At 42.7% G+C, this 60,948-nt stretch overlaps 2 protein-coding genes across 2 annotated transcripts; one reads left to right on the forward strand and one right to left on the reverse strand.

Moving 5' to 3' along the window:
- Window positions 1-3,413: 3,413 nt before the first annotated feature.
- Window positions 3,414-46,709, forward strand: skap1 (src kinase associated phosphoprotein 1; the record flags this gene model as incomplete). Its single annotated transcript, XM_080747340.1, has 12 exons — window positions 3,414-3,534; window positions 6,589-6,694; window positions 7,669-7,694; window positions 8,057-8,173; window positions 25,302-25,382; window positions 26,446-26,529; window positions 26,616-26,740; window positions 27,793-27,856; window positions 29,465-29,689; window positions 32,914-32,967; window positions 33,589-33,698; window positions 46,617-46,709. Exons 1-12 carry the CDS (start codon window positions 3,495-3,497, stop codon window positions 46,707-46,709), a joined length of 1,125 nt encoding a protein of 374 aa, XP_080603466.1. The 5' UTR covers window positions 3,414-3,494.
- A 972-nt stretch (window positions 46,710-47,681) lies between these two features.
- snx11 (sorting nexin 11) lies at window positions 47,682-58,723 on the reverse strand. Its single transcript, XM_080746898.1, has 7 exons — window positions 58,615-58,723; window positions 57,575-57,641; window positions 57,078-57,164; window positions 52,736-52,836; window positions 52,221-52,316; window positions 51,180-51,407; window positions 47,682-50,777 (listed from the first exon to the last, which is right to left on the reverse strand). Exons 2-7 carry the CDS (start codon window positions 57,596-57,598, stop codon window positions 49,292-49,294), a joined length of 2,022 nt encoding a protein of 673 aa, XP_080603024.1. The 5' UTR covers window positions 57,599-57,641; window positions 58,615-58,723; the 3' UTR covers window positions 47,682-49,291.
- Between the last annotated feature and the right edge of the window lie 2,225 nt (window positions 58,724-60,948).

A 60,948-nucleotide genomic window follows, 5' to 3' on the forward strand; every position in this document is an offset into this window, starting at 1 on the left:
TCCATCTATGGGCATAAGGGGGTACCATAACAGGGCATCATCTGGGAATGCCCATACTGTATGGGCATTTTAATATTAACGTTTTCGGCCTGGGATTGATGACATCAGAAATCTCCATATATGGGCATAAAAGGGATTTTGTTTCTGGGAAAGACCATATATGGACTTTTTATTTTATTTTAATCCTTTATTAATAATAATATGTATCCATATACATACAATATATTTTATGCCCATACATGGAGATCCCTATCTGAACCAGCCACACAGATACATGGAGATCCCTATCTGAACCAGCCACACAGATATGGGCCATGCCTTTGCCATCTGGCCAGTGAATAATATATGAATGACATCAGGGATACCCATATATGGACTGTCACTGTGATATCACCTGTGATGTCACAGTGACAGTATGAATATCCAGGGTTTGATCTTTGATGAGGTGATGTCACGTGACATCACTTCCTATACGGAAAGACACGTGACATCACTTCCTGTACTGAAAGACGGATGGACGGACAAGCTACGACATTTCTCATGGTATACTGCGACCTTCGGTCGCAACTATTACTTTTGGTACTCAACTACATTTTGATATCAATACTTTTGTACTTTTGTTGAATTCTGGACTTTTACTTGTAACAGACTACTTCTACATACATTGCAGAATTGATACTTTTACTTAAGTAAAACATTTGAGTACTTTTTCCACCACTGCTAATAAGGTTGTGTAGTCTACCATTCAGGCCAATCAGGGAGGTTGCTGCTGCATGCATGCTGGAAACTAAAGGCTCGATCTGCTACATTAAAGGGAACCAGAGCCATGGCTCTGAATGGGACACAGCCTTAATTAGTATCATTGTTACTAACACACCTGATGTAACACAATTATCCTGCTATTTAATGTCAATATGGCTGCAGTGAACAAGGTAGTTATAGGCTATTGTTTACGTGTGTGTGTGTGTGTGTGTGTGTGTGTGTGTGTGTGTGTGTGTGTGTGTGTGTGTGTGTGTGTGTGTGTGTTCGCTGGTCTTTGTTGCCAAAACAAATAACCTCCCCAAGGCTATATACAAGTGTGGTGTAGGTAGGATAGCCTAGCATTAGGCCTAATTCAGTTAAGGTGTGAGTAGCCTACCTCCTTGACACATGACGCAGAGGTGAAGATTTGTAGATTTCCCAAGAGGTTTGACTTTTGAGCTTATAGGCCTACAGGTCGGCTATTTCCGAAGTGGGCTTTAGTGGACTCATGATACCTTTATGGAAGTGGTTCTCAACCTTTTCAGGCCGCAAACTCACGGCAACCACACTTGCAAATTCATTCTGTCCTTGTCCCTTTTATGCCCATATATGGAGATCCCTGAAGTCATCAATATTATAAGCCCATATCTGGGAATGACCATATATGGACAATCTCATGATAACCAGTGTGGTTGTCGCGACGCAAGTCACACAATATGTCACACTATATGGACATATTGTGTCAGTCTCTGTTGTTCTGTTGCGACCTTGCCTTTTATTCAGCAACTGCTGCCAGTCCTCCTGTCAGGAGTCATACTCAGGAGGCCTCACGAAGGTTTCTTAACCACAAGGCTGAGAAATTGAACTCCAGCTTTTGCTTCCTGTCATATTGTGTGTGTGTGTGTGTGTGTGTGTGTGTGTGTGTGTGTGTGTGTGTGTGTGTGTGTGTGTGTGTGTGTGTGTGTGTGTGTGTGTGTGTGTGTGTGTGTGTGTGTGTGTGTGTGTGTGTGTGTGTGTGTGTGTGCGCGCTCAATGTGTTTGTGTAAATAGTAATACATAGTACACAGTACCAGTAAGACTCCCTAATCGGGAGATAAGCGACCGTCAGGTTGCATGTACACACAATAATGTTGTCTGCAAAAAGCAACCTTGTGGTGGCGTTAGAAGAGGGGCATGTGAGAAATCAGGGGCGGATGTTGTGTTTTGCCAGCCTTCAAGGCTGCTCAACAGCACCACTTGAAGGTAGGTCACCCAGCGGTATTGAAGCTGTTGATGCCATAATACTTTTGTTATTTATATTTTTGAATGCTAAAAAGTAACTGTTTTGGACATATGAGGTTTCCACCCGACAGACAATATAAACACCAACTGGGGAGACCAATGGAAGTCCACATTTAAACCATCAAAGTACAAGTTCATGGCACTCTCAAGAAAGATGATCTCATCGAAACTGGACTTGTACTTGGATGGTCACTACTTCAGATGTTTGAAATCCTGCGAATCACAATAGAACAGCTGTCATGGTAAAAAAAAACACCTGACCGAAATTTCCATCAGGGCAGTCACTGAGGAGAGAGTATGTTGTTAATGTTAACTATACTAGTAAGACGCCTCAGGGTGACACGCGACCTCACCCTAGGTCGCGCCATGTCTTGGCCATCTGGACCAGTTCCCCTTATATGGAGACCCCTGATACCCATATATGGAGATCCATGTACTGTATATGGAGATATGCTGTGAGAGCCCAAACATGCTTACTCAGTTATTAGTTAGGTGAAAGTCCTATATCTGACATCATACCCTTTTATGCCCATACATGGAGATCCCTGTCTTTAGAACCAGCCACACAGATATGGGCTGTCTTGGCCATCTGTCTTGGCCGCGACTGCGTTTTTTCCGGTGAACCTAAGCACAACGGTGGGGGCCGATGGGCAAGGAGGTTCGCAAGCTTATGAGAAACAACTTAAGTAAGACCTTAAAACTGGCGAAAACAGTTGCGTGCATTAGCGCAAGATGACAATAAAGGAAATCATTAAAGGGAAAACATCAAATTTACTTCTGAAAAGCCTACTAGGCCTTAAAACCTGGTGAAAACAGTTGTGTGCATTAGCGCAAGATTAGATGAGGATAAAATAAATCATTAAATGGAAAACGAAATGAAAATTAAATTAACTTCTGAAAAGGCTTCTAGACCTACACTAGCCTACTGGTAAAATTAGTGGAACCGCGATCTTGCCACACATGAATAATTGTGGTTGTAAACAATAACACAGACAATATAAATCCTTAGTCTAATAATGGGAAGAATCATCATCATGGCCCCAAATAACTAAATATCTTCTTTAAATATCTTCCAATTGCCTGCTGTTGTAAGGATATAGGGGTGATACAGTATAACACTCTGATGACAACTCTGTCAATCACAATTGCCTGTCTGGCATTTGAGACCAAAGCACAGAGGAAGTTGTCATCACTGTCTGCACCTGCTCCACCCCAATTTGTGCAAATCTACAGGCACACACGCCGGCACTTTAGTTTCAGAACAGTAGGTCACAGATGCACACAGGGGCTGTGTAAGTCTATCTGCAAGAATGTGTTCCAGGTTGTTGCTATCTTCACCATAGGGCTGTGAGTTTTGAGGTTTAGTAGTAGGCTACTACAGTAGTATGCTACCACAGCATAGCTGAAGAGACTGACGTTCTTGAAGCAAGTCTGGCAGTCAAATTATTCTTAATTTTGTAATTTTGTTAAGGATGGGGGCAATCCCAGAGGACGTCAGGAGGCTTTTGGATGGTAACGTCAACTGCTTCTATTCATTCTCTGTAATGCTATAATGCTAAAATATTGTAGGAAGTTTGAAGTGTGCTTTAGTTATTGCCGTAACTACTACAGAACTAGACGCAAATACGTGTGTGTGTGTGTGTGTGTGTGTGTGTGTGTGTGTGTGTGTGTGTGTGTGTGTGTGTGTGTGTGTGTGTGTGTGTGTGTGTGTGTGTGTGTGTGTGTGTGTTACACACACACACAGCATGTAAGCTTCACACATTTACACGTATGTTCACATCTTTAAATTCTCTATAACCCTTTATCTTGAAATGTTGACACATTCTTTCTTTAGCTCTGCAAATCTTGTCATAAGCTAATGTGTCTGTTTGCCTTTAAATACAATGGAAAATCAGATTTTCATAGATAGTCATCTCATTCACCGAGTCACCCTCACAATGGCTGCCTAACATTTGCTATATTTGCATGTATTGCCAGGTTGGCAAAATGTGGCCTTTGTAAGAACACTGGCACCTCTTATGTGTAATACCTACAGTACGTGTAATAAAGACATTTAATCAGATAAGTGATTTGTCGGACAAGTCCAACATGTTTCATGTTTTGCCTGGTTGTCACATAGAAAAAGGCATTGTACCCGACTGAAACATACTGTTTGTATGTATGGTTTATAATACAATTCTAATGTAATGTTATTTGGTCCTGGTCTTTTACAGTATGTCTGGGGGGACTCTGTAACTGGCCTGGGGTCCAGTTTTGTTTTGTCCTGACTGGATCTGAGCAAACATCAGCCATCTCATAATGAAAATATTAACCCATGATTCCGTGTGTAAAGGTTGGGCATCACTTCCTGTTTCTCTTAGCTGTTTCATTCTGACTGGTAGCTGTTGCCCTTTTGCCAAGTAAAGCTCCTTGGGAAACTAGTTTAAATGGGAAAACTTGCTATTCCTACGTCCCATCATTTCAACTTTTTTTTTACTCACCCTCGTCACGGTTACTGAGGTTAGGGTTTGGTTTAGGCATAGAGGTTACCGTTCACCCATGTTGGCAGGTTAACTACTGTCACACTTTGACTCTGAGTGAGGGTTGCGTAGGCCAAAAAAGGCACTTGTATCAGTTTCCAAAATACTCAAAAAAATACCCAAATAGGAAAATGTTCAAAGGCAGTCAGTCAGAGAGTTTTTTGTTACAAAACAAGTGCTTTTATTCACCTCTCAGTCCAAGGAACTGGTGTTCACCAAAATACAGCAAAGACCCAAAAAACTATATAGTCCTCACAGCCCTACTTTGACTGACTAGCTCAGGTGGCAGGTCCCATTAAATAGGCTAAACCCCTCCCCTGGACCGTACCAATCTTAAATGGAATCCACCATCTACCTATGAACCAGTATACATTTCCATGTCCAAAGACCATATATTTCCATGTCAATTCCATGACAATATAAAATTATTCATACACATTCACTTAAAGTTTTACCTACACCATTAAATTAGAGTTAACCAGCTAACAAACCCACAGGTGGTATGGTTCAGCTTGATTGAGCAATCAGGTGTGTTTAAGCTTGCTCCCTGCCCTGGAGTCCAAGCACTCAATGAACCAAACAATACATCAATACAACAATACATCATTATTGGTAACAATTAAACAATACAGTGCAACACAAACTTCTCAAATTCAAATAGTGTCCATTAAACATGTGGGGAAACACTGTAAACATACTTAAGTCTCTTAAAAGTATGTCAGTGGCGAGGTACATTGCCACAACTACTCACCCGCGTCGGCAGGTTAGCTTTTCACCAGGTTAACATTCACCCGTGTCGAAAGACTGAAATGTCGCAATATCGACACGCTTCCGTTTAAATTATTTAAATTGGGTGAACTGCGAAATCCAGTTGGTGGTCACTATCATTATGATGTGAACAAACCACTAATACTATTTGAAGCAAGTGTGATTGGCCAGAAAAAAAGTTATGTCAGCTGAATTGAGTTTTACCTGGGGGCCCCTATAAACAAAAACAGATTCTGTCGGGCACGCTCATGCCGTATATGGGTGAGCATACACACTCTGCACACCACAATGGTTGACTTATTGTTTTGGTTTACCACTTAAAACCTATAAACTGAGTCACCCAGGCGTCTATTTTTATTCCTCTACACCAAAACGGTTAACTCAAAATAGCCTATCTACACTCTAACAGCGTGTCACATTGTGATGCTATCTGCTATTTTCACCGAATGATTTGCCTATTATGACATGCCCAAGAAACCCAGGCTTCAAATCTTTGTTATTTCGCAAAGATTGCAACCATGATAATATATCTGTACATCAGAAACATATTAGGCCTACTTTAATACACTTTAGATCATTTCACTACACCTTGAAAGCACCTCACAAGCTCTGCAGGTCTCCAAAACCCACGATGATCAAGACCCTACCCCACTACACTGCAAATGCCTGAGTGTTAATTTAAACTCTGAGAGGGTTTCGCGTGACTGGTCTTCCAGAGTCTTGAGTACTGCCATCAGCCATCAGGGGTGTCGCACCAAATGTTGGGCCCTGGGTACAAGGATTCACTGCGGGCCCCCCATGAATGTTCTTCATAGGGGGAGGGGGTTTAACTCATTTAGACTGGGAACACATTATTACGCGTTATTTTGTGCTTTAACTATCGAAAAATAAAAAGATCTTGAATATTTCAAATCCTTCTAAGGTTTTTTGAATAACCTATGTTTCTATGTCAGTGGTGCTCACACCTTTTCATGTGAAGGACCCCCAAAATGATATGTATTTGGCCACGGCCCCAGAAGCAAAATTTGGGTTACAAATGTTCGCTTAAAAAATACATATATTCAAAGATTTGCACACATTTTCACGACTTAGTGAATAGCAGATCTACAAGCTCACAAGCTTGTAGATCTGCTATTTTTCAATAGCTAAAGTATAAAAGAATTAAGGCCCCTCCACCTTGGGCCCTAGTAACTCAGTCCCACTCCCCCCCCCCCCCTTGTGACGCCCCTGACTGCCGTGCCATTCATTGCTGACTGTCCTCTTCTCGTCTCCCCCTCAGACTGTGAGCTGTTTGTATCAGACATCCTGCAGGATGAGAACCTCAGTGAAGATGCCAGAGAGGCACGGGACGTCTTGTTGAGTAACTTCAGAGTGGTCCACAATCGGTAGGATTTTTACCTCTGGAAGCAGCAGGACTCCACTAATTAAATTACTGTAATGTGTGGAGAGGTCGGATTTGTATTGTTGTGGTGTCGCCGTAATTTTTCCTGATGCCCTTTATCCAACACTGCATTATTTATTATTATTAATTATTATTAAAGCACCCAAATTGTTATCCTTTAATGAGCTGCGTTAATTTAAAAATGTGTTATTTTGAAAGAGGTCACTCAGTCATCGATGATAATTACTATTATTAGTCAATGTAAATGATGTGTTTTCTGCAGAAATGTGGAACATTTGCACTACATGGACTGGGTGCATGATTTAACGCACCCAGTTTCATGCATGATATTGAAAATACAGCAGTCTAGAAAGTGTTGGGCAATATATTAATATTATATCAATATCATGATACGAGACAATTGTGAAGGATTTTGCATATCGTGATTTGGCAAAACTGATTTTAACCACTTCAGCCTCATTTTATACTTTACTTCCAAAAATAGTCAAAACATTGTGATTAAACCGCAGATCAACAATAGACCAAAATGTTTTACTATTTGAGGTCATTTGTCAACAATGCGATATCAATGTCGACGTACGTGTATTTGGTAAAAGGATTTGTCCATATCATCCAGCCCTACTACAGGGACCAGGATTAATCTTAGTTATCAAATGTGATTTACCGAGCAACACAATGTGCATAATGAAAAGTAGAGCATGTAATGACTTACTCCGGAAGCAACCAGCACACTCGCTGATGTTTGCACTGCCTGATAAGGGCTGCAAGCTCTTGCCAGAGAAAACGTGTGGTTTAGTGGTTTAGTGGCCTTCGTTGCAGGAAACCATTGTAGGTAGCAGCAGGAGAGGTTGAAATTCAAAATGTGTTAAATATTCTGTATGTACTGTATATTAATATGTATTCACAGTGTGTAAATACATATTCAGTGCTTCATTCACGCCCACTTTAATTTTACAGAAATCCACAGGAATTCCCCACCCAATGTAAGTAATCACACACCAAAGTAATTAATTACTAGATCAAATTTCACACTATTATCTACACTGCATTTTACTTCGTCTCTCTCTCTCTCTCTCTCTCTCTCTCTCTGTGTGTGTGTGCGTGTGTGTGTGCGTGCGTGCGTGCGTCTGTCTGTGAGCGCCCTGATTACTCATTGGGGCATTGTGTGGTGACAATTCTTTGCCTGGCCCCAATATGTTTCCCTTTCTTTTCCCATCTCATCCTTTTACTCTCTCTCTCCCACACACACACACACACACACACACACACACACACACACACACACACACACACACACACACACACACACACACACACACACACACACACACACACACACTTACAGTTGAATCCAGACAGGAGGACAGTTCTGATGACAACCGTAGTTCCAGTCTGGGTCGGTCGGCTCCCTCGGATGACGCCTCACTGGCCTCTGACTGTCAGGATGAAGGAGCGCTTCATTGTGAGTCAGCCACAGACCTGCATGCGTGTTCGTTTTTGTGTCTGTCTGATTGAGTGTGTGTTGGAGTGTGTTGTTTGAGCAACACAGGCTCTTCCTCAGACCTCTGCTATGAACTGGTTTAATGTCAAAATCCTCATTAACCACTTTAAGTGTCGCTACTTTGGCCATGTTATAGTCGAAAGAAGGGCAACAATATCAGAAATAGCAAATAAAAATGCTGATCTACAAGCTCACAAAGCATCACATCTTGACACATTGTGAGCTTGTAGATCGGCCTGTGTGTGTGTGTGTGTGTGTGTGTGTGTGTGTGTGTGTGTGTGTGTGTGTGTGTGTGTGTGTGTGTGTGTGTGTGTGTGTGTGTGTGTGTGTGTGTGTGTGTGTGTGTGTGTGTGTGTGTGTGTGTGTGTGATGGCATGGTTGGCAATGCCCACATGGGTATTTCTTTCTAGAGGAAACAGCTATTTTCAGAGGAAATGTGAGGGTGATGTAGGGGGAAGTTCTGCTCTCACTAGCAGGTTATGTACAGTAGGCTAGGAAGTCTCTTGTATTATGACAATATGCCAATGTTCTTTGATTACATTCTGTCCTTGGATACAGGTGAATTCTGAATGGCACAAACCACTGTCGGAGTAGTAGTTATGTATTCAGTCTGTGACTGGGTGGACCGGTGGAGAAACGTGATGAAGCATTGTTAATACAAGTCACTTATAACCTTCTTTTTCTGAAGCGATTTTCAAGAACTTTTGTTTGGGTGTTGAGTCTGTTGACGTCGTCATTAGAGCTGCAGATCCCTCCGAAGGAGACAGGAAGAGGTTTATTGAGAGCCAGTGGATGATGTGACGATTGACCATGGAGAATAGAGTTTCTTTCTGTTGGTTTACGCAGGTTAGAATTAGGCTTCTTTTTTTAGTTGTTTTCTTATCAGTATGTCTAATATAGGCCTACATTATATTTGTTTCAGATGACATATTGGACTGCAGGTGTTTGTTTTTTAGAGTTCACAAACACATTAGCTGGAGAGAGGGTACACCGGGGACTCCGTGTCAGTGGTGTAGGATAACTACACAGAGGTTACACCCACTGTGTTCTTGACGGTAGTTCTGTCATGGCACACTTTACGCCTGACTTAACAGGCTGGGCAGAAGACACTGACCGTGCAAAAAAGACATTTAGTTTATTTGATCATCACATATTTTCATACAGGTCATACATTCATATAATCATTGTTACAGGTGATCAAAAGGAATAGGCTGAAGCTAAAAGCTTGTGAATGCCTATCCTACTTATTCATGAATTAAGACATTGATTAGTTATGAGTCTCATGGTCTTAAAGAAAACATCTTCTATCTACCTCTTCCTGTGTGCGTGTGCGTGTGTGCGTGTGCGCGTGTGTGTGTGTGTGTGGATAAAGATTAGATGAAATCATTATCTGAAAAAAGAACAACATGTAGAAAACAAAAACATGCAACATACACTGTAAATGAGAGTGAGTGTTACACACCGAGAGTGTATGGTTCTTTACACTCTCAACACTCTCAACACAGGTAAGCAGGTGCACACACACCTTTGCATTGGTGGCATTGGACCATATCAGTGGTGTTGTTCTTTGCTGGTAAACCCGGTTTGCCAGGGACAGTAGAATGGGTCTTATAGTTATATAAGCTACAGGTGTACCGTCTGTGACCTCAGGGGCTATGGGTTGTGTTTCTGTTGGAAGATAGCGGCATGTCAGGAAGATGGGAGAGGAAAAGGTGGAGTCCCACACCAGCCGGGGGGAGGGGACATCAATGTCACTGGAGACGCTGCGGTGATGGTGTAGGATAACTACACAGTGGCATTTTACACCCACTGTGTTCTTAATGGTAGTTCTGTTGAGGCACACATGATACTTAATATCAAAAATAGCAAATCTACAAGATCACAATGCGACACATTGCGAGCTTGTTGACTGGCTATTTTCACTGTTTGTCACATTTATTATGACAACGTGTCTAGGGATTAAGTGGTTAAATTAAGATGTTGCCATATGGAGGAGAACTGTTGCTGCGTTGGCACCATCACTCGCCACTGTGACCCGCGTGACATCAGCGACTCCTCCGTCTCGCCTCCTCCTAGGCGGTTGGCAGGTAGTTTTTGGCCAAGACACCTCAGAGGCAGAGACTGCTGTTCACAGAGGACTGATTGGTGACCTAGAGCTCCCTCTAGTGGCGAGACCTCGGCCCTGGTAATGACCCCCATCCTCCCACCCAACCCCAGAGCAGTGTGTGTTGGCTGAGGCGCAGAGCCAGCCCACACAGAGAGAAGGCTGTGTAGCTGCAGGCTAATGATGTGATTGATTGACCCAAACCCCCTCTATCCTTTCACAACCGGGTTTGAAATACAACACTGTACCTGAGGGGCCATGTGTGTTCCATCCCTCTCCCCCTTTATCAATCTTTCCCTCTATCTTCCTTTCTCTGACTTACCCTCCCTCCCACCCAACCACACTTTTCTTTTTTTATCTTCTTTTTTTTTTGTATGTCCGACTCTCTGCGACAGTTAATAGCCCATGACTTGACTTTGCTGTAGGTTGGCATTATTGACTCGGGTGCCTCGGGTGCCCATCTTTACCCATATCCCCCTTTTCAGGTTGTCTCACCATAGGTAGGCAGTATAGGCATTAGGCACCGCCGAAAACCCTGTGAAATGTTCCAGTCACATGGTAATATAATATTGCGGTTTGCAGTAATTGTGTGGCACTGAGAGCTGATGCCAGGTGTATGTCATCAAAAAATGTCCCTTGTCTGGAACGGGCCTAACGAACTGCTTCATCACTCGCCCACACAAAGATTCTCTGCCAATGTGGCAGATGGCAGGACGACATAAAGTAACTAATATATAGATAATGATTTGTTATTTAGAATTATTTATTATTATTATTAAAATTCGTTTTTTAGAATTAATTTTAACCACTTTATCCTTGGTGTTACAATTCTATGCATATCATTATACCGTAGGTGAAAATGTCTTTTTTTCTTTTGTTGAAAATTCACACAAATTGAACTTTACATTTTAATTAATAATAAATAGGGCTTAATTGCTAAATACGCTTTAAAAACAATGTTTTAATGCTACGGTCCTTTGTAAAAAGAAATCAAGCAATTAAAAGTAGACCATTGTAATACAGAATGCAGCTACAGCGTACAAATACACAAATTGTGTATCATAAAGTAATACTGCTATAAAGCTTGTTTTAATATGTCCGTTGAATAGCCTATCATTTGGAATAGGACCATCGTCCATTTCTGCCTTCCTCAAAAAAAGAAGAAAAAAACCCAAAAACGAATTCCTACCGGTATTCTATTTCCATATTCAATATTCATTGCATTTCCTTTTCTAAAGGGAAGTTAACACCTTACGTTGCGATTTCATCCGTGGTGACCACGTTAGCGTACCAATGGGCTGTGTCCTCACCAAAGGGCAAGTGGAGTTCATAGTTCAATTTCTGTTCACTACCAACTGAAAGGGAAGGCATCACGTTTTTACTGGGCGGTCCATTGCAAAGGAGGAGTGTGTGCATGGGAAATAATGACACGGCCACCTAATGAAATCAGTGGCATTTTAGGAGGAACAATTATCCATGGCTTGTGGTTCGGGTTTTATTCAATTTCCCTCGTGAACGTTCGTTGAAAATGACAAAGCAAGAAAACGCCAGGAAGCCATGAACCACTTACGCTTAATTTATTCTCCCCTGGACACGTTGTGAGCTTGTAGATCAGCTATTTTCACAGGGCGACAGAGTGAATTATAAGTCAGGCTTCATTTGGATAACATGCTGCTTCTTATTTGCATTACAGAATCGCTGTATAAGGTAACGAGGAAAAGGCAAATATACACCCAGATGTAACTACTTTGGTTTTATCATCCCTAATTGTATCTTCCTTTCCCCCCCTCAACTCTACTGTACACAATAGAGACTTTGTGACTCAGAGGAGGTATTATCTGTGGTAATCGACTTGCTGCCTGGGCTCCTCTGCCCTCTGTTCTCTAAAGCTGAGGGTGAGTGAATGAGCGAGTGTGAAGTCGATGGCTGCTTTTTACACGCAGGAGGAGCCTGTGCCGTTTCATTAGATGGAGGTGGCCTGTTGTCTCCAGCGGACTGGGTGACACCAGATTTGTAATGGCTGACAGGAACAGATGGAGCCTCCATTGTTAGCCCGGGTGTCTGCATGCTAATGTGAACTGAGTTTCACCCGCCGACCGTACCGGTGACCTGACCGAGCCTGCAGCCTCCTCAACCCAGTCTTGTCTGCCCCCTTCACCACCTCTCTCTCTCTCTCTAACACTCTCTCTCCCTCTCTCTCTCTCTCTCATTCTCTCTATCTCTCTCTCTCTCTCTCTCTCTCTCTCTCTCTCTCTCTCTCTCTCTCTCTCTCTTTCCTGTTCAGGAAACATGCACAAATACATGCTTGTGCTCAGATTCTCTGTCCTTCTCTCTCTCACACACTCGTGGTGCACATACACACACACACAAACACACACACACACACACACACACACACACACACACACACACACACACACACACACACACACACACACACACACACACACACACACTTTAGATTACATTACAAAGTCAAAAGAACATGTTTGTTTCCACAGCACTGGACATTGGGGATGAGTGTTGGATGTTGGAGATGAGTGTTAGATGTTGGGTCCAGGTGGTCCTAAGAGTGTCCCTCTAACTAAGGATGGTGAGTGATGGTTCAGTTGAGTGACAAGCTCGGAGAACAAGACTGGCACCAGGCAGTATCACACAACGAGCTCACACACAGAGAATATAATAATAGCACTGTACACATTCCGTGAACGGAAGATACAGTAGGAGACATAGAAAAGAACAGAATGAGTAGGAACAGAACATGCACCTCGTATCGTTGTGCACAGATGAGCCGATCTGATGAAGTAGTTGATGGTCATGGCGTCAAGGGTATCAGTATGTGCATACGCACATTAAACACACAAGATGTACTGGGTCAAGCAGATAAATGTCATTCCTATAATAATAACAGCAGTATTGGAAAAAGTACTCAATTTGTTTTACTTACGGTAAGTAAAAGTATCTATACTGCAATATAGAAATACTCTGTTAAAGTAAAAGTCCTGCATTTTCAAATGTATAAAGATCTTTTGAAAATAGCTGATCTACAAGCTCACAATTAATCAAAATGTGATGCATTGTGAGCTTGTAGATCGTCTATTTTCAAATGGCCGAAATGTGTGTAGGGCTAAAGTGGGTAATATAGGTTTTGTAATAATAATCAAAAATTCACAAAGTAACCAGTAACTAAAGATTTCAAATAATTGTAATGGAGTAAAAGTGAAAGTAAAAGTGTTGACAATTGGAAATACTCAGTGGTTCTCAACCTTTTCAGGCCGCGACCACTAAAATAATCATATTTTAACCCCACCCTGACGAGCACTAAGAGTTGAGACATTACATTTTGTAAAACACAGTTGCGAGGCGGTGTGAGCATGTAGATCGTCTATTTTCACAATTTCTGCCTCTAATATTTGACAATTTGGCCAATGTTTAATTTGTCATTTTAGAGGTATCAAAAAGTCCTTAAATTGTCACTTTAGAAATGTGCTTATCTACCTCTATCTATAGACTTAAACGTTATTTTGGTTTGTACACTGTGGAGAGAGAAAACAATGTTGCACGTTAAGTTAATCATCTGGGGACCCTCCACAATAATTGGGGGTCCCGACCCACAGGTTGAGAACCACTGCTTTACACCACCACTGTCTGCATAACAGGATGTTGGGGACGAGTGGTCGGTGTTGGGAATGTGTGCTGCAGGAAGAGCATCACATCACACAGGAAGTTTGCAGGGTAGACGGTACGACTCCCACCTCTATGTTGGGGTCATAATTGTGCAGTTCATGCTATACAGTATTTGCTTTATATACTGTGCTACATGAGGACAAAGGCCTATGAAATAGTCGATTTTTCATATTCAAAAAAGCATGTCATTTTTCACGCCAATGCCGCATCAAGTCTCTTTATTTGTATATGATTGCTGTCTTTGTATTGATCCTTTTTGATCGATCTGATCTGACGCGGGTGCAGTGATCATTTGTTTTTTTGTTGCCACAGGCCCAGGGATGGAGGGAAGGTTGGAGGGAGGGAACGAGGAATGGGAGGGGTTGTAAAAAAAAGGGAGAGTGTGCCTTCTGTCTGCGCTGGCTCTATTTCCTAAGCCAATTACTGGCAATAGAATGCAATAGGATAACCAATTTGAAGTGATGTCTCGCCGTTGCCAATTTCTCATTTGAATATGAGGGAGCAATACACTGCGTTGGACTCGGAACATTATTACGCTGTGCCTGTAAATAGAATATTAAATCTAAATTTCAGCGTTGCGGCTGAACCTTGAGAAACCTTTCCTCAGTACAGTGCTTTTTGAAGGGTATTGGCATTTTGTTCACAATGTTACACGAGCCTCTGTCATCCTGAACATGTAGCTTAAATTAGTGACTGCAAACATCGGATGAATGCATACGTCCTGACTAGTGCAATACTGTAAGGGGTGGGGAAAAAAATACCTGCACACTGAATTGATGTTTCCATAGTAGTTTAATCAACTACGTTTTGACCTCAGCTGGTCTTCATCACATACATTGTTTTAGCTAACAGAGCATCAATCCTGTAGTGCTCTTTCTTTTCCTTTTCTTTTTTCCTTCTTTCATTGTCTGGCCATTTGTATCAAGCACCTGGTCTGTATCTTGGCCAGAAGAGCCACAGCGTTTCTTCACTGCTCTCTCAGCCAGTGGCCATGTCCACCCTGTGAACTCGTGACCCCTGGCCTCTGGGCCCGGCCAAGATGCGACCCGTCTGAGCTCTTGTCCAGAGTCGTCTGAATGATTGACCCTCCTATCACAGCAGGCCCATCAATCACAAAGTTTCTTTGGACTTGGAGATAGCCATCTACTGTATCCATCCATCACCATCTCCCCGGCCTGAAGATTCTTTTTCCCCCCCCTTTTCTTCTGTTTTTCTCAGCACACTCATTGGCGTATGGATTTCGTGACATTTTGATAGTGGCGGGCTCGTTGGCGAGGAAGCGTGGAATATGTTAATGATCCCGCTCTTCCTCGTTTCTCCTTCGCTCTCCTTCCCTCTGCCTCCCTCTGCCTCTGTGCGTTTGCAGAGACACACACATTACGAGGCAGGAGCAGGCTCCGTGCATCGCTGCGACTGCTTGCCATCAGGGTTCAAAAGTTCACTCTATTCCCCTAGGGCTACTGTGCTCCTGCAGATGCTGATAGTCTTTTCTCTCTCTCTCTCTCTCTCTCTCTCTCTCTCTCTCTCTCTCTCTCTCTCTCCCTCCCTCCCTCCCTCCCTCTCTCTCTCTCTCTCTCTCTCTCTCTCTCTCTCTCTCTATCCCTCCCTCCCTCCGCGCCCTCTCTCCTTCTCCGCTGTTTACACTATTAATCTTGTACACTCTCTCTCACACACTCACTCACACTGCCCGGCAAAGAGAGGGCGGCTTGAAGGGGGGATTTGGACGTATTTAACCGAAGGGCATCCATCACTCTGCTCTGCGACGTCAACCCCCCCTCCCCACCCCCACCACACACACACACACACACACACACACACACACACCACAGGCCGTGCCACATCGTCTCCCTGCATCCTCCTGTCGTAAGCCCTCTGATACGGACCCTAACCTCATTCGCTTTTGTTTTATCATTTGCATTGCATATAATTACATCCCTCTCTTTGCCTCTGGTGCGAGTCTGCGAGAGAGCCACGTGTTGAAACATTGGGGGGAGGCAGGGGGGAAATGTGCAGTAGTCCATCTGTAACGCAGCACATAGGCTGCATGCAGAGTGCAGCGCTGGGGCAGGGTGGGTCCTAATCTCCCCCAGAGCTGTCAATGTCACAGACAAATAGCAAAACTATCAGATGCGGCGGGTTCACCCAGAGGTTAGCGTTCCCAGGTACCTCCTGCATTCACACACCCCCCCCCTTTCTTCCTCTCCCTCTCCCTCTCTCCCTCTCTCTCTCTCTCTCTCTCTCTCTCTGTCTCCCTCCCTCTCTCTGTCTCTCTCCGTTTGTCTCTCTCCTCTCTCACTCTCTCTCTCTCTCTCTCTCCCTCTCTCTCTCTCTCTCTCTCTCTCTCTCTCTCTCTCTCTCTCTCTCTCTCTCTCTCCTCTCTCTCTCCCTCTTGCCTTGCAAATGAGAATTTGATTTTGCTCTCCACTGGAATCCATTTCTGGAGATGAATGAAGTTTCGATGCCAGGCCCAGGTGGCCCCGCTGATTTCTTAGGGAAATAAATGGAGATGGGAGAGATGTGTTGGCCTGTACACAGACAGTGACACGACGGCTCCCAATACCTCTGGGATGCCTGGCTTTAATTGTTGCTGTAATGTAGCACTTTAAGCTCATTAACATGCCCTTGTGGAGTTATTCGAGGATGTTGAGGATGCATCCCTCTTTTCAGTAGGATCCCGTGCTGCTGCAGAAAACCAAGCGCCCTGCGTTTGTATGAGTGCGTGTGTGTGTGTGTGTGTGTGTGTGTGTGTGTGTGTGTGTGTGTGTGTGTGTGTGTGTGTGTGTGTGTGTGTGTGTGTGTGTGTGTGTGTGTGTGTGTGTGTGTGTGTGTGTGTGTGTGTGTGTGTGTGTGTGTGTGTGTGTGTGTGTGTGTGTGTGCCAAGTGGGACAGAGTGGCTGTGTGCCTGTGCACTGTTGAAAGATTGCTTATCTACAATGGAAATTATTACCAATGATTTATGGTGACCTGTGTTGTAAGTTAGCTTATCTCAAGGAAATGGGAATCACTTTGTATGGAAAAGAGCGGTGTGGATGATGTCGGGGGAACACGTTGTATCTGTGTGGCTGCCGGTACAACACAACTGTGTGTGGAACTTTATGCCCAGTGGTGCAGAGCACTGGGTTTCCCAAGCACTGCATGGGTCGGGAGTCTCGGGACCCATTTGTGGGTTGCGGACACATTTTTATGGGTCCCTTTATTTTATTTTTAAAAACATTTTGTTTTTAATTATTATTTAAAAACATTTTCAGAAACAAACATTTTCATTCCCAAAAAGAAAAACATTTTTCTTGAATTAAAAAAACAAATTCAATGTTTTTTTTTTTCCAGTAATTTCATGAAAAGAAGTTTATGAAGGAATAAAAAATAGACGATCTACAAGCTCTGTAGCTCTGCTGTTTTATAGTTTGGGTCCCGGGCAGACAGCTAAAAAGTTTGGGAAGCACTGGTGTAGAGAACAGTGGTTCACAAACCTTTTAGCTCAAGACCCAAAAGAAAGTTGGGTGACTCCCCCAGGACCCAAACCAGTGAGAATAGCCTCTCTACATACAAGCCCACTTGTGAGCTTGTATATCTAACATTTCAGTATTTCTTGATATCCCCCCCCCCCCCCCCCCCCCCCGAATTTGAGGAATTAAAGGAACAAAATTATTTTCAAAAGTGTTTTTTAATTCATGAATTCTTTCAGAAAATCTTTTGAAAAAATAATAAAGGAAAAAATAAAAGGGATACTACTTACTCCTTCTAAAAATGGGTCCACGACCGACACATGGGAAACGGTGGTGGCAGAACACATTGTGTCTGTAACCTTATGTCCAGTGGTGTGTAGATGTCTGTATAGAACACATTGTTTCTGTAACGTTAAGTCTGATTTATATTTCGACGCATGACGTTGTCATGTGTCAAAAATAGCCGATCTATAAGTTCACGACACATTGTGGATGCGACACACTGTGAGCTTATAGATCTGCTATATAACTTTGCACAACAGAACATAAATTAGGCATTATCATGTTTTATGTGCAGTGGTGTGGCGCTTCCTTCTTTCTCCTTTAAAAAAGTGAAATGAAAAATATATTTTAATAAGCATCATCGCTGCACATCACAGCACATGAAGATGTACCTAAACGAATCGTATGTTTAATTGTAAATGTACAAAAGTGTATATTTGTTTGGGTTAAGGTCATGTAGGAAACGTTTATTTTGTGTTATTTAGTGATTGCTTTTTGCAGTTGGAGTAATTAATGAAAAATATACACATAGTATTTATTTCAAAACTGCTACACATATTACCAGTTACAATTTGTTAATTTGAAATTAACAAATTGTTAATTTGAAATTAACAAATTGTCTATAGCGTTGAATAATAATAGAAAAATAAATAACTAATATGTCAGCCTTATTGTTTTGCAATTTATTCAATTCAGTGATGGATGTGTATATTCTTTCATAGCTCAGTCAATTATTTCATTAGTGTTTTTACAATTCAGATAACCTTATTGGGGTGCTGACAATAACTTACAAATCTATAACAACTGAAATGGCACACGTCCAACACGTTTTTTTCTTAATTACTGTTAATTAATGACAACTGTACAACATTTTAAATGTTTCATTTTTGTTGTTTATTATAATGAATTATACATTTTCGTTGTAATTAAAAATGTTTAGCCTGAAAAATGTGAACTAAATGTACACCGTTCTGTTAAACTGTTCATATTGTAGGCTTTGTGACGCTGAAGAAATGACTGGTGTTACAGAGCAGTTCATTCGATTTTCTATTATTATTCTATTTGATCAAAATATATCACAACATATTCTAGATTGGTGACTGTTTGATAAAAAAAATATTATTTGTCATATTTAGTGATTTATACCTTTGATTACTCAATAACAATACTTCCAAAGTCATTTAGTGTAAAATAACAAAATAATTAATGAATATTCATTCATGGGACAAGTGGAAATTATCAGTTGCTTTGAATTGTTCTTTTAGATTATAATTTTTCCCATTGCAACATTTGTGAAAAATCTATATTGTTGCATATCTTTATTTGTTTGTGACCAAACCACCGCACGCAAAAGATATCTTGTGCCGGTGGCTTATTTTCTTTTAAGGTAACAGAAACTAGCATTCCATTGCACCTGTTGCCACTGAGCTATCAAGAGATTGATGACAATAACTTCCTTTATTTCAGAGAAATAGAATGATATTGTTGTCTATTGGCACAATCCATAATAACAGAGTTTCTTTCAAATACCTGTGGTTTTATAAATAGGCAATACACATTGATTTAGAATTGCAATAACACGCCGGCGCCGAACATATTTACTTACCATTATTGCTCAAATTATATTTAGGGTGTTTTAGTGGCTATGTTAAGAGCATCTAAAGTCGCAGTAACTGTACGTTTTGAGGTTTAGTGTTGATTTTCTTCACAGAGCATCTTCCCCCCAAGGCTCTCTCACTGACTGCGTTATATCACCTTTTTTATCACAGGACGCACTGGCTCTCCTGTGGGCCCCGAACTCCTCCATTGTTGGTATTTATATTCCTACTCCAGGTTTTTTTTTTCTTCTCGTGTCCATGTCAGCGAAGCAGCTGAAAACCGTCCCCTGCGATTAGAGGATCATTGTATCTGCAGTTAAGCATTTGAATAGTGGTAGTAAATCTACAAACGGGATATTCAGGGTCGCTGTAGACACTGCTTATGGCTGCCCAGGGGGAAACCGATGTCACATAGTAAATTTAGCCCTTTAGTCTCTGTGCAGTGGCCGGGCCCATGATGTTGGAATGTAGGAACTAAAGAGTGCAGAGGCTAGCATGACTTGACATATATTTTTTGCGTGGTAGCAATGAAAATATAGCTTGCCCCTCCTTACTGCTACTCTGACCAACACAAAGGGAGCCTGGGAACACGACACTGTGCAAATACTACATTTCTCTGATAAATTAATTGGCATGCACGTTTGCCATCATCGCAAAATATTCCAAAGGCTGCATGCCTCTGAGAGAATTCTTCATATTCGGCTGTTATAAAAGTTAAATCGTCCCCTCTACGAGGGACTCCGCCTTGTTTTGTAACCTCATCAGCATCCCCCCCCCCCCCCCCCAAAAAAAAAAGATTCCATAACCCATTAAACGTTAATGGATGCCACACACACATCATGCATGCTGCTATAATGTGCTGTATGCCTTTCTTTTTTATTTTTTTACTCAAACACATGCATTACAGAGCTTCTATACGCAGTTTATGTATCGATGACTGAAGTCCTAATCAAATCAGGGGGAGGAGTGGAGGGCAGGGAAGACATTTAGTCCTTAACCTCAGTGGCTCTCGGTCTCTCTCCTCCCCTCTGATGGCCGGCTTGCTGGAGGGACACACAGCAAAGGCCTCCTGCTGTAATGAGGAAAAATGTATCAATTTAGCCCCGGCCTGCGTGCAGATTGAGCGCCGGGTGGGTGAAGGTGCACTGAGTGGATCCTTTTTCCTAATCAAGGACAGTATCTGGAGAGGACTGCGGTGCCGCTTGCCTCCTCTGTCTCCAGAATCAGCAGCATTCCTTCCCCGTATCCACATCCCCCCCAGGGCCGGGGGGAGCCTCTGTGCCTTCTGTTTCACCTCATCAGCAGAGTTCAGGCGGAGGTCAGGTCCTGCCCCCTGATGCTGCATTCAATGCAATACCTCCTCGCATCGAAAGGCATTGCCGAAGCCTCCTCCCCGCCCTGTGTTCAAGGACTAAACAGCAGAGAAAGAAACCGCAGGTCCAAGTCCCACTGCTCACCTGGGCTGTGAGAGGATGCTGTCTTCAGTTAACTGAGCCTTTGATCTGTTTTACCTGGGCCAGAGCTATTTAATAATGTGTTTTTTTTAGTGGACATTAGAGGGAATCTTTTGGTTAATGTTCTTTCAATTGTTATTTAGGGAAATCGCTTATTTCATTAACAGTATGTCATTTTCCATGTGTGCTCGCAATTGAACTGGCAAAAAGTCTGCCTCCATTTTCAGCACTGGTTCAATCCCTGCTGGGCTGGATCCCGCCACCAGAACCGTCTCTCCAGCCTTGTCTCTCAGCCTTCTTGCTGTCTCAGTAAAGCAGAGATACCATGACGACCGGACCGCACCCGCTGTCCTTTAATCTGTTGTTGCCATGGCGTCTCCTTCTGCAGCATCATCAACCTCACTTTTGAGCCATTTAGTGTTTTCCTAGCATCTTTGTTGCATTATGACCACAGTCAGATATAATGTAGCACATTAGTCCTCCCACCCAACCATTTCCCTTCATTTTGATTCACTCTCTGCCCGGCCTCTGATTGACTTTCAGCCTAACTAAAGTGGATTTTAATGAGAGAATACATTAACTCCCTCTGGTCATGCTAACATAAATCAGCCTTTTCTTGCGGGATCAACTGCTGAGCTCATAACACCATGCTGAGAGAGTGTGAATAACCAAATGAGAGATGGCAGCCGTCGCCAACCGCTGCCAGCTCAGATGCATTGTTGTGTTGTGTCCCCAGAGTCTAGAACAAGTTCAGCATGGCAACAAACATGGCACAGTAAGTGCCGCACAGGTTGGCTTGCTGATGGGGGAAAATGTTGCTTCATCGGGACATCTCTGGTCAATTTCTTATTGATTACTTTCTCCATTTCTGAAATGGTGGTTGTTCAAATCTTTTGTGCTTGATTGCCATTATTTACAGTCACCACAGGCCCGTAGCAGGCTCTCACCTTGATTGACTAAACATTGCTGCTTGAGTGTAACATTCCATCTATCTGCTTTCTCTCTGTTTGTAATTGCACTTGGCTAAAAGCTAAATAGGTTATGCGGGAATATCAATAAATTGCCATCAAATTAATGTCAATACCCTAGCTGTGGATGGCAGTAATTAAAACACAAAAAGGATGAAAATGAAGTCATCGCATTGCCCTGAATAATTGATAATGCAATTTATGAATTGTATGAAAGAGTGCCGTCTGTCTGTGATTCTGATGAGGACCTAATCAGATGCATTAATGTGTCTCTCTCTGTGTGCCTGTGCTCACGCTGGAAATCATTTTAAACACAATTCAAACACTGTTTGATGCTTGTTGGGTTTTTAACACCTTAAATTATACATGTTTCACAAATAAGATTACTTTTGAATATCCTCTTAAAATGACTTTGGTCCCAAAGTGGTGCTATAGCGTGTAATTTGATTAAAGGAGACATTGCTCACTCTGGACCAATCAGAATGGGTTTTTTGCAAGGTGGTGGGAGGGATCAATGGCGACTTGTGTGAACAGCCGATCGTGAACAGCTTTTAGGTTTGTACTGCTACCCTGTGGAAGGGTTGCGAAGTATAGGCATGCCCATCATTCACAAGCATAAAGCCTAATTTATACGTTGTGAGCTTGTAGATCGACTATCTTCTGTGTACAGTAGTATAAAGCAGACCTAACTCTCCATTAGGTCGGTGAAATCAGGTCGAATGTGAAATCCCCATTTGCCTCCTGCCCAAGGTTTCACATTTCTTTTATTTCAGAATTAAATGGAGAGAGAGATAATCGGGTGGAGCCATGTCCTCCACAGCTAAGGTGATGCAAAGGCACAAATGCGTAATGTTTATTGACCCAAGCAGATCAGAGTGATCCCATGTTGATTTTGCAACTCCTCAACTATTAACCGGTCTCGACCTCTGAGATAAATGAAGAGCGAGAGAGGCAGACGGATGAGGGGATTAGATGAGCGCCCGCAACAGGGAAGCAGGCCCAGGAAAAATGAACGGACTGCCGGCGGATGGATGAGGTGGGGGAGCTTAATGACCGCTGTTTGTTATGATGTACCGAATCAGGCTCTCCTTTGACAAAACAGTCCTCAGCACCTCCGTATTTATAGTGTCACCAGTCAGTCCATCCACAAAGGCAGGCTGATGATATGTGAGTGCGTTCGAGCCGTGAGGTGTCCAGGGCTGTGCTCTTCAATGACCTGCTCATCCGTCAGGCCCACGAGCTGAAAGCACCGCAGGGTTATCGGATCACACACTGGATAGGTGTTGACCCCGTGCATAAATCTCTGGAATGCTGTTCCAGCCAAAACAGGGAAGTAGCTGTCATAAGTTTCATTTTTGTCCGCCACATGAGGCTTATTCCAGAGGAGCATTTCACGGGTCCGATCCAGGAAATGCCCTTGGAGCAACAAGGCGCTTGACAGTACAGTACGTGTCACACAATTTTAGTGGACATTCAACCCAGCTGTGCTTTCACCTGGCTCATTTTTTTTAAGAGTGAGAAAGAGGGTGGGTATTTGTCTAACTCTGGGGGATTCCCCGTGTTTAAAAAAGAGCACCCGGTTACGGTATGACATGTTTGGTTTACCCAGCAGTTAAGCGGTGCCGTCTGGAAGGGCGATGGATTCCAGGCCCTCTGCCTTGTCATCAATGCCCTGGGTGAGGTGTCACACTGACCAGTGTAAATGGACTTTAAATGGTCCATGTACTCCAGACTTAAAAAGGCGGCACCTGCTCCCTCGCTGCTTTTTCTCCATTTAAGGCTAATGCCTGATGACTAATGAGCACGGAGGAAGTTGAGCTTTGTTTTCGACACACACGCCAAAGCCAGGTACTCCTTATGAGGCGAGGGGCGGCAGATGGCCCTTGAAGCTGACCCTGGGTCAGTTTTGCTATTTCCCCACTAATGGCCCAAGGTTAGGAAGTGATCTCCAGTTATCCTTCAAGTAGGGATGGGACGATAGTCGTCATTATCGTTTATCGTGATACAAAAACAAAATAATCGTATTGTGGAGATTTAAATGTATTGTGATTCTTGAAATTATCCTCCGAGCTGCATATCCGGTACCATTTAAACCCTAATTGGTAAAACAGGCCAGGAAATAACGTACTTGATACAGTCTTTTTTTCCACTCTCTACCAAATCTCTTTAAGAAATAGCCGATTTACAAGCTCACAATGTCACAACGCTATTTTTTGGCAAATGTTCCGCCCAGGGTAATGATTGTTGGGGATATTTTGATTATCGCGATAATATCGCAAATCGCATTTCTTTGGTCACAATAATCGCAACATGACATTTTCATATCGTCCCATCCCTACCTTCAAGAAGAGGGCTAGCTGGGGATCACTTGTGTCGAAGAGGAGCTTCGCCACTCGTCGTCACGTAAAATATTTAGTGCTTCGTACTGCTGTGCTAGTCTCCCTATAGACGCTTCAATTTGTGTGATGCTAGTGTGCCGATAAATGTGCATCTCTGCAGATGCAGGCTTGTTGAAAATTCCCACGGGCAAGTCATTCCCATTAAAGTGCACTGTGAGCAGATGTATGGACTGCAGTGCTCAGCAGCACTGTAAATGTATTGATCCCAGTTTCCTAAAGGGGGGGATTGTATTTGATCCAATTCTTAGGAGGCTGCATGTTTATGGTGTGTGTATGCATTGTAAGATCCAGCAGCTCCCCCCCCCCCCCCCCCTTTTCCCCCCTTTTCTGCTTTTGAAATTGTGGTTATCCTTTTTCTGCGTTTGTAATAATGTTATCCTATGTAAAGTACTATGTTCTATCCGTCTGTCTTTCAATGTTATATGAGATACATAAAGTGGTTCCTGTGTAAATAAGCCATAAAGCTTACTAGGATCTCCTTTTAGTTTACCTTGTACCAGTGATTTTGCTGTCATGAAACTGTACCTTTTTGGAGCTGTGTGGAACACAAGCTCCCTATACGTGGCCGTGTGTGTAGGTATGTGGGTGGGTATGTGGGTGGGTCTGTGGGTCTGTATGTAGCCTGTATGTAGTAACCCTGGGTGACCAGAGAGGTGCTGTTGAGTCTAGCCTGCCCTGAGCATCAACTGCAATACACACACACACACACACACACACACACACACACACACACACACACACACACACACACACACACACACACACACACACACACACACACACACACACAGCTCCACTTCGAACAGAGGTTCGATTTTTTCTATTGCAAACTGCTAATAAACTCTTCAATCAATCAATGTTAATTTAACTCTGGGTGCAAAAGTTTACCCGTTCCTCAGGGTTAAATTAACACTCTAGATTTCACTCTTGCTGTGTGTGTGTGTGTGTGTGTGTGTGTGTGTGTGTGTGTGTGTGTGTGTGTGTGTGTGTGTGTGTGTGTGTGTGTGTGTGTGTGTGTGTGTGTGTGTGTGTGTGTGTGTGTGTGTGTGTGTGTGTGGCACTGTAGTGGGGCCTTAATTCAAGAATCAAGAACAAATTATGTTGCATTGTGAACACAGGCAGTCAACAATGTCCATTGTGTCTATCCACAGTCTTTGGGGAGATTGCCGCGGTAGCAGCCCAGGACCTCAATAACATCTTGAAGCAAGGCTACTTGGAAAAGAAACGACGAGGTACACAGGAATATCGCAGTCGGGTTATGAAGTTTATAGTTAACATCAAATCTAATAGTAGTTTGTATTATGTTGTGAACCCTGTGACAGTTTTAGCGAAAGTATACAAGAAATTAAGCTTGAAAAATATTTGAATAAAGTGTAATCATCCCTGCTGTGTTAGTGGGCATCGCACCTGGGTATACTGTAGTAGATTTGGTTGGAAATGGAAATAACCTTTTGTTTTAACTGTTTTAAAATGTATCAAGTACTAAATATGTACCGTATACTGTAGAATTATAGAATGATATGGTTCTACAGTATCTGCTTTCAAAGGATCTAACAGATACAACCAGGAGAGCACAAAATAGATTAATATTAAAGGTAAAGTTTGTGCTGCTATATGAATGTACATTCTGCCACCCTCTGTTTGAGTACTCAATTCAAATAATAATTAATTGATTTATTCATATTTATCCAAGTGCATTGTGAAATGCATATACAACTACAAGTATACAACTTCAACTTATTGATATAATCAATATTTATTCATTGATTTACCTATACTGCTTTACTATTCACTAGTATGTACATGCTGTACAAAGTCCTCCAACTGTATTGTACACCCAGTATATTATGAATTTATAGTGTCAATTGTATATTACTAATTATATTGCAATATTGTATCTAGTTAATATCTATCTAGTTAATATCTATTTATAACTTACCTTTACATCTTTATATTGTAAGTAAATAAAATGGTATAAAAACATTAAGTAACATTTTAAGTAAATAGAATAAAAAAATAACTTGAATGTTTCTATACTTTTGCTTCAGTGTAGTTAGTGCACCAATGTCACAGAGCCAAATTAATCATATTTGCTAATACACCTGGCAAAACACCTGATTCTGATTTCAATGTAGTCTTTTTCATATTTGTGTGCAGTATTTTTGTGTAAAACATCAGATAAGGACACAACAACGTACAATATTTGGAATATGAATCAACATCTTGCTCTACTAGTACGGTCTAATTTTGTTTTTGAGTTCATGCTAATGCTAACAGTGCAATTCTTCCATCCAGACCACAGCTTCTTTAGCATGGAGTGGCAAAAGAGGTGGTGTGTCCTCAACAACACTATCTTCTACTACTTTGGGAGTGAAAAAGGTTGGCCTCAAATACTTCCAGAAACATTTAAACTACATAAACTGAAACATAAGGTAATTTTCTGCCTTTACATCTGTTTTGTTCAGACAGGCAGCAGAAGGGCTCTTTCTATATCAACGGCTACAGTGTTGAACTGGTAACCAACCTACGGAAAGACTCCAAAAAGAACGCCTGTTTTGAGTTAAGTGCACCTGGTCGGCGTACCTTCCAGGTGGGTAGAATTACAACCTTAATATAAGTTACTTTTCCTCATACAGTATATACTGTATAATAATATATTCCCTGAATTAGATAGCCACTCTATGGTTCAATAACAATCGATTGAATTTCAGGCTGCTATATTATACAGGCAGATCAAAGAATAAAAAAACAAAAACTCTGTCTTCACTTGCTCAATAAAGAAAGGATTTAATCACACAATGTTTCGGCCAAGGACCTTCTTCAGGCATCTGCTGACAATTGATACCAACATCATTATATTGTACGTTGTTGTCGGTTGGAAACCTTGTATGTCCAAAACCGTTCGGTTTGTATTCATCATTTTAAAAACTCGTGAAACTAGTGGAAAGTACTTAGTGAAAATAGCCACGGAGCGAGGCGTTGTGTGCTTGTAGATCTGCTATTTTCACTCGTTTTGTGCGACAGTCTAGTATGATGAAGCAGGGCTTTACTTTACGAAAAAACATACACATTTGAAACTTGGAGATACAAGGTTTCTGCCCGACAGTGATGATGATATACATGAGAAAGGGTCAACAGCGACCAATCATCACACACCCCTTACCAGTGAATATAGGGTACATCTTGTGTCAGTGATCACAGAAAGTCAATTGACCTTGGTCACAAATGAATAAATCTATTGAGAATACACTCAGTTTGCCTTTATCGGTATAACAATAATTTAAGTACTTTGATCACATTATTAAAACATTTAATCACATCATTATCAAATACCAACTATAACACCCATCAAAAGTTAACAATTTGAATAGACTATATTAGATAAATTGTGACATGAACATCACCAGGTCGCTATATGACTCAATCTATGACTTAATCCAGATTTATGAAATAAATCCTGAAATCTCATCATTTTGTGATGACTTTAAGGAAAAGATTCCTCATTTTATTCTTCTAGTTCCAACTCCCTGATAGAAATTACGGGTTTGCACCACAAATAGTTCCTGATCTTTTGTTCCCGTGCAAACCCAGCCTGAGATGTCATATGATAATCGTGGTATTATTGTCACTCTGTCCCACCAGTTCACTGCCAGCAGTCCTCGGGAGGCCAGAGAATGGGTGGACCAGATCAATTTTGTCCTGAAAGGTAAGCTTGCATGTCCTACTTTTTAAAAGACGCATAAGCTGTTCAGAAAACGGGAGTTAAAGGAGGACAATTGTTCTCATAGTTCTCCCAGCCTCATTTCTCACAGTTGTCGACCCAAGTTTTCTTGTATGCATGAGGGGGCAGGAAAGGTCAGGAAATGACAGAGTGCCATTTTTTATCTGCGAATCAAGCAAAAAACAAAACATTTAAATAAACAAAAAACACGTTATCCATCATCAAGCGGCTCAGCCAATCACACAAGTTCTTGAACCTCCTCATTCTACACGTCACGGAGCCGACCACACGTCATCACGTACCTCTCTGACTCCCAGCCTCCACCCGCCTCCACATTCCCCCCACCACCCACCCCTACCCCTCCTACCGAATTCCAGCTTTACGGGAAATTGATTGGTAGACGTTCTGGTTATCCTCCAGCGACATCGATTTCTGCCCGGCCGATGGTGTACGTTGAGGGGACCTGATACCCTGTGTTGCAGTGGGCAGTCGCCTGCAATCAGACTGGCCCTCCATCTGAGCGAGCAGTCGCACGTTGGCTGCTCTAAAACGGGCTCGGACCAGCCCACTGATTTGCGGGAAGTAACGGACACCCGCGCCATTTGTATCAGCTACCCCAGGCCCCACGTTTTCTACTACCAAACACAGCCCAGAGCGTTGAAGTTAAAGCTGCAATCTGGAACTCAAAATCAAATACAAAATAAATGAAACAAAAATGCACAGGGAATCTGGAACTCATTTTAACGAATAGAAGGTTATTTTAACAAACCTTTGGTCGCAACAATCTTTACGGTACTGTACCTGCAGTGGTTGAAGGTGGTTTCCTTTCTCTTCCGCTAATTAAGACATTTAGACCCTTGTGTAAGGTAGGTCAGGACACCCAGACCTACTGGGTGACAAGTAGCCCTGCCTAAAGAAGATCATACTGTCAGTGCAAAATCTACTATCTACTGTACTCTACTGTGCCTTGTCCACGTGGAGATTGCCTAGGGAGGAGCAATACAAATCTGGTCTCTCATAAGGGAGACCCGAGTTTGAATCCTAGTAGGACATAAAAGTTACAGATTGCAGCATTAAGTCATCATTATGTGACTACTTTTGCACCTGAATTCACACTCTATGTGTTCCACTGACAATGCAAGGCAGTTTCACCTCCTTTTCGATGTATAGCATGATTTCTAATCTCTTGTGACATTTTTAACCTGGCATCCCTATTTTGGACATCTCAATATAGGAAAAACTCATTGTATTGCTCAATGTAGATATTGTATTGCTCAATTTAGACTCCACCGTACAAAGGAGTATAAAATAGGACATAAGTGGTTCAATGGACAATCATAAGAGAACCATGGCAGATAGAAGCATAAGAGGACATGTTGTGTGACACTGGTCTAGAGCCGGATCTGAACCCTCACTAGCAGTTAATAATTGACCATTTATGACATGTCACACCACCAAAACCCTTTGGACATCTGTCTCTCCTGTCCCTTTAATTCATGTGTTTGTTATTTTATGCGGAACCGTGCCTTCCATCTCTGGTGTATAACTCCGCCGATCACACATTCTCCCTCCGTCTCTCTCTCCCTCTGACAGATCTCAGCTCCAGCTTCATCCCTTATGACGACGAAGACGAGGAGGAAGAGGAGGAGGAGGAGGAGGGGGAGGAGGAGGAAGAGGAGACCTACGATGACATTGAGGAGCTCAGCAGCCCTCCCCCGCCCCGGCCCGGTCTTGGACCCCCGGTCCCGGGACCCAGCCAGGGGCCGGAGAGGGGGGATGATGAAGAGGATGAAGATGACATCTATGAGGTCCTGCCAGGTAATGAGGACATGGTTACCTCATTTATGAGTCCCCAGTTCATTTAATTCTGAGAGTTTAACAATGGATCCCTTTTAAATCAGCACTCGGGATTTTCCAGGGACAGAGACACAGACACATACTTGATAACGCACACATTGAAGGAGGAAGATGATTATGGGGTGCACGCGCACACACACACACTCGCACGCACACACACACACACACACACACACGCACACGCGCACACACACACACACACACACACACACACGCACACACGCACGCACACACACACACACTCTCTCTTATGCCTTCAGGAATTCTAGTAACACCCAGTAGATGGCTGTGATAACCTTCCTTGGCTGTGATGTTCCTGTTGCCAGGTGCCTCCCTATCACTGCAACTCCCTCAGTGATCTCTCATTATAAATCATGCAACACTAATAAGCATGTCAGGGTTGAGGATGGTGTTTCCAGCACCGCAGAAGGCTCAGAGGGGAAGTTTCAGCGTGCGAAGACTAGAGATCAGCCTGCCTTGCTCCCTTTTCCTAACCTTCATCATTACTGTGGACAGAGGCATCTGTCTGGAAAGAGTTATGTTGTTGAAATCAGCAAGATCCCAGTCGTTTCTGAACGCTCTCTGATGGAACGTTCAATTAGCTAATGTTGCCAGGCAACAAATACAATTCCAGCCAGTAAGCAGAGTTTTACTATTGCCTAGCAACAAAATGTAGTTCCAGGAAGTGAAAATCAAATCTCTGGAGGTACAAATTTGGTCCAGATCCTATTCTGCTGCACGGTTTTACAGATGATGGAGTCTGAGGAGGGAAAATCGCGAAAACAGAGAGAATAGTCTTTATCCAAATCCGCCCAACCCCCTTAAGGAAAACGAGTACAGTTCCACGTGTCAGGTGGCTACAGGGCCCGGGGAAGGACAAAAGGGGCGATCCGATCCTTTCACAGCCATCGTCCATCACCCTTTCTATTAAAAAAGATACATCAAGATTCGGTTTCGTCCAGTGGATGCATTACCTTTGCCAAAATCGTTGGCGAGAGGGAGATCAGTCTTGGGACTGTCATGCCGGCGTACAAAGCCATCTGGGAAGGGGTACAGACCCTGACCACAGATGGCATATCAAATGACAGGCTCTTTCGTTCACTTTCTCACCCCCTTCACTTATCAATCACTCTGGCTCGCTCTATGGTCACTTACCACTTCTCTACAGGACAGTGAGTGAACACTGCTTGATCGTCAGGCTTTTACAGTTGTTTTCCGAATGGACCGAGAGGAGAAGAAATGGCAGGAAAAGGGCAGGAAATTAGACATTTACCACATGAATGCCAGTGACCCTGTTCCGGAGAGAACATTCAGTGGAAATAGCAGACCTGCAAACTCACATCGTGTTGCAACGCGCATGAGCTTCTAGATTGGCTATTTCAACAAAGAGATTTATAGAGGGATAAAGGTAGGGGGGGGACCTAGTATAGATCCCTTGGGGACACTGGCCATTTGCATAGATAGGGTTTAAAGTGGTCAAGGGAGGTGTGACCAAAGTGTTAGTGTGACATGCTCCACCAGACTGTGTTAGCAATAATACAAAGATATACTGTACATACGTCGTAATGTACTGTATGTGATTCTTAAATACACAGAGGCTTCGTAATTAGGATGGCTTACATATGATCATTCGTGCATTTTGTTTTCGTGGCAAACATGTACTGCTATCTTTGTAAAATATTATTTGACATGCACGTTAACAAAGTGTCCAGGTGCTTTGCTGTGTCCATGTTGTTGAACAGGCTGCGTTGTGGAGAGAATACAGAAGGACGGTGGTATTGACACTGGTGCTGCTGACTGATTTTATAGAGTGGAAAATTAAATCACATTGATATAGAAAGCGGTGGCCCATACCAGTGGCCTCTCCTCTGAAGGATGCCCTTCTCTACAGCACTTGAACACCGCTAAACAAATGTTTGGACTCTTTGCAAACAAGATTACTGTATCTTTATTTATTTTATTCTTTTCTTATAGCCCGCCAACTTGAATGGCAATGTGCGGCAATTCTACGAAAGTCATGATGATGTTTATGCATAATGAATGGATTTATAATTCTCTTCCTTGCATTTTAAATTGGCTCTGAATAATAGTGTTTGATGCATTCTAGTTGGTGTGTGTGTGTGTGCGTGTGTGCGTGCGTGCGTGCGTGCGTGTGTGAGTGCGTGAGTGCGCGCGTGCGCATGTGTGTGAGAGATGGGGAGAGAGAGACACAGAAGAGAGGCAGAGAGAGAGAGCCAGAACGCTTGCAAGCATACCCTTATATACACATCCAGATCAGTGTCCATGTGTAAAATATGTGCATGTGTGCACAGCGCGCATATGTCCTTGTGTGTGAAAGTGAATGTGAGTGTGCCCGTTCATGTGTGCTTCCTGCCTGCTGGTTCCTGGAAGCAGAGGGGCAGGTTGTGGTGGAGGGTGGATAGGGTTGCCGGGTGGTGCTGGCGCGGCTGTCAGCCTGACAGCGTAAAGGATGGGTCGGGGGAGACGAGAGAGCCAGGGATATCACTGTGTCACCTCGCCGACCGCCAGGTACCACGCCCCCGCAATCAATGACACATCTACCTCCACCATGCAGCCCTAAACACGGGGAGCACTCTCTCTCTCAGCCTTGGAACCTAAACTGCACTAAATGAAATGATCTGGTCACGGGAGGGCAAGGTCGATAACTCCTCCTGCAAAAAAACTGTAAACACCAGTTGGGGGACGTTCCCTTTGCAGAATTTAAAAGTGTGTCACCTCGTGGTTCAGAACTCAGTATTCTTTTCCTGACCCTCACTCTTGACTTGACTTGTGTGTGTGTGTGAGTGTGCGTGCGTGCGTGCGTGCGTACGTGTGTACTTATTATTATATTATATGCTTGTGATAGCCAAATGTCCCCACAAGTCTAGGCTACTATAATTTGAGAAATAGAAATTGTGAGGAAAGTTTTCCTGCAAGAGAATGCTTTTTAGTTTGGAAAATGTTCAGGTTGAGGTTAGGGTTAGCATTAGACATTTAGATATTACTAGGGGCGTTAGGGTTGGAGTTATACCTATGATTTATACTTGGTTGTATGTTGGTGTCGCGAATCAAAAATAGCTGATATAAACGTTGCCACACCGGCATACAGTATATAACTCAGGCATTATTACTCATTGCCGTACAAAATGTTGATGTTCTCAAAATGTGTGTTTGTTTATCTTCAGAGGATGACTTTCCAGATGTGGTGGAGGACAGCCGTGAGAAGAGCTCCAAATCAGGTCAGAAGGCCACTCCAATTCTACTCTCACTATCAGCTTTCTTCCTCGGCAACTCCTGTCCACCAACAAGTTCTAAAGTTCACAAAGTGTATGAAAAACGTTTTCAGCTACCGTGTAAGTGGGTTGTAGTAGTGTGGGGGGGCCCCCGGGACTCAAAGCTTCACCCTTGTTGTCTAAAGCAGTGGTTCCCAAACCTTTTAGCTCAAGGCCCAAAAAAGAAATCAGACTTTTGCCCGGGACCCAAACTAGTGAAAATATCAGATCTACTAGCTCACAACGCATCGCTTCGCGCTGGGTTGTGAGCTTGTAGATCGGCTATTTTCACTTCTTCTTAAACATTTGTTTCGAATTTATGGAATTTCTTCGATTTTTGGTATTTATTTATTTTTATATAAAATCCCCCATATTTTGGGGGATTTTCTTTTTGTAATATTTTGAAAGAATAAAAAACTAAAGTGAAAAGATAACAATAAAAGGGATATTTACTCACGACCCATAAAAATGTGTCCGCAACCCACATATGGGTCCCAGCCCACAGTTTGGGAACCAGTGATCTAAAGAGCTTGAGGTGGGAGGAGGCCGTGTTGTTTTCTTTATGGCATGCTCTGCATCTCCTCTCAGCCTCGTCGTCGGATTACGCCAGCTACTACCAGGGCTTGTGGGACTGTGATGCCGACGAGCCAGATGAACTGTCCTTCCATCGAGGGGAACTCATCTACATCCTCAGCAAGGTCAGTTCATCAACAGCCACGTATAATTCCTGTTGACTGGCCATTTTGCTCATATATCATACCACCCTCGAGACACCACCCTCACTTCAAATATGGGCAATTCCTGTCCCCCTCCCCCACCCCCAATTTTTTGTGGGATCTCCAGCACCTCCTCCCCCAAATAAGTACATTAATTACGTTAAGAGTTTAGAAGCACCGAGTAAATACAGAAAATGTTCCGGGTTATTTAGCCTCTGATAAAATAAAGGTTAAACAACGACGACAGCGATCATTACCTCCAATAATTGCCATTTTGCTCACTTCACTTCAATAACATGCTGATGTCCCCAACATCTACATTTCTGCAGTACCTCGATGCAGCGGTGAAGCGACAGCAGTGGCATTGTCTATTCCCCCCCTGCCACTAGGGTGAAGTGCCTCTCAGACGCTGGGTAATGGGGCCGTTGTTCATTACTGAGCCTATATCACAGGGGTTAATTGAGTGAGCAACCATGCGAAGCCCTCCTCTTCTGTTTGACATAAACCGCAGGTGGAGTCATCCTGCATCTCAGCTCTTTTCTCTCTCAATCTATTTCGCTGTGTTTTATGGCCATCTTGTAGCGACATGCAGAGTATCTGCTGCTGAAAAGCCATCCTACTGGAAATCAATGCCTTGTAATTTGGGCACTTTTGCTATGCCGTGGGACTTGTTGCTATTGGCCGGTTTTGCGATCGAACTATCCTGTGTTGTATTTGATGGGCAGTGGCGATAAATTCCAGTAATGTTTGTATCCCCTTTTCTGTTTTTAAATTGATTGTATAGTTAAGAGTAATTGTTAAGTACGCATATTGGCATTTCAGACTACTATTATTCTCAAAAGGACTGAATGGTTAATGCATTTGTTGAAACGATTCAGGTTTAGAAATAAACTTGAACTTGAGCCACTGAATTTTAACCCGCTTATAATGCTTGGTTAATCGCTAAACAAATGGCAACATTTTGTTGCTGTCACTTACAGACTTGCTGAATGGAAAATTCATTGTCCTCCTCTTGGGCTTCAAAATGATAGATAAAGAAGAATTACAATACACAATGAATAAATTAATGAACATACAATCAAACACCACAAGACAAATGATATCATAACTTAACAGAGTTTCCTGTATAGTACATAATCCAGAAATCCACTCTAGAGTTTGTCCGATATAGATTTTTCAAGGCCGATGCCGATTCCGATATTTTGGAGAACAGGAAGGTCGAACCGATTTTTTCCCTCTCTCTCCAAAACGCTGATATCCATAATTAATGTAGAAAACTCTATACCCTAAAAGGCATCTGATTCCACTGTCTGCTGTGCACGTGCCTTTCATTCTAGCCTGGCATGTTTATCGTTTACCCTCAATTCTTAACACTTTATGTACACTTACTGACTATTTAGTAGTGATTGAAATGTAATAACGTGAAATGTGTTTTAATTGCACTGGATAATTCACATCTTGATCAACAACGTGCATACTTAAAAATCTTAACAAATTAGAAAAGAAACTAAATGCTAAAATGTTAATTAGCTCAATATATCGTTCAATCCGATATCTCAAACTATCAATAGTCCAGTCCATATTTACAAGAAATATATACCTATACTACTAAATGAAAATGCTAGTTTAATTATATTTCAATGTCCAAAACACGGGCAAACAATTTGCAGCTTTTAGGGAATGAACAAATCCTTTCATTTGAAGTGCTGGGTGTACAACAGGAACAGGTGAAATATGCTCTCCACAGATGATAGAGTTTTAATTGAGCTCCTCAATGTCAAATTAATGAGATGCCACCATTCTGTGTCTGTGTGTGCCGCTTGATAGGGGGAAAACGTCAAAACCATTTCTCATATAAGCATGATAAAAGCACAATACTTAAGGGAACAAAGGAGACTCGCCTCTGTTGAAGATGTTGGCTGCAAATTCAGCCCAAACAGCCAGGACTCTGCCCTGTTATATATTACCTTTCACTGTAAGGATCAGATAACTGCCTTGCCGGTGACTTTAAAAGCGCACCCAACTCCAGGTTGGGCGTGCTGCATAGCTGTGGCGTTTCACCAACGTAATGACACAGATTACTCTTGTTTTGTACAGCCGTATGGCGGAGTCATAACAGAGTGACAGACTGCGACAGAGTATTCTAAAGGGCTTGATATACTTCACTGAACAAGGCGTCGCTCACCGAAACATAGTGGATCTACAAGCTCACAAGGCATCGCAGCACGACCAGCCATTTTCAGTGCAACGACACCGGCACGCAACTAAAGTATAAATCCGACTCAACTATAATACTCTGAAAGGATTTAAAGAGAGGCCCCGGCCGTAAATTATTTAGAGGTGATCACCGGACGGTCGTCCTCCTGAACGCTTGGTTTAGTATGACACCGCAACTCCGCCCGTGTCCCATTCTGCGCCGTAATGTTTTCACATTTACGTTGTGAGTGGCATTATTAGTATTATAGGCCATAATCGGCTGTTTATTTTAATGAGCCCTTGGGGAGGGGTTTCCCCTGCTGTGTGTACATGGAAGGGCCACTAACCACCAGGGGCGTCACAAGGATGGGAAAAGTGGGACTTAGTGGGAGTTACTAGGGCCCAAGGTGGAGGGGGCCTTCATTATTTTATACTTTAGCTATTGAAAAATAGCAGATCTACAAGCTCACAGAGCTTGTAGATCTGCTATTTTTGAAAAGTCATGAAAATGTGTGCAAATCTTTGAATATATGTATTTTTTAAGCGAACATTTGTAACTCAAATTTTGCCTCTGGGGGGTCTCTGGAACTAAATATTTTGAGATGGGGGTCCGTGGCCAAATACATATAATTTTGGGGGTCCTTGACATGACAACGTTTGAGCACCACTGACATTAGGTTTTTCCAAAAAAACCTTAGAAGGATTTAGAAGACATTTATAGAATCGTGTCAAAAATACCTGCACAAATTTTCACGTGTTAAAAGAAATATAGCAGATCTACAGGCTCGCAGCGCGGCACTCGGTGCCGCACTGTGAGCTTGTGTATCTGCTATTTTTCAATGGTTAAAGCACAAAATAATGCATAATAATGCGTTCTCATTCATGGGAGGCCCGCAGTGAATCCTTGTACCCAGGGCCCAGAATTTGGTGGGACACCCCTGCCACTAACACTCAGCTTTACGGGGGGATTCCTTAGAACCCTGACCTCCATGAGTGAAATACGGGCCCTTGGCTGGAGCTCAAGTCCGTCTCTTAACTGGGGACCCGGACACATGAAATGGCTGTAATAAAACTAGGGCCCATAAATTCTCCTACTGGGGGAGGGCTGGTTGTCTGTGCTGTTATGTCAACACTGACCATAATTACAAGGTAATAAGGACATGCTCTAAGTGTTAAATCAATGGTGCTAACAAACTGTTATTTTTAAAGCCGGGATGTGATTGACTGCTGAAGTGCAGAATGGGATAGCCACAGGCGTGGTGTCGTATGGCTGTGAACTGAGTAGAACATGCCGATTGTATAAAAGACCTCCATCAATCATTATTGATCTCTCACTTACTGTAAAGTGGGGGCATTTTTACTGTATTTGTGTGTTATTTTTCTCAGAGTTTTGTGTGTTTCTATGCATGCATGTGTGTGTGTGCATGTGTGTGCATGTGTGTGTGTGTGTGTGTGTGTGTGTGTGTGTGTGCGTGCTGTGCTGTGCGTGCATGCATGCATGCACATTCACGCGCGTGTGTGCACGCACGTGGGTGTGTACACTTGTTTGTGGCTGTGTATGGACGCACATGCATCCAACTGACAAAGTAAATAAATTAGGAACCCCACAACTCATATGAATCCCATTAGTTCTAGAGAATTAATCTCATAGCACGCCTCTGCTGCAGCTTGCACCGCTGCTGAACTCGCCTTCCTTCCAGAGAGCTCGCTGGTACTGCTCAGCGCTCTGATACATGGGCTGGAAGCACACGGCCAAATCCATCTTGTGTTTTCTCTCTGGCATTTCATTTCTGAGAGCTTGCATTTTTCTAATGCACATTATGGCTTTACACTGACATTTTAGCGTGTAATGACAAATACGGGCAAGCTCCGCTTCTCTTTTCCTTTTTTTTTCTTTTTGCGACATGGCATTCTCCGATTTTTTAACTTGATCCTAATGTTTGGATGTTTCTCTGCTTCTCACTGCTTTATGGTGATCTAAATTACAAACATACTGTAGCACGTAACATGCCCACAGATAAATCGTGTAGGATTTACAATGGTGTTGCAACGGTGCAAAATTGACCCACGACCAGATATCAGGATGACAGCGCAATCGTTGACATATGTAATGCTTGTATTCTGTCCTAGGCATGGCCCTCAATAATCCATAACGTTGTCCTGCATTCCTGCTTTCTAATTTATGTAGCCGGAATCAAAATACATGGGCTCTACAGGTCAGCTGTCACATTCCTGAATTCCCACATGCACTCATGGGGAACTGCGGGATGGAGTGGGGAGAGATTTATGACACAAACCCATCCAGGGTCCTTTAAACTCTGGCAAGGAGTGCTGCCACCTCTCCCTCGCTCTCTCCCTCCATCTCCCTGGCTGCTCTCTCTCTGCTCTCCAACCCTCCGACTCGCCGTCCAACCAAAACACAGAGAGGGGGAGACGGCTAGGCCAATCCCAGGAGCTTCCTAAAGTAGACAGTCACGTAATATCTGTGTGTTCTGTTCAGTTCCAGCCCCCTTTGGAGTGGCAGAAATGGCTCATTAGAAGCAACGAGAACATGGACACCGCTGACACCTTGTGGCAGTGGCTGGCAGTGTCTGTTGGTTACAACTACAGGAGGTGTTTAACAGATGACAGCCCACACACGCCAAAGGTTGATTTACGATGTTTCACTCTAAATCAACAAGGGGCTTTACTTGCACACGGTTGACATTCAGTGCTGTTTCCACACGAACATTGCAAATTTGATTTAGTCCGTCTTGAAACCGTCAAATTATAAATAATGATACCAAAAACATATGATCAAGAAATCAAGCTCCTGGGGCGCCCGCTGGCCAGGTGGTCAAGGCGCATACCACATACTAGGCTATGATGCCTGCTGGCGTCGCCGGTTCGATACCCGATTCCGGACGACCTTTGCCACATTTCATTCCCCATCTCTCTCCCCATTTCCTGTCAGTCTACTGTCCTATCAATAAAGGCATAAAAAGCAAAAAAAAAAAAAAAAGAAATCAAGCTCCTGGCAGGAACCACTAGTAGTCTCTGGATAAGGAACCTGTGACAAGCTCCCACTATAAGCCTGATTCCATACAGCAAAAATAGCTGATCTAAAGCTCACAATGTGTCGCACCGTTACGTGTTATGAGCATGTAGATCTTCAATTTTGCGGGGGCGAGCGACACCTGCGTGCAACTAAGTATAAACTTAGTCATTAGGTTCATAACGGCTTCAATCCATGACAGCCCAGTGTGGCCACAGGTCATACCGCCTGAATGCAGGCCGAGAAAAGAGAAAGTGGGACAACAATCAGATGGAAAAGTCAAGTCAAGACAAAAGGGGGTGGGGGTCCCTTTATCCCTTTGTGTGAACCCAGTCTCTCCTCTCTTTCTGCTTTTCTCTGTCACACACACAGCCATTTAAAGACCCCTGGCTGCTTTTGTGGCCATAGACACCAAGACGCTATAGACAGGCAAGACATCCTATTTACCACCCAAAGTAGAGGGGGGGGGGGGCAGTGGGAGTCTGGGGTGCAGGGTCACGCAGGAGGCAGCGGTCATCCCCCGGTCAACTACAGTAGGTCATTATTCAGCCCCAGCCAATAGTCCAGAACCGTGCCCGCGTAACACCCCCCACCACCCCCCCACCCCGATCCATTCTGCTTAATTATTATAAACGAGGGGTGGCGTAAACAGCCATCATTACAGACACTCAGCAGCATACACAAATCCACTTTAAATTGCTATTAAGTTAAGGAGTCATCCGTAATCCCAGGCGGCCATTACAAAGGAGCGAGAGTAGGTTTTCCTTTTTATTAAATCTCGTCGTCCCTGAGATATTTTTTCAAACGTTCTCATGCTCCGTCATGTTTCCACTTTGAAGCCAATTCTCTGATTTAATTAAAAGCCCGCTCAGGAAAGAACGGACACTAAGTAGCCATTTCATTCTCTGATTGTGCAGAATTATCATTCATATCTCTAAATGGATAGGTCGGCGGGGGGGTGGGGGTGTCTTCTCTATTCTTTTTGTGGGAGGGCGGGTGGTACGGTGAACCCTCATCAAATAAGTAATTTGACCACCAGTTTACGGTTTATTATCAAGACATTTGGTAATTTGCTGAGCAGTTGAAAACATACCTGTGTGTGTGTGTGTGCGCGTGCATGTGTGCGTGTGCGCGTGCATGTGCATGTGCTCCCCGGGCGTGTGTGTGTGTGTGTGTGTGTGTGTGTGTGTGTGTGTGTGCGCGCGTGCATGTGCTCCCCGGGCGCGCGTGTGTGTGTGTGCGTGTGGACAGAGAGCAGGGTTCCCTATAACCTGATTGAGGGTTAAACCGATCAGGGGGTCCAGCCAAGCAGAGGTGTCCATGTTTCTTTGTTAGGCCGAGTAGTGGATGGGGGAACTGCAGAGCTGCAGTGTGTCTGATGACTTTATGCAAGAGAAAGAGAGAAAGAGTCAGAGAGAGAGAGGGAGACAGCGACAGAGAGGAAGAACGAGGAGAGGGCGTTGGAGGAGAGACGGAAGAAGAAAGGGCGCAGGGACGTGCAGAGAATGTTAGAGAGGCAGGGGCTGAAAGGTCTAAAAGGGCCTTTTGGTGAAAATATTGAAAATAGCCGACCTCCAAGCTCACAACACGTCTTGATACCACACTAAACTAAGCATAAAAAAGGCAATACTGGAGATGTGGCGTACGGCAAGAATTTCTACATAGTTTCTACATAAGATAATGCATTCAAGTTCAAGAGAGTTTGGACAAGGCAGTTCTCTTGAATGCTGCCTTCAGGTATGGCATGGAAAGAGGGACATTTGCATTTCTTTCACCTTAGTAAAAACTGCATTCATGGTCTGGAGAGGGCACTTTTTTTACAGACGGATAAAAGGCCAGGGGCTCGAGCCCCCTTTCATGTCTATGTGTGCACGTGCCTGAAAGGGAGAGATAGGAAGAGATGAGGGGGCGGTTGGAGGGGAGAGGAAGGGAGGGCGGGAGGGAGGGAGGGAGGGAGAGATTGTAACACCCAGGCGGTGGGTTCAGCGGCAGGGCAATGAGAGACTTCCTGCTCTTCATCACGCCCAAGGCCTGCCTCAGTCAGCTGGTGGCCGAGGAAAGATGCCTCATGTGTCAGGCTTATTAGCACTCCCCCTGGTTTGTATGCATTTGGGAGCATGCATGCATGCATGCGTGCATGCGTATCTGGGGGTTGCACGCACGCACACACACGCACGACTGTGTATGTGTGTTTAAAGTGTAATAATACATGTGGGTACAAGAGTGCTGTAGGTGTATTGTTGCGTCGGTGTGCGCAGTAAAGTGCTGAGTGTTGATTTAATTCTGAGAGTGTACAAATTTTACTGTAAGGGTCAGGATTTTTCTTCAGAATAAGACGAAGCAAATAAATCGGGGAAAGATACCCAGAATATCAAATTGAGAGAGGGGGTCTGTCTTTATCCTGGCACGACGCAAAAGTGGTCCCTCCTGTCCGCCTGTGTCAGTCTCAGTCCTGGTGTCTCAGAGCGTCCGGGCTCGGCCAACCCTCTCCCGCCTCTCCAGGCACGGTTGGCTGTCAATCCGTGCTGCGGCGTGGAACATGAGCGATGGGTCCCATCAGAGCGCCACCATTAGCCAGCCCCCTGAGTGGTAAATAAACGATCGCGCCGGTACACTGCAGGTGTTGCCATGGCAACGTGCTCCCGATGACGGCCCCGCCCACGCTCGCCCCCCCCCCCCCCCCCCCCCCACCCCCCACCCGCTCTCGACGGAGGAGTCACCGGGAGGTCACAGAGTCGATGCTCTCCAGCCGCCACCGCGTGGCGCTGTTCCCCCCCCCCCCCCCCACACACACACACACACTCACACACCAGCCCGCCATCCTCTCAGCTGGGGTTGGAATGCGAGCAGTGATTTGATCGGTGTTCAGGCCAGGCCACTCCAGACGCTCTCTCTCCGCTGTCACATACGTGTTGCTTCCCACAAATTAGGCGTGCAGACACAGAGCGCTGCATGCATCCTGGTCCAACTCGTTAATGACATTACGGCCGGACATTGACCAGAGCCCGTCTAGCCGCTGAGGGACACTTGGTTTGGGAACCCCAGAGAGCCTGCTTACAGTGTGAGATCTCTGTCTGTGGCCTCCTCTTCCTGTTCATGGGGATGTGGTTGTCATCATTCATGTGGCCAACTGTGCCAACTTGTCTTTCACCTTAGAAGTCCCCCACATCCTAAGATGAAAGAGATCCCAGCAGAACCAGCCCGGAGACAAGGAAGAAAGACAACAACAGACAAACACTAAGAAGGACACTGTGTAGACTTTAGAAGCATAGTTTTTGTCATTTGAATAATTTACTCTCGGTGGCGCTTTGAATGTCCCTATTACAGCAGGTGTACTCTGGGTGAACCCGGCTTCAAGTGCGAGGGAGATGGACTCGCCGGCACGCCTGACAGACTTCCACCGCCATTGGCGCCCCACTCCCGTGATGTAGCAGTTGTATTAAAATGGCGGTGCTGATAATCCCAAAGACCTTTCTCGGGGAGAATTTGAGACCGACTGCACAGATGGGCCACGGAGATAAATAAAACTCTCTGTCAGTGCGTGGTTGGTGGAATAGTGCTGCGACGCCCCCAAGGGAGAGAAAAACTGTTTCACTCTCTCTCTCTGATGCCTAAGCCCCCCAACACCCATCCGACCCCCCCACCCGTCCGTCTGTTTCTCACTTCTTCCTCTGCTTTACACGTCCTCTCCACTGAGGACGGGAGACAGACTTTTTTCCATTATAGGACTCGTTCCTCTGCGGGACCACAGGGTGCTCAGTGCCAATACAGACTAGTGCTTTCAGTGCTTTCCCACCGTTAAAGTTACATTCCAACTCCATCATGAGTGTATAAATATACAGAGTGTGTGTGGGTACATACCGGTATATATATATTTCTAGTGTGCCCCCATCCAGTTATTACACTGGCCGCAGTCCACAGAAAGGGAAAAGAAAGAGACAAGAAAAACATAGGACAAGACTAGACTAGGACAAGAACTGAGCCACACTGTCAGTCAGAACATATACTTTATATATGTATACTACTGTATATAGGCTATATATGCAGATGATTCTGAGCTGATCACTAAGGGGAAATTTGAATTTTAAAAATGTAAAGGATAGAGAGATTATATACAGTATATATAGCGAGAGTCTGAATTTGTCAGTCAAGCTTTCGTGGGACAGAGCGTACGATAATGTACATGGCAGTCTCACGGGCCTGGATGGATGAGCTGCTTATCATGGTATAAGTCGTATAACTCTACGTGCTCTAAGAACACTTGAGTGTGGCGGACCATCTCTCTGTGACTGGCCCATCCATCATGGCCGTCCAGAGGAGCACTCATTAACACAGCAGGCCTGCCTCTCATTCCTCTGGCAGGAGAGCGGTGTCAGAGGTCTGGGTGACAGGAATATCCACTGACGACATGCCATCCGTCACAACTGTGTGTGTGTGTGTGTGTGTGTGTGTGTGTGTGTGTGTGTGTGTGTGTGTGTGTGTGTGTGTGTGTGTGTGTGTGTGTGTGTGTGTGTGTGTGTGTGTGTGTGTGTGTGTGTGTGTGTGTGTGTGTGTGTGTGTGTGTGTGTGTGTGTGTGTGTGTGTTACAAAAGACGCTGTGAGTCACACACATAAGCTATGCACCATATCGTCTCGGTTGGGTGGAAACCGCAGAATTGTTACTTTTCAGGATTCAAATTCAAAGATAGCTAAAAGTAGCAGATCGAAGCTTCGCACAACATTTCGAGCTTGTAGATCTGCTACTTTTGATGCTTTTGTGTGACGTCGTAGTATGACCATGTAGTAGGGCATTCATTTATGAAGAAACATAATGGAGATAAAAGGTTTTCATTGTGAAAGCTGAAGTGAGTCACTGACAGCCTGTATAAACGCTGTACGTGTGGTGAGTCAGTGTGCGCCAATGTGTTTGTAAAACAATTAGGAACAAATGACACAGGCCTTATTAGAAACTGGACCACTACAATTCACTTTCTACACATTCAGAGCTAAAGTAACACTCCAGATTTTGCTGGGCAGGCCTCAAATTGTTCCTATGTGTCTGTGTGTTGCTTGCCTTGTAGCCAGTCGACAGTACACATTCAGAGCTAAAGTAACACTCCAGATTTTGCTGGGCAGGCCTCAAATTGTTCCTATGTGTCTGTGTGTTGCTTGCCTTGTAGCCAGTCGACAGAGGGAGACAAGCAGTCTTTGAAACATGAAGTTAGCCCTGTTCTTAATCAGAACATCTAGTCCCAGCTGGCGCTCTTCAATAAAAGATTACTACTACTTTCAACGTGTCATCTGCGCTCATTACAGAATGTAATTTCCAAATCACATTTTCAGTTCAAATAAACTATTGTACCAGTGCTTTTAAGAGGGCTTTGTGTTATGCGTGTACATGTGCGCATCCCCGTCCACGTGCTAGTGTGCACTTGTATGTTTGTACACTATGTGTGTGCAGTGCACGCGCATGCAAACGCGTGCGCAGTTGAGCAGCCGCTGGCTTCGTCTCCTCTTCTCAGAGCCGAGATGAAGCGTCCACGCGCCCATTCTCAATCTGCCGTACAGCTGAGTAGAGAGTCTGGAGACGAGTGGTGGGCCTCTTCCCCTCCATCAGGGTGGGAAAATGACTGTGGGCAGGTGCCTCTGCTCGTCTGCTCAGCTGGAACTCACCCCCCTGGTCGCAGGCCAAATATTGATCTGGTAGTTAGAGACCAACTGTTGTGATCAAATTATCATGTGGTGGCTGACGCAAGTCAATCACATAAATGCACGAGGCGCTTGAATGAACCCGGGCACGGCGGAAACAATTGAATATGTGTAGCGCCAGTCTTTCATAATGGGATTTACATTGTCACAGAACAGTTGCATGGAAAAGTCAAGGAATGTGTGACGTGTTTTATTTAATTTTTTGCAAACCGTGGGGGAAAAACAGTTTTTTATTTATTGACCGTTTTATATACAATATATAAAGTTCGGCTGTCAAGTCATATTCTCTTATAAAAAGATTTATAAACTTCAGATATATCATATAAATGACAGATTTGTGATCCTATTAAACTAAAAAAAACTAAAAACAGATCTACACTTGAACTATATTCAGTTTAAATGTAGGGTTTTAAACTGCCACACGTAGGCCTATAACGTTTTCTTATTTACACATGGACCAAAAAGGATATATTTGAACATCCGTCCTGGTTCACACACTTGAAAATACTGTAACCAGTTGAGGAAAAATAACTTCCATTTAGTAGAAGAGTAAACTAATCTTTGTTGTCGTTCAGATGGCATTTGCTTCAGCAGACGATCCCTTCCTTTTGACTCTGGACCTCATGTTCAGTACAATATTAAATACTAAATAACCGTACCTTCACCTTTGCCCCACTGTAATCTCTTTAAACAGATATCTGCATATGAATGCGATGGTAGCCTATGGTTTTTCGAGACTGGCCCCACTGTAACTCCTAGCCAAGCTGCTCTTGTGGAAGCTCATAGGCAGCGTGATTTTGTCTTTCCAGTTGCTGGAGATTAAACTGTAGGCAGTAGTTTTATCTCACACATTACCATTATGAAGGTAATAATGTGTGTTTGACCATGATTTAATCATGCATTTTACCTTTCATAGGGACCTCATTTTCACATTGAGGGCAGCCTGCATGGGATTCTGACCTCAGGGTAGAGAGATCCTCCGTCAGACTACAGCAGTGGTTCTCAACCTGTGGGTCGGGACCCAGGGGGGGTCCCCAAATTATTTGGGGGGGGGGTCCCCAGATGATTAACTTAATGTGCAACATAGTTTTTTCTCTCAACAGTAAACAAACCAACATACAGTTTTAAGTGTATAGAGGGTATCTGCACATTTCTAAAGTCACAATTTAAGGACCTTTTAATGCCTCTAAAATGACAAATTAAAATTAAATTGCCAAATTGTCAAATATTAGAGGCAGAAATTGTGAAAATAGCCCATCTAGATAGATCTAATAGATCTGCTATTTTCACAATAGAACCGTGTTATACAAAATGTAATGCCTCAACTCTTAGTGCTTGTCAGGATGGGGGGGTCCCCAGTTGAAATATGATTCTTTTGGGAGTCGTGGCCTGAAAAGGTTGAGAACCACTGGACTACAGCACATAGCTGGTGACGCGGTCATACTAGCATCATTTCTATTAAATTGAATAGGTTTATACCAGGACCGTTTTTAATTTCCACAATACTACCCAGATCTCTCATATCCTGATTGCAATTCTATATATAATTCCATTTATTAAGCTTTACAGTTATACAAGCAACAATGATAACAAAATAATAAATATTGTTGTATGCTGAATTTGTAGATTTGAAATTATAAAATAGCTCTGTATCAGAGCTATTTTATTTGCATTACATTACTTCGTCACTCGATAACAGTTATTTATCTGATTATTTATCATGAGTATTTTAATTCTGTTGCCGATTTCCATCGTGGTCTGGTGACCTTGATTGTTTTCTTCCTATTTTCATTTGAAATTTTGTTTTCTACCTATATAGTTTAAAATATATATATTGCCTTGGCAGAGCTTTTAATTTCTTGTATTTATTTTATCTTTAAGCAAGTATAACTAATCAACACGGATGCCAGGGCCTCCTTCAGCCATTCATTGGTTGTGTAAACTCAACTTAGGAGTTACTGTTCTTCCTTTGTTTTTTTCAGGAGTATAACATACATGGCTGGTGGGTCGGTGAGATCAACGGCACCGTGGGGATCGTCCCCAAGGACTTCCTTCACCCCGCCTACATCCTCTGAGCTCCAACAGGTACCCAGGCACTCTCTTATCATCACCATTATGGACCATTACTGTGGCCCTAATACACAGAAACGGTCCCCCTGGTGCTCATCCAGATTGCCATTGAGGTATATTCAGCCGTTGACCTGCCATTTATGGCATCTGGTGGCTGGAAGAAGTACTGCAAAAAGCCATCCAAAAGGTGGAATTGGCAACGCTAGAGAATGAATATGTGTAACAAAAGCATGATTACAGCGTCAGTTGTCCTATTTAAGAAAATGATTCCCTAATACAGTTAGATAGGCACAGCCTTGAATGAATACTGAATTATTTATGCAAGTTTCCCTGAGAGCGTGCTCCTGTTTTCTTCCACAGTTGCCAGAGACACATCTGCCCTGGACTTTAAGGCCGATAAGAGACAGACTTGTCAGATCTTTTGTAAGCTGAGAAAAAAAGACTCAATAAAAGGGTGTATTTTATGAAACACGTTGTACAACTATGTTACTCACAAAATTATTTTTCAATAATTTATTTTCAGCGAGTGTCACTGTCATATGTGTAAATTAGTTTTAAGTTATTTGTTCATATCATCTAACAATAATGCACACATTAATATGTAAATTGGATTAAAAGTGTCATAATATGTAAAATAATGTTGCTGTACTGCAAAGGTGTAAAGTGTACAGCAAATTATTTCCTATGTTCAGTTAATACATCTGTAGTTTCATCTGTGGCACAGATCAAATAAACCTTCCATATGAAAAACGTTTCAAATTACATGTATTGTCTCATGTAACGTGAGCACATTCCCGATGAGTGCAATAACATTCACTACTGTTGACAGAGTTTATCAAAGGAAATTCTGTGTTTTTCAAATCATTCCTAACCACTAGGTAGCAAGCATGCTCCAAGAAAGGTGTGTTGGGAATTGGGAAGTGCCAAAGTGTCTGCAATTCAAAAGCACTGAAATAGACAAAACACATGCAAAAGACTGCTGTGAAAAGCAATTTATTTGAAATTAAATTAAAACCCGTTTCAACAGATGTGTAGTCTGCATGATGTTGTCTCCAGGGTTTGTCTCGTTGCCCTTGTAGATCCTCATTAGAAAATAATATCGCTCCTTTCTCCTATCAGAGTTTACATTTTAAAATGTATATATATATTTTCTTTTATAAAGAATTCCTTTTTAAAACAACTCCCACGTTTAACAAAAGGTGATCCATTAAACTGCATAAAAGAAGAAGACCCCAGAATCAGTGCGTTGGGGTTCTACAGTTGTGTTCGACAGTGTAGACTACTAACTGGTCAGGCATACTGTAATTAAACTTTCAGTAGACAATTGAATACAACAAATCTGAATAAAATTGCGAGGCTGTGCATTCAAACAAAACAAAAAAAAGGAAATGTCTAAAGGCTCAGTTCCGTATGAAACGGCACTATAAAAATGTGTCCCTTTTAAAAGCAGTGCATTCAACTAATGGTAAAACACCAGCAGAATTAGCATGTCACAATATCTGAGTCAAACACCCACGATGAGATCTGAACAGACAATTTAGGCATGAGCACGAAGACGTTCATCTCGGAGATCATTGTCTGGCTAGCTGAACAGTGAGAGCTTGAGGTTTAAATGAAAAATGTTGACTGCCTCTCCTCTAAAAACATGCTTTGTTTCTTTTTTCCTGATCATGGGTACAACCCTATCAGACGAATAATGTAAACTGGAAAGATATTCTGTCCTCACCCAACCCAATTGATAACACACTGACTGTACACATGACAAAGCATGCTATTGTACGCAAGCACACCCTAGATAGGAAAGAAATTGGTAGTTCTTTCTTATAAAATAATTTCATGTATTTAGGGGTGTAACAGTTCAACTAAACTATTGAATATAAAAAATAAACGATAAACGATAATTTAATAACAATTGATTAATAATCAATTCATATTTTGGGCATGTCATAGGTGAAAAGTTGGATGAAAACAATGAAAACAATTAAGATATAGTAAAAAATAACCAATCTAAAAGCTTGTAGATCTGCTTTTTGATTATTTGAATAATAGAATTGTTTTCCCTGTTCACTATAAATTAATAATATGCTTAGCCAACTGCCATAGTTTGGGTAAAGTGGATTTATATTTGCATATAAATAGAGATGTGTTGCAATGGCTTACATTATCATATGCCATGTATGGTTAGAAGTTTTTAGTGGCTATATACATCCTTCCTAGGAGACATACATGTTTGTGAACTTGAGCGCCCTCTGCTGTTTAACTGTCTAGAGTTGTGCTGCTGGATAATATGTATATGTGCTTATGTATGAAGACTTTTGTTAAAAGAAATGTGACATGACACACCATTTTGAAATGGCAACTTGACTCCGAATTGGTAAAAACACTAGTGTTAGACTGGTTCCTCTATATATTTAAACTACAGACTGATGAACTTCAAGCCACAAAAAAGAATATACTTTAGGAATAAAACTCAAATGTGCTGCTGTGCATATGCAGCTGGAAACATGAGCCAATGTATCTCTGGGCAAAAGGACCCCCCCCCCATGCTTTGTTGAAGCTCAGTGAGAGTGCAGCAGCCCTGAGAGCTCTATTCTTCCACGCTTGACAGTGTAGCTTGACATTCCGCTTCCCCATCGTGGTTCTCCTTTGAGGCTTCTACACCCAGCGAGGACAATGTAACCTGCTCTGTGAGTTCACTGTTGGCTGAATCAGCCAAACCGCCACACTCCATCACAGCCAAGTCACTGCTTGTGGTCAAATCCTTGCTATCCACAGACCCAGAGGACTCTGGTTCCAGAGCTTTAGGCAAGCTACCAACGTTGGTTGTGTATGCGATTTCAGAATCCTCCTCCCAGGTATCAATCACCTCTGAAATGTGCTCTCCCTGCCCAGTGTCTCCATTCATTTGGAAATCTAAAATGCCCTTGTTGGAGACCTCTGCCTCTGAGCAGTGGCTTTTCTCTTCAGGAGTAGCCTCCTTGAAGCTGTTTGCCTTCTGCGAAGTGGTCTCTTCCTCATTGTGAATGTCACCGTCATCATCCTCACTGACCTCGCCAATATCGGACGATGAAGAGGAGCGGTTGTCCATGTCGTTGTCTTCCTGCTCGCTAAAATCAAATGCATCAACTTCCTGCTGAGCATTTTGGTCTTGCTCGGGGCTGGCTTCAGGCTTCAGTAGTAGTGTCTCATCTGGACAGTCCAGTTTGCAACTCTCTTTTTCACCTGGATCTGGTTGTCCGTCTCTACTAGAGGCGTCCTCTTGACAATGGACCTCTGGCACCTGGTCCTCAGAGCAGCTAGAATGTTCTAGCACAACATCCTCAGAGATGATGTGTTCTACAAGTTTCTCCTCAGCAGTGAGGTTTTCTACAACCTGTTCAGCAGGGATGATATGAGCTTCTGGAATCTGTTCAATAGAGCCGACATATGGATCTTGAACAGTCTCCTCAGCACAGACATTTTTGTTATGGCAGCCATCTTCTAGAACGTCCTCAAAGCTAACATGTTCTAAACCCTGTTCTGCAGAGCTAACATTGTGTTCTAGAATGTCTGACTCTTGACTGTCATTATCTACAGCAGCTTCTTCAAGATTATTTATTTGACTGACTTCTTCCTGGGAGTCAAAATGAGGGACACTCTTGTTGGGAACTGCCAATTTGCCTGAGTCTGGCATCCTAGGACTACCTGTTATTGTACAGTCCTCCTCAATCATGCTCTCCAACTCCTCCTCACAGGTGACCTCAAAGCCAGTCCCCATGGGCGAGTGCACCTCTACTGGAGTCTGTATTTGACAGCCCCGCTGTTCTACTGGGATGAGTCTCTCAGGGGCTGGGCTTTCCTGGTTGTCCCCCACAAAAAAGCTCATGGATACTGGGCTGTGTCTGTCCACAACAGCCTCTAAGTGGTTGTCCTTCTGGAAGACTGTCAGGGAGGACAGCTCAGCGGGGCAGAACTGTAACTCCACTGTGTCTGCATTATGGATCTCCAACAGGGCATCACTATGAACAGGGTCAGGATCACTGCAAGCCAGTAACTCAGGGTTGGATGTCTCTTTAGGTAGATGAGGAGCTGGGCTGTGGAAGGAAAAAAAGACGACTGAACATGAATTACTGCCATCATATACTGGTAAGGAGCTGCTAGTTTCAATGTAATGTTCCAATTCAAATCACAACTACTAAAATCACTGTAAAAGCACAGCCATATGTAGTTGGAGGTCCACTCAATTCAAAGTGCAAATGGTTCAGACTTAAGATACGATTTTTAACACCATTTATTGAAATAATTTAAACGAACTGAGCCCCAAGCCTACTGGTTAACAAAATAAATAACTCTGGAATATGATCTTCCAGATGAGGACTTCATAAATTCCAACAATGCCAACTGGGAGCTTAAATCTGCTCCTCAAAGTCACCCTAAAATCGACATAAATAGTACGTAAATAGAAGGCTCCATGTCTCTTCATTCCTTCGACGTACCTCTCCATGGACTCATAAGAAACTGTCAAACTGGGCTCCTTGACAGAGTCGTCGTCCTCCTGAGCCTGAGCGTAGCCCCGGTTGGAGGAGGCGTAGGTGAGGATGGCGTCCGTCACAGTGTACGGGGTGTGGCCCTGCACGCAGTCCAGGATGTGGCCCACAGGCAGCTGGGTCTGCAGGAAGAGGTGGAGCTGGCTGTCTGACAGACATACTGTCATGTGCAGCACTCTGTGGTGATGTGAATACACACAAGACAGGTTCTTTGTAATTAAAATACTCAGGAGACACAGAAATAAGCACACACACACACACACACACACACACACACACACACACACACACACACACACACACACACACACACACACACACACACACACACACACACACACACACACACACACACACACACACACACACACACACACACACACAAACTACTGTATATCTTTCACCATTGTTTTTTATTGTTTAAATAATTGGTGTGAACACTGCCACCGGACCCACTTGGCTTAGAACGATAAAAAAAAAGTAAGGTTATAGTTATAGTGCTCAGTGTGAATGGCCCTTTACAGTATGTGTCACAGCCAGTGTTGGGCAAGTTACTTTAAATTAGTAACTAGAAGTATCCACCTGTTTCCGCAAGAATTTACTGGAGCATTATCTGCGAGACACTTCCGGTTAACAGCAGACATACAAGCTCATGTCGCGTCGCAGATGCAACCGCTGAGAGCTTGTAGATCACTCTCGGCTGCGGCGCCGGAAATGCTGCATGCCTTCTGCGCAATGCACGATGTGATGTTGTAAAGTTGTGGATAGATGCAACTCATGTCTGAAGTTGTCTATTTTCACATAAAGTAACTAACGAGTAACACAAACATTCAAATGTCACTAACTGTAACAGTGTTACCGAATTGGAAAGAGTTTAGGTTACTAGTTACCGCAACAAGTAGTTAAGTTACAGTAACGCCTCCCAACACCGATGTTGACACCAGATAAAAAGATGTGGACTGTGATAATGGTTGTAGAGGAGGAACTGACTTGTCCAGAAAACTTTGAAGACCTTTCCTTCTCTTCTCCAGGAAGTCCTCGTTGCTGAAGGAGAACAGCGACTTGCCAGGCAGATCTGGGACTGGTCTAGATGACATAATACAGTAGTCAGTGCTGTGTTCTACCTGTCACGCGGGTATACGCAGTATGCTGTGAAGATTAAAATATATATATATATGCCCTCGTGAACCTTTTAAAGTAGCGTATCTGATAGGCATTATGCACTGGCGTATGCGCTGGCCACACGAATAGCCGCGGATCATAGATTATAGTATGCCTTCAAAAAAAGTCTAGAACACGCCACTGACAGTAGTACATGTTGGATGCATCATGTTAATTGCCATGAACATAAGTACAGAAATGTGTGTCGATGGCATTAATGCAGATGTGTGCATGAGTTTACATTCATTTCCCTGTTCTATCTCTGTAGCACTTGTAGGGTTAAAGAACAAATGCTTTAGCATGGGTCAACGACCGCTTCTTAGTGTGCAGAATTACAAACTTACACCAAGCCAGCATTCTTCTGCAGCTTCCTCTTGAGCCAGACAAACTCGCTGTAGCGCCGACGCACGCAAGACGTCTTGGCCGTGAAGGCTTTACTGTTGGTCTGGTAGAAAAGGAAAGTGCAAAATGTGTGTTACTGCTGCTGAATATTATGTCCTATGAATATAGAGCAAGAATTTGAAATTGTTCCAGTATTTTAAAACATTTGTCATTCTATGACCAGCTTGGTCATTGGAAAGTATCACATGCTCAACTTGCATGACCCAAACATTCGTACAATTGTCATCCTCAGAGCAGAGTTGCTACAATAAACCGTGACATCATACAGACATTGTTGTGCAACAAGCAACCTTTTGGGAAGCTATAATCAATTCTGAGTCACGTTGAAGGGAGTCACATTGTAGGGTAGACAAACAAATTCCATTCAGGGACAGATAAACGGGTTTCTGTAACATATTTGTCTGGATTACAATCAAAATATGAACCTGAATCCATCCCAGTTACAGTGGGAGGGAAAAGTCAGGAAGTCACAATAGGTATAGAGATATACAGTAGATGAAGAATAATACATGCACTGCACTAGATACCTTTATTTAGACCAAAATCAATACATATTTTATTTCATGACTAAGCCAGAAACTGTAGTGCTCTGAGATGGATCTTCATAGAATTTTGATTGGTTTGTGATGCTTTAGATTTGATAAATGAAACTGCGTACAATGCATGAGAAAGGATAAAGTGAAGGAAGGTTGTAAATCAAAGCAATACACAACATCATATTTGGCAAGGAATAAAAATAATCAGCTGTGAGACAAACATGAGAATGGGAAAATTAACATGATTTGTGTACTAAATGGCCTTTGCTCTCCAAAAGGTCAAAACAGGGTTACGCTGAGATAGCAAGAGGCCACAAGACTGACAAGAGCCACTGGTTTAGACTGGTTTAGAAGGCCAACAGAACAGCAAAGAGTCATGTTGTGTCTTGTCTGATCTATGGTCATGAACGTTTAAGTACAACTAGTACATGTTAAATTGTACTGTCGCTTGCTGAAAATAATGTATTTCCCCCAAACTACACGGTCATACAACGAAGTACAAATTGAACAGTGATAACTGAGATGATCTAAAGTCTCAAAAATTGAAATCTCCAGGAATATCTCAGAGTTGACACTCATCTATCATCAGCTATCTTTACTCTTTGTTTATTGACCGGGTCTTTTTTGGACTGAGCAGCACATAACCTGCATCATGCAAGTCCCATGGAAACGACATGACAACAAAAAATGATTAAAGGTGATCATGTGCTTCGCTAATTTCATGACTCACACCAAAACGCCTGTACGTACTGCTGCTGACACAGCAATCCCAACTACAGAAGACAATGTGTCAAACTCTGCCATAGAGGGATCCACAAACACAGGGTCAGACGGACCCAAAGGTGGGTTACTGAAATATATTCACAAGCATTTGGTATCGGAAGCTTTTTAATTGTTGGTCTTTTACGAGTCCTATGAATGTAAATTAGACTAGTCAATGTAGAATAGCGCAGCCTTAAAAGGTGGATGAACCCCTAGACTGCTTTGGCATTTTATCTAGGTTAGAAACTACAGCAGGATAAAAACATGGCAGGCTGCATAAGACTGGGCTTATAGTACTGTGACGTAAGCAGCGGATAATAAATGTAACTAGAAATACTGTTCCTTCGAAACAGTGTGGGCTCGATTCCAACCCAAAACAATAATAGTAAAAGTGTCAAGTTCTCAGGCAATGCTCTCTTTCATTTTACTGACGTAAAATGGTAATGCAAATACAATGTAGACAAGCAGTGTTATTACATGAACTTAAAGGACCAGGTCACCTTTGGGACAACCAGATCTTATTTTATTGTTGTGTGGGGACACGATAAACACAATGTTGAGTTATTTTTTGTGTTCAATCTGTGTTTTTAGATATTTTAGTATTTCAGTATGCTACAACTGGTCATATGATGCATTTTGCATCATATGATGCATGAGATGATGCAATATCATGCTACAAAGCATCATATGACCAGTTGTAGCATGCTGAAATAATAAAATATCTAAAAACACAGATTGAACACAAGAAATTACAGGATTGTGTTGATCGTGTCCCACACAACAATAAAATAAGATCTGGTTGTCCCAGAGGTGACCTGGTCCTTTAAAGGTATGGACAATTAAATCAAAATAAAATTAAAATATAATGTGGACGGGTAACCAACAACAAAAGTTCGAGACCAGTAGCATGTTGGGAACTGAAGTTATGGCTGTTTAAAGCCTGGGAAGAAAGATGGGGAACCTGTGTGTGTGTGTGTGTGTGTGTGTGTGTGTGTGTGTGTGTGTGTGTGTGTGTGTGTGTGTGTGTGTGTGTGTGTGTGTGTGTGTGTGTGTGTGTGTGTGTGTGTGTGTGTGTGTGTGTGTGTGTGTGTGTGTCCTAGGGGTCCCTGAACTACACTTTGCAAACCAGCAAACCACATCAAAGTAATAGTACGCAGATGGTCCTAATATTGACAAGCTTTTTAAAAACAGCAGATCTACAAGATCACAACATGTCGCAATGTCACATTGTAGATCAGCTTCTACGTGATTCATCTACCGTATGTTTTGTATTAATAATAAAATCTGCAAAGTAACAAGTAACTAAAGCTGCCAAATGCAATTGCAGTGGAGTATAAGTAACAAAAGTGTAAAGTAAAAGTTGGTATACAGTACGGGACATGCTGATCCAAATGCATATGGGATATACTAGGATTCAAATGCAGACAGGCTGAAATTCATGGCTTTTAAAGTGTTTGGGGTGTGGTTTTGCCAGGTGGGTCCACTTCGGTTGATCGTCTGATTTGGAAATGCATTGGTTGTGATATCTCCCTGACAACCAACAACAACCACACAGAGTGCCCCTGCGGGTTCTAGGATATATACTGTAAAGCCCATCGCCCGGGAACCTTATTCTTTTTAAGTTAAATTTCTAAAACACTACAAAACATGTGTCAAAGACAAATACAAGCAAACGTCTCCACAGTAACACAGTAACAGTTGTTTGTGTGTCAGTGTGTGTGTATGCGTGTGTGTGTGCGTGTGTGCGTGCGTGCGTGCGTGCGTGTTAATAATTATTATTATTATTAATAATAAAATCTGCTAAATAAAAAGTAACTGAAGCTGTCAAATGCTGTATTTATAGTAGAGTATAAGTAACAAAAATGGAAATTAGAGTAAAAGTACCTAAAAATTGTACTGTAGGTACAAGTACTTGTTTGTATATACTTGAGTAAATGTACTTGGTTACTTTGCAGCACCACTAGCCTTACATTAAGACGTCTCTGCCGAGACTTTCGCATTGTCACTGCAGGTCCGACTTATGTAAGGCTACATCACCACAGAACAGCCAATGACAGCCAAGCCTTTAATCACAGCTGTGTCAATCAGTAGAGTGGAGAGGGACATTTATTTATAGTTTTAACTATAACTATAGTTTTATACATCACACAGCTTAGACATTTGGATCAAATCAGACAGCAGACCTGTGTGAACGCATTGATATAAATAGCATATCTGAAGTGTGAATATTGCAGCCACAGCGACTTAATATAAACATGGGTCCCTTTCCTCTGTCTCACTCTCTCCCCACTCACTAAACCCATTGGAAATGCATTGGGTGCTTAAAGTTAAACATTTTTATTTTTTTATAATTAAACTACAAAACATTTCAAAACCAAAAGTACAAGCACACGTGTCCTCAGTAAGCTGAACACATAAAAATTTGAATGGTGTTGAAAGGTGTAAGCGTTTAAGAGATGAAGCGCGCCAAAGTTTTGAGGAGATACTGACTAGTATATAAATATAGAAATAAATAAATAATGAAGATAACATACGTGTGCTCGCCTTCCAGGCGAGCCCACAATAAAATGGGTGTGTTAGATTTAGGTGTGTCAATGTAATTTACAATACTTACAGTTACTGTCCACGCTTGCACATTGTTGTCACACCCATGAATCTAGGCACACCTACTGTGTAAGTGTGTATCTAACACACCGATTATTAATTGCATTAGCACCAGCTGCGTTGTTTATAAGCCTGCTTTGTTTTTAATCTACCAGAACAAACTACAAAATGAGACTAGGATTTTATGCCCCTTCAAGAAAAAAACATTTTATGAGAAATGAATGACCACTTAAATTCAAAAACTCTCAAGCCACCCAACGGCTTTGATTTTAAACAAACGAACACAATTCCACAACATGCTGTGTACTGTGTACTCATTCTTTGAAGCAAGCTATACATCTTTGTAATAATAATGTAGAGGAAATCAAAAATTATTACTTACATGAAAAAATATCTTGTAATCCACATGTGAATTCCAAGAACCTTCATTCTGAACCCGAGGGTCTTGGACCCGCACGGCAACAAACTCCTGTAGGAGAAATATAAAGAGCTTATTTCCTACTGAATTATACGAACCAAACTATAAACTACACCAGTGTGTGTTTGTGTTTACTAGTATTCTATACATCTCTGTGGGTATAATATCTCTGTGTTACTGCTGAAGGAATTCCCATAAGGTAATTAATTTACAATACACCTGTTATGATTACTTGTTACCAATAACAAGTAATTGTAAGGAATGCTAGGATCTAGTCAGTGTCTTAAGAGAGCTAAATTACTGTGGAAGCATGTTACATGCCTTCTTTTAAGGTCAATGTTATTTGCTTTTAAACCTATCAATGTAGGATTTGCTGTATGACTTCATTTAGGTTAACTTCTCTGTGTTGAGCATGCATTTACAGACGATACACTAGAAGGCAGAGAGTGGCAGATATTTACATCTTCTTTGTGACTCTTGTTCATCCTATCGAAGCCGGGTGCGCTCACTGCGCTGGACAGGAGACATCTGCAAATCAGATTAAATAATGCAATGATGAACTGCGACTAAAACTCTGTTTTTATGTTATGCCGTGACTGACTCAATGTAGAACTTTTCTTAAAAATAAACACCGCAAATAATAATGATAATAATAATACTATTGACTCAGCCACTTCTGTATAGGCCTATCTGTTGGCTGGGCAGGGCAGAGTTAAAATAGCTTTAAGAGCTGTATGAAAAAGAATGGATATCTAAGCAGACACTTCTTTTTCTCTCATTTTGTTCCAAGAGGTCCAGTATAAGCAGAATGTATTTTAGTTCAGTTAGAACTAGAGTAGACGCTAGACGGTGGTGTTTGGCAGTCTGTAAAGCAAATGTCCAATGACAATGACATAACCACTCTCACTGTCACGCAGCATTTGACTTTTACAGACTTCTATAGAAAGGAATCAGTTTAGCTTGGCAGCACAAGTTGTACTGTCTGTTGTAGCCTACATTTGATTGTCCTACACACTATTTGTACCATCATACCAAGTGTATGATGTAATAGTCCTGTAAGTATAACTTACAGGACAGCCAGGAGTATTACATCATACGCTTGATACGGTGGTACAAATATGGATAAATCAAAGGACGAGTGTTTAGCTTGTACTTTGTTTTAAACCACACTGCCTTTTAAACACCAAAACGCATATTGTTTACTTGCCAAAGTTAAGCTGATACAGGCCGATTCACCTGCCAGCCTCCACTGTGGAAACAAACTAAAGATCACAAACTAAAAGCACCTGTCCACTGTCCAGCCTACAGTTCACAGATCACATTTATAAAGAAAACTTGTTGTCAAGCGAGAATCAATATCTTCATGGTCAGAAGTCCACTCCCTGGCTTGGCTAAACAACAAGAGCTGGCTACTAATACTAGTCAGATTATTCTGACCTGTGTAAATAAGAAAATACGAAAAAGACAACATCAGATGGAGAACCGTGTAATCTGGACCTACTTTCATAAAGCAGATGGTTGCTGTGTCCAGACAGGTTCGATCGTTGTAAATAAACGCTCTGTAAATCCACGGGACTTTGTTTCCATTTTGCAAGTCAGGACGATGTGACGTCATAGAAAAAAAGGCACGTCCGTTTCCGGTGTTACACTGAAATCGGTGACCTGTTGAATTATGTGACTCCATATTGAATAACCTGTTTTGAAGTTTCTCCAAATTCGCCGCTATACGTTTCTTTATTATGATGTCAAAACTTACATTATTATTAGTAGTATTTGTATTGTTATTAATAGCAGCCGCAGTAATGTAATAATCCCCCCGGCTCCTCTCTGAAGTCACAACATTTGATAGATCACCAATGTAGATGTAACGTGATTTTTGCCTAGGATTTTTGGGCTGCGCTATGAGGCGTGTCTACAATACAGTCTTATATTTTCTTAATGAGGAAATAATAAAACGCCATTACTTTACTGTTGGAGAAAGAAAGTTTGTTGTAAATAAAGTGCATTTATTTTATGCATTTTTAGACTATAGCCAACACATATATCCACAACCACAAGTTTCCGCGGGAGTTTACTGGAGACTATCAGGACCAAACTTCCGGGTTTAACAGCAGACATACAAGCTCACGTCGCAGATGCAACCCGTTGTGAGCTTGTAAATCGGCGGCGGAACCTCGGTGCAGACGTTTGCGCAATGCACTATGGGGCGTAGGAAACTCGTGGATAAAACAATTCAAAAGCTGTGCCAGTATGTAAATTGGAAAATCGTGCTGGCGGGAGAACAGCCTGTACCCTGGCTGTGTGCACTGTGCAGGCTCAAGGAAACGCGTGTTTACTTATTTTGGTTGCAGGAGACCATTGAAGTACAGTAGTAACCACCACCACCACGTTAATACAGGACCACAATAGAGAAACGAAGCCATGTCGTCATTTGTGCGTAATGTCGCCCTCTAGGGGGTTCATGCTGGTATTGTTTTGTATTCAAATCGCCATTGGGGAATCTGCGATCGCCGCATATAAGGACTGTGTTTAAAAAATAAACACACCATGTGCGCGTTTCTGCATAGTTTATGATATTCATTCATATCTGATATAGCCTGTGTAACTCGTTTCTAGCGTTTATTGTGTTACTCTTTGGGTAAATCTGTACATTTCCACCTTAGTCGATGCTTCATATCCATTTGGGTCAATCCGAGAGCATGGTGTGTTTATATTTTTAACACAGTTCTTATATGCGGTGATCGCAAATTCCCCAATGGCGATTTGAATACAAAACAATACCAGCATGAACCCCGTAGAGGGCGACATTTCACGCCATTTCACGGAAGTGACATCACACTTCGCTACTGAATGGAAACCACTTAAGCTGATCAATCAGTCTTCACTTCAGTCACAGTCAGTCAGTAACAGTCTTCAATCAATCAAATCAATCAATCCACAGACGCGTATGCCAGGGCAAGCCACTCCGCAGCACTAAACATCCATGAAAACACGACATCACATTCCCATATTCCTAGCTTCGACAGGCGGGTGTGGGTAAAATCCGGGTGTGATGGACCGGTACATTTCATTTGAAGATTAATGAGATCAGTGTGCTGGGTTTTGAGCTTGAGGCGTTTATTAGCAGTTTTCATTTGCAATAGAAAAAGGTACAGTTTCATGACAGCACAAATCACTGGTAGGCCACAAGGTCAACTAAAAGGAGTTCCTACAAAGCCTTACACAGGAACCACTTTATGTATCTCATATTATATGAGATACATCAATACTTCAATGTTATATGAGTCAGATAACATTGAAGACAGACGGATAGAACATAGTAGGCTACTTATTACTAAAGGATAACATCAATTTCAAAAGCAGAAAAGGGATAACATCAATTAGCCTACAAAAGCAGAAAGGGGGGGGGGGGTGGAAGCATGGGGCTTAGGGTCTACTTACCCTCCTATCCACTGTCCTACTCCTTTTATAGTCTATCATTTAAAGGGGCACTCCACCACTTTTCAACCTATCTTCATATAATAGGTCCTCACTAATGTTCATGATAAAATATCACAATTTTTTTCTACTCAGTTTGGGTCTCATAGGAGAGCTGTGGGTGGGTCAAATTCTTCCTACCGGTGACATCATCAATGGGAAATGCAAGCTAATAGAAACTGCAGGCTTTCTATTCCTGAAAAAGTTGCAATGTTAAAGTGGAAGCCATTGTTCTCGTGATAATAAAAATCTTTTTTTTTTTTTCAAAAATATTATTTAATTATTTTTTGTCAAACGATGATGTCACCGGTAGGAAGGATTTGACAGCTCTTCTATGAGACCCAGACTGAATAGAAAC

Source organism: Nannobrachium achirus (genome assembly GCF_963921795.1).
Source record: "Nannobrachium achirus genome assembly, chromosome: 18".
NCBI lineage: Eukaryota > Metazoa > Chordata > Actinopteri > Myctophiformes > Myctophidae > Nannobrachium > Nannobrachium achirus.

Excerpts from the sequence above, each read along its gene's own strand:
- snx11 (XM_080746898.1), bottom strand. The coding sequence starts at position 57,598 with ATGAACAAGAGTCACAAAGAAGAT. Across the intron at positions 52,317-52,735 it reads CAGAAGAATGCTGGCTTGGT|ACCAGTCCCAGATCTGCCTG; the intron begins GTAAGTTTGTAA and ends TATGTCATCTAG. Across the intron at positions 51,408-52,220 it reads CTTCAAAGTTTTCTGGACAA|AGTGCTGCACATGACAGTAT; the intron begins GTCAGTTCCTCC and ends ACATCACCACAG.